Source organism: Dasypus novemcinctus, chromosome 19, assembly GCF_030445035.2.
Source record: "Dasypus novemcinctus isolate mDasNov1 chromosome 19, mDasNov1.1.hap2, whole genome shotgun sequence".
Taxonomy (NCBI): domain Eukaryota; kingdom Metazoa; phylum Chordata; class Mammalia; order Cingulata; family Dasypodidae; genus Dasypus; species Dasypus novemcinctus.
The window spans coordinates 5470828-5542916 of NC_080691.1; the positions used below are offsets into that span (position 1 = coordinate 5470828).

General features: G+C 39.0%; 1 protein-coding gene across 2 annotated transcripts; it reads right to left on the reverse strand.

Moving 5' to 3' along the window:
- Positions 1-26435: 26435 nt before the first annotated feature.
- LOC101423866 (zinc finger protein 705F-like) lies at positions 26436-45344 on the reverse strand. 2 transcript variants are annotated; one of them, XM_004475212.4, is made up of 6 exons: positions 45233-45344; positions 40049-40223; positions 31417-31543; positions 30183-30275; positions 29569-29660; positions 28862-29119 (listed from the first exon to the last, which is right to left on the reverse strand). In XM_004475212.4, the coding sequence occupies exons 2-6, from the start codon at positions 40073-40075 to the stop codon at positions 28955-28957; spliced, it is 504 nt and encodes a 167-aa protein (XP_004475269.1). In that variant the 5' UTR covers positions 40076-40223; positions 45233-45344; the 3' UTR covers positions 28862-28954. The 2 variants fall into 2 exon arrangements, with proteins under 2 accessions (XP_012373735.1, XP_004475269.1); XM_012518281.4 differs by lacking the exon at positions 40049-40223 and having other exon boundaries at positions 26436-29119; positions 45233-45338.
- Positions 45345-72089: the final 26745 nt, after the last annotated feature.

Genomic DNA, 72089 nt, shown 5'->3' on the forward strand with positions numbered 1-72089 from the left:
ATGGGCATGGAGTGAGGTCATGTTCAGAAGAATTGGGTAGTTCTCAGCCTTCAGCCTCAGCAAAAGTTGGAGAGGTGGCTGGAGATAATAGTGTGCCTACTCAATGAGCTGTGCTAGGGATGGGACTGCAGGAGTCTCCTGAGGGAAAATAAATCAAACAAATCTAGCCCCTTCACCCAGATCCCCTTCTCCTAGGAGGTTTTCTGGGACTTCTGAGAGGCACAGCCCCTAAGAGGAAGGGTAGGCCTTTAGAATGCTTCCAGGCCCCTGCTGTTGTTCAGTGGAGCTCATCCATTACTCCTCCACACACACACACACCTCCAACCCACACATACAACTCCAGACTTTACTCTTAACCTGGGGCTGCATCTCATCTCAGAGGTGTAGGCAGGACTCCTAGCCTGTGAGGGTGACCTCAGTTGAAACTGACACACCAGCTGTGTCAAGGAGTCCTTCAAGACTGCCAGGAAGATGGAGGCTGAGCCAGAAGAGCAATGAGTGCTGGATGGGAAAAATCACCAGCCGATGTGGGCCACTGGGTCCCTTGGGGTACCTAAGATCCTGCCTCATATCCATGCAGATCTGTGTCTGCCCACCTTCAGTGCCCATGAAATATCCATGTTGTCCTAGATCTGCTCTCCTTCTCAGCACTTTGCTTTCTACTTCCTCTCAAATTCAGGGAATATTTTACTTCTGCCCATTTTTCTTTCACTAAAAAGTCTCCCACTCCAAGCACTGGCAACTGTGAAGATTCTGAGCCAAGGATATGAATGTGGGAAATAAGCAGGGATTTTGATCCCTGAGGTCAAATTCTTCCATGGCTCACATTTATGTTTTATGTAGTTTGAAGCTTGGGCTGTGCTTGCTTTATGTTGCTTCTAGTAATAAGAACTGCTGTCACATGGGAATTATTAATGATAAAATAATAGAATAATGAAAAACATTACTCATTATTGGGCCCTTATTGTATTATTAGCTAAATGTAGACTGTTTAGGCCATTTTCCAAAACACATATAAAAACTTTTGGCATAAATGCAATGAGTTAAGCAATTAAAAAATTGCAGTGGGGGAATGAGCATCATCTTCCAATGCATAAATATGTCAGTAATATAGAGTCACTGGGGTTCAGAGGCTGAGGAGTTGAATGGGGAGACTGGAATAACACTCACAAGGCCATGAGAAAATCCTGTGCACATATTCCCTGAAGACCCAAGAACTAGAGTGGAATGGTCAGGTCATCCTGTTGTAGAATTTGAGAGGTTCGATTATTTGCGTATAGAAAGGCCAGGACTCAGGAATGATTTTGAGAAGGAAAAATGGTTTATTGATGGCCGGCCGGACTCGGGTGCTTTCTGTTTCAAACCCAAGCCCCAAACAAGATTTTCAAGTTCTTTTTATACAGCGTGGGGAGTCAAATGGTGCTTTTATCAAAGAAAACTACTTTCTTTGTTAGTTAAGTCTTTGCCTGAGTACCAGGTAGGTTCTGAATGAACATATCGCCCACACCTCGGGTGAGCTTGAATTAGCATCTTGCCCACATTCCATCTGGATGCAACTTTGAATACACATTCAGTCTTACATCCTTTCTGAACATTCAAAGCCCATATCACTTAACTGGATTTCTAGAGACTAGGCACACTTGGATATAGAATTAGATGATTTTGAATTTATGCACAGGCTATATTATATTTCTTATATTATATAAGAGGCCAAGTCTAAGTTCCCTTAAGTTTTGGCATTACCACCATCAGAGTTTCCCTGGACTGACTGGTATTTATAGAGTTTGCATTGCTAAATTGCCTCCTGGGACTGGAGTCGTTGCCATGGTCACCAAGAGCAGGACTGCAGCCTCTTACTATTCCACACCCACAAGTCAGGACAGACAGTTTAGGGTAAGGTTATCTCTGAAGAGACAAAGAGCCTCCCACCAACAGCCCACATCAATCCCATGTGAGCAGAAAGAGTTATGGGGCAAAGGGAGACCATGCCTATACTCAGGGCAGCTGGGTGCTCTGCTGAACACACCAGTTATGGAATCCCCTGTCCTAAAATCAGGACTCACTCCATTCATAGAGAATAGTACTAGGTGTCTATGAACAAATTTTGGTTTTTATTACTCGGTTGTGCTGTTGCATAACAGGGAGTCAGTTCAGGAACCGCTTAATTATAAAACTCCCTGCAATTCGGGCATGAGGTTGTTCTTAAGCTGGCAAAGTTTATACATCATGGTGGAATTACATGCTAGCTTCTGGTGTAGGAGTCTGTGGGTCCTTCATTCATGGACACCTGATCAATGTGCCCTGTGTCAAGGTGACCCTGATCCTTAGCTCTTGGTGCATTAAAGAGACCTGGGAGAATCAGATTTGGTTAAACCAATAGAGCATCTGCCTACCACATAGGAGGTCCAGGGTTTGAACCGAGGGCCTCCTGGCCCATGTGCTGTGCTGATGCATGCAGGGAGAGCTGTGCCCCCTGTGTAGGGGAGATCCATGCATGGGGGGTGCACCACACAAGGAGAGCTGTCCTGCACGAGAAGGGTGCAGGCTGCCCAGGAGTTGTGCCACACACATGGAGAGCTGACACAGTGTGATGACACAACAAAAAGAGACATAGATTCCTGGTGCCACTGACAAGAATGCAAGTGGAAACAGAAGAACACACAGAGAATGGGTACAGAGAGCAGACAGTGGGGGGGGGGCAGAAGGGGAGAAAAATAATATACGTAAATAAATAAATAAATCTTTTAAAAAAAGAGAGAGACCTGGAAGTCCAGAATTCAACATATGGCTATTGACAACCTACTTAATATAAGGTCTACACAAATCTTTGCCCTCTGAAATGTACCCATTTACTTTCTGGAGAATGAATTTTTGAACTGACACATGAGTGTTTCCATCTGTCCCAGATGTCTTCCTGCTCCTCTGCCTCCACTTCTCAGAGGGTCTTCTGCCTGGCTTTTTTTTTTTAATTTTTAAAATTTTCTTATTTTTTAAAGATACACTGATCACAGAAAATGTTACATTAAAAATATAAGAGGTTTCCATATACCCACTCCCCACCCTACCCCAATTTCTCCCACATCAAGAACCTCTTTCATCAGTGTGGCACATTCATTGCATTCGGTGAATACGTTTTGGAGTACTGCTACACTGCAAAGATTATAGTTTAAATTTTAGATTACACTCTCCCACATTCCACTCAATGGCTTATGGCAGGATATATAATGTTCTGCATCTGTTCCTGTGATATCATTCAGGACAACTCCAAGTCCCAAAAATGCCCCCCTATCACACCTGTTCTCCCCAACTCCTGTGTCTATGAACACACTTTGTGCATCGGAAGGATAAAGCATATGGCACACATCACACAGAGGAAGGTACAGCTTGCTCAGAGGCTGAGTCCACAGACTGCTGGGGGCCCCTCTGCTGACACCCTTCCCTGTACATGGCTGGCATCATTGTTTCCCTCCCACCTTGACATTGCCTGGTTATTTGAGACTGCCAACTCTTAGAGTCCAGTCTTGCCTTCCTGATTTTGACCCAGTTCTGCCCTTTTTCACTCCAAGGATAACCTGACCAAGAGCCAGAGGGAAGCTGTGGGTAGGAAGGGTGGAGTCACATTACAGGACCAGATGCTACCAAAACAGGGAAAAGAGATAGTGGGAGACATGGGAAAGGCATTGGTGCCCCAGCACCCCTGAAAAAGCAGAGATATCCTTGAAATTTCTTCCAGATTCTTGGGAAGAGAAACAGGGTTGGAGAGCCTGGTATGGAGTTAAGGTTCGGTGAGGAGGAAGGGCTGCTGTTCAAATAGAAGCCTTAGCAGCCACTTCCCCAGAGTGGATCCTAGACCCAACCCTCTCAACCCCTTGGAGCCTGCCTTGCAGCTATACTTCTCCTGTGTTTTCTAATTTTTTTTAAGATTTATTTTTTATTTATTTCTCTCCCCTCCCCCCCCGTGTCTGCTTTCTGTGTCCATTTGCTGTGTGTTCTTTGTCTGCTTGCATTCTTGTCAGCAGCACCAGGAATCTGTGTCTCTTTTTGTTGCATCATCATGCTGTGTCAGCTCTCTGTGTATATGGCACCACTTCTGGGCAGGCTGTGCTTTTTTCACATGGGTTGGCTCTCCTTGAGGGGTGCATTCCTTGTGCATGGGGCTCCCCTATGTGGGGGACACCCCTGCGTGGCATGGCACTCCTTGTGCACATCAGCACTACGTGAGGGCCAGCTCACCACACAGGTCAGGAGGCCCTAGGTTTGAACCCCAGGCCTCTTATGTGGTAGGTGGACAGTCTATCAGTTGAGTCAAATCCACTTCCCTTCTGATATTCTTATTTCTTGGCACTTGTCCTTCTTGTGAATGTCCTTGGGATCCTTGGAAAAACCATCAAAGTTCTTACTCTGGTGCTTAAGAACCCTGGGAGCCAAGAAAAGTATGGCCATGGTTCCAGGGAGTGGGTGGGGACTGGAATCTAAAGGTGTTAGCTAACCACACATGTGGTGGGTGCACTATGTGCCTCTGTGATATCTTTTGAAGGGTGCACTGCTGATTAATGACTCACCTTGCCCCTGAAGGCTTACACTTTGACATCAGAGCTTCCTTTTTGAATTTCCAACCCTGCTCCTGAGAGCAGGAAGCTGTGCTTACTGAAAATTTTTTTTTTTTTTTAGAATGCAGCATTTCCAAACTTTATTTGACCAAAGAACTCTATTTTCATAAACCATCTATTAACAATTCTCATGACACTACAACCCCATCCTACATTTCCACTTCTACTTCACATTAACTCCATAAGTCCTCTGCTTAGGCCAAACAACTCTGTCTACCTGAGAACTGCTCAGTCTTAAGTACAATCCAAGTCTTTATTCTGGCATGCCCTTTCCTTTCTCTTTTTTATTTTTTTAAAAAAATTTTTGTCTATTTTTTCAATACTACATTCAAATAATATGAGGTCCCCATATATCCCCCACCCCCTCACTCTCCACCTCCCTCAATAACAACAACCTACTCCATCATCATGACACATTCATTGCACTTGGTGAATACATCTCTGAGCACTGCTAAACCTCATGGTCAATGGTCCACATCATAGCTCGCACTCTCCCACAGTCCACCCAGTGGGCCATGGGAAGACATACAATGTCTTGTAACTGTCCCTGCAGCACCACCCAGGACAACTCCAAGTCCCAAAAATGCCCCCACATCTCATCTCTTCCTCCCACTCCCTACCCCCAGCAGCCACTATGGCCACTTTCTCCACACCGATGCGACATTTTCTTCAATTACTAATCAAAATAGTTCATGAATAGAATATCAGTAAGTCCACTCAAATCCATACTCTATTCCTCCACCCTGTGGAACTTGGGATGGTTGTGTCCACTCCACATCTATATCAAGAGGGGGCTTAGATCCCACATGGATGCTGAATGCAATTCTTCTGCTTTCAGTTGTAGGCACTCTTGGCTCCCTGGTGTGGTGGTTGACCTTCTTCACCTCCATGTTAGCTGAGTGGGGTAAGTCCAATAAACCAGAGTGTAGGAGCTGAAGTCTGTTGAGGCTCAGGGCCTGGCTATCACATGGTCAGTCCAGAGATTCAGGTCTCCTTGGTATACATTAAACCTCAGCATCAACTACAGTTCCGGTAAAAGTAACAGAAGATGCTTGTGAACAAAGATTACATCTGAGTCCAACTCCATCACATAGAAACACAAACTCCAAAATAGGGCCAACTGACAAGGCACTGAATTCCATCTGCCATGACCATAGAACCTGTGGGTCTCTGTAGCCCTCAGAAGAACCAGTACCTGGGGTTGTATCTACTTTACCTGTCTCTGGGACTCTGCTCAGGTGTGCATAAGGGTAACACCTCTGATAACCTCCTGGCTCTTTTTGGAGAGTCATAGCCATATAAACTCAATTATCCTTTCCATTTCCCCCTTTCATTTAGGTCAAAAACATTTTTAACTCCTGGTATTATATGTAGACTTAGATATTCTGCTGGTCCGAATTGACCTTTTTATTCAAGGTCATTTTCTAGTTACATCATCAGTTGGTACTTGGTAGTAATCCCTTGGTGCCAGGGAGGCTCATCCCCAGGAGTCATGTCCCATGCTGAGGGGAAGGGAACACATTTACATTTTGAGTTTGGCTTTGAGACTGGCCACATTTGAGAAACACAGAGGCTCTCAGGAGGTAACTCTTAGGCACCCTGCAGCTCAAGGCCTTTTTCTTATTTCAGGTGCACAGGCTCACAAGCATAGTCCTTAGTATCAAGGGCTGATTGTTGGGCCTTCCTTCTTTTTTGGTCTTTGCCATTGCAATTGGAGGATTGTTGTTGTTCTTTTTTTTTTTTTTTAAAGATTTATTTATTTAATTCCCCCCCTCCCCCGGTTGTCTGTTCTCTGTGTCTATTTGCTGCGTCTTGTTTCTTTGTCTGCTTCTGTTGTCGTCAGCAGCATGGGTAGTGTGGGCGGTGCCATTCCTGGGCAGGCTGCACTTTCTTTCATGCTGGGTAGCTCTCCTTACGGGGTGCACTCCTTGCACGTGGGGCTTCCCTACGCGGGGGACACCCCTGCATGGTGCAGCACTCCTTGCGCGCATCAGCACTGCACATGGGCCAGCTCCACACAGGTCAAGGAGGCCCGGGGTTTGAACTGTGGACCTCCCATGTGGTAGACGGACGCCCTAACCACTGGGCCAAGTCCATTTCCCTGTTGCTGTTCCTTTAGGGACTGTGATTGAGCTCCCCTGGCTAGGAACTCAGCACTACCTCAGTTGTTGTTTTTAATTGTATGCACTATGAAAATATCCAAACATTTTTATGTACCCTGAATATATGCCCTGTAGAACTCCCTGCCAACCAATCAGTAACATCCCATACCAGTATTCCTCCCCTACCATTGTTGAACCTCTTTGCAATCCAAAACTTCTTCAAAAGTGAAGCCCAATATATTGCCAGGTTCCATTAATAGTAAAATGGAATATACTGATGAGTTTAAAAGTTAGATATAGAATACATATTAATTTAGAAAAATTAAGGTAAAAATAAAATGGGGTATCAAAAAATTTAAAATGCTAAAGCTTTTTAATATTTTTCCTTACATCACTGCAATAAGTGTTGCCCTGTATGTAAATTGGCAAGGCAACAGCTTCCATTTTTTCCTCAATGTCTATGTCCTTTCTTGTTCTTTTTTTCTAACTATTAAGCTTATCTTCACAAAATATTTAGATCACAGTAATTCATATATACAATATACAGTACTCCCACATATCAAGCATAAAACCCTTTTCCCTTCCACAGCAATAATCTTTTTACATATTCATACTATATTTACTGAAACTGATGTACAGATATTGAGCAAGAGCTTTCATACAAGGTAACATTTGGGTTTACATTGTGGTTTATATTTTAGACTACATAATTTTCTAAATTTTTAGTTATCTTATGTTTTACATTATAATTTACAATTTAGCCTATCAGCCCTTATATATTTTTGATGTAATTTAACATATCTTATATCCATCCTTGCGTAATCTTGTTCAACACTTCTGTTGCCCACACAGTTACATTGGTTCCACCTATTCAATACATCTTTCCCCCTCCCCTTAGGGCCCACAGTGAGAGTCAATCTTCATTGCTTAAGGGCCGTGTTCAGAGATACTTGTAACAGCATTGAGGGTTTGATATGCTCAACTACCCTAATGCACTGAGAGCCAAAATTTCTCTTGAGAGATACAATTCCCTCTATTTGGGAGCATCGGTCCTCCCCAGTGTGTGGGTATACCTTCACTCTCACTATATGGGTTTATATCCAATGATATAACCCACTATGGCAAAATGAGCATTCACATATTCCCTAGGAACCTGTCCTGCATCAGATTATGCCCTTTAAGCATCTTAAACAGGCAACTTTCCTTATTATATTTTAGAAAAAGTTTTCTTAGTATTATACTCTCAAACAAATACCTGACAATCTCCTATGTTCACATGTTGCCCCACCCTCCACCCAATTTTTTTGACAATATTATCCCTCCTCCTATCCCTAGCCCCCCTCAAACCTGCAAAGCCCCATGCAAAGGTAACTCTATTCCCCCATTTTATCCCTTCCTTGTACAAATACTTACCTCCAGCTTATCATAGATTTCTCACACGTAGGTGTCAGCTTACATCCTTCATCTACTCCCAAATTTCCTTTAGGTTTATTATCCAGTCTCTAGTTCTCTGAGGCAGCTTGGCTTACTTATTTCATATCATTGAGGTCATGTAGTATTTGCCCGTCAATGCCTGGGTTGCTTCACTCAACATAAGGTTCTCAAGATTCATCCACGTTATCACATGTGCTTTTAGTGTATTCGTTCTTAAAGCTGAGTAGTATTCCATTGTATGTATATACCACATTTTATTTATCCATTCATCTGTTGAAGTGTATTTGGGTTGATTCCAACTTTTGGCAATAGTGAACAATGTTGCTATGAACATTGGTGTGCATATATCGGTTTGTGTCCTTGTTTTCAGTTCTCCTTGGTATATACCCAGCAGTAGAATTGCTGGGTCATATGGCAACTGTATGGCTAGGTTTTTGAGAAACTGCAAAACTGTTCTCCAGAATGGCTGGATCCTTCTGCATTCCCACCAGCAGTGGATGAGTGTTCCCATTCCTCTACATCCTCTCCAGCACATGTAGACTTCTGTTTTTTTTCATAGCTGCCAATCTTATGGGAATGAGATGGTATCTCATTGTAGTTTTGATTTGCATTTCCCTAATAGCTAGAGATTTGGAACATTTTTTCATGTGCTTTTTAGCCATTTGTATTTCTTCTTTGGAGATGTGTCTGTTTAAATCTTTTTCCCATTTTTAAAATGGGTTGTCTTTTTATTTTCAAGATATAGGAGTTCTTTATATATGCAGGTATCAGATATATGGTTACCAAATATTTTCTCCCATTGTGTAGGCTCTCTTTTCACTTTTTTGACATACTCTTTTGAGGTGCAGAAAGCTTTAATTTTGAGGAAGTTCCATTTATCTATTTGTTCTTTTGCTGCTTGTTCTTTTGGTGTGAAGTTCATGAAGCCATTTCTTATTACAAGGTCTTGTATATGCTTCCCTACACTGCTTTCCAAAGTCTTTATGATCTTGGCTCTTATATTTAGGACTTTGATCAATCTTGAGTTGATTTTTGTATGAGGTATGAGCTGGTAATCCTCTTTTATTCTTTTACATATGGATATCCAGTTCTCCAGTCACCATTTGTCGAATAGGCCATTCTCACCCAGTTGAGAAGGTTTGGTGGCTTTATCGAATATTATATGACTATATATATGAGGATCTATATGAGAACTCTCAATTCGGTTCCATTGGTCTGTGTGTCTCTCCTTCTGCCAATAGCATGGTGTTTTCATTGCTGTAGCTTTGTAGTATGTTTTGAAGTCAGGTAGTGTGATTCCTCCAATTTTTTCTTTCTGTTTCAATATGTCTTTTGCTATTTGGGGCCTCTTTCCTTTCCAAATAAATTTCATAGACAGATTTTCTAGTTCCTTAAAGAATGCTGTGCTGATTTTTATTGGGATTGCATTGAATATGTAGACCAGTTTTGGTAGGATAGACATCTTAATAATATTTAGTCTTCCTATCCATGAACAGGGAATATCCTTCCATTTATTTAGGTCTTCTTTGATTTCCTTGAGCAGTGTTGTGTAATTCTCTGTGTATAAGTTTTTTCCATCTTTAGTTAAATTTATTCCTAAATTTATTCCTATTTGATTTTTTTATTGACTGTTGTAAATGATATTTGTTTCTTGATTTCCTCCTGAGCTTGCTCATTATTGGTGTACAGAAATGCTACTGATTTTTGTGCATTGATCTTATAACCTGTGACTTTACTAAACTCATTGATGAGTTCTAGAAGCTTTGTTGTACACCTCTCAGGGTTTTCTATGTATAGGATCATGTCATCTGCAAGTAATGAAATTTTGTCTTCTTTCTTTCCAATTTGAATTCATTTTATATCTGGTTCTTGCCTCAGTGCTCAAGCACGTACTTCTAAGACAACGTTAAATAGAAGGGGTGATAGTGGGCATCCTCGTCTTATTCCTGATCTTAGAGGGAAGGATTTTAGGATTTCACCTTTCTAAATGATATTGGCTGTGGGTTTTTCATATATACTCTTTGTCATGTTCAGAAAACTTCCTTGTATTCCAATCATTTGCAGTGTTTTTATCAAGAAAGGGTGCTGTATTTTGTCAAATGCTTTTTCTGCATCTATAGATATAATCATGTGATTTTTTCCCCTCCAATCTGTTTATATGGTGTATTACATTTATTTATTTATTTATTTTAGTGTATTCATTCTTTTTTGGGGGTCTTTATTCATTTTTTAATATTACATTAAAAAAATGAGGTCCCATATATGTCCCACCCCCCTCACCCTATTACTCCCCCCATAGCAACATTCTCCTCCATCATCATGAGACATTCATTGCATTTGTTGAATACATCTCTGAGCATGGCTGTACCTCATAGTCAATGGTCCACATCATAGCACACACTCTCCCACATTCCATTCAGTGGGCCATGGGAGGACCTACAGTGTCCAGTAATTGTCCCTGCAGCACCACCCAGGACAAATTCCAAGTCCCCAAAAGGCCTCCACATCCCATCTTTTTTTTTTTTTTTTATTGATTTTCTTATGTTGAACTATCCTTGCATACCTGTAATGAACCCCCTTGGTCATGGTGTACAATTCATTTAAAGTGTTGTTGAATATGGTTAGCAAGTATTTTGTTGAGGATTTTTTCATCTAGGTTCATTAGAGAAATAGGTCTGTAATTTTCCTTTTTTATGGTATCTTTGTTTGGCGTTGGTACTACAGTAATGGTGGCATCATAGAATGAGTTAGGTAATGTTCCTTCTGTTTTGATTTTTTGGAAGAGTTTGAGCAAGATTGGTGTTAGTTCTTTCCAGAATGTTTTGTAAAATTCATCTGTGAAGCCGTCTGTCTCAGGGCTTTTCTTAGTTGGGAGGTTTTTAATGACTGATTCTATCTCTTGACTTGTGATTGGTTTGTTGAGATCATCAATTTCTTCTTTCATCAATATAGGCTGCTTATGTGTTTCTAGGAATTTGTCCATTTCCTCTGAATTGTCATTTTTGTTGGAATATAGTTTTTCAAAGGATGCTCTTATGATAGTCTTTATTTCTGTGGGGTCAGTGGTGCTATCTCCTTTCTCATTTCTTATTTTGTGTTTTTGCATCTTCTCTCTTTTTTTCTTTGTTAGTCTAGCTAAGGGTTTATCAATTTTATTGATCTTCTCAAAGAATTAGCTCTTGGTTTTGTTTATCTTTTCAAGTGCTTTCTTATTTTCTGTTTCATTTAGTTCTGCTCTTATCTTTGTTCTTTCTTTCTTTCTTCTCCCTGTAGGGTTACTTTGTTGTTTTTTGGGTTTTTTTTACTAATTCCTCCAAATGTGCAGTTAGTATTCAATTTTTGCTCTTTCTTTTTTGATGTATGAATTTATGGCTGTAAATTTCCCTCTCAGTACTTCTTTTGGTGCAGCACTTAAGTTTTGGTATGTTCTGTTATCATTTTCATTAGTTTCAAGGCAGTTATTAATTTCTTTTGAGATTTCCTCTTTGACCCACTCTTTTTCTAAGAGTGTGCTGTTTAATTTCCTTATCTCGGTGTGAAATCTGGGCCTCTGGCCTTTGCAGATTTTCAGTTTTACTCCACTGTTGTCAGAGATATTATTTTGTATGATTACGATCTTTCTCAATGCATTGAACCTTTCTTTGTGGACTAGCATATGGTCTATCTTGGAGAATGATCCATGTGCACTTGAGAAAAATGTATATTCTGTTGTATTCAGGTGTAATGATCTGTATATGTCTATTAGGTCCACCTCCTCTAATACAGTGTTCAAAGTTTTTCTTTATTGATTCTCTCTTGAGATGTTCTGTCCAAAGTTGATAGTGGAGAATTAAAGTCTCCCACTAAAATTGTAGAGGCATCTATTCTTTCACTTAGTTTTTCCAGTGTTTGCCTTACGTATTTGGAGGCGCCTTTGTCAGGAGCATAAATATTTATGTTTGTTCATTCTTCTTGAAAGATTATCCCTTTCACTAATATGTAGTATCCATCTTTGTCTCTCACAATTGTTTTGCATTTAAAGTCTATTTGTCTGATATTAATATAGCTACTCCTGCCTTTTTTTGGTTATTGTTTGCTTGTAAGATTGTTTTGCAGCCATTCACTTTCAACCTCCTTGAATGCCTGGGTCTAAGATGTGTTTCTTGTAGACAGCATATAGGTGGGTCATATTTCCTTATCCAATCTTCTAGTCTGAATCTTTTTACAGGTGAGTTTAATCCATTGACATTCAGTGTTATTCTTTTCAAGGAGTTATCGACGTTAGCCATATTTTGTTTGGACTTGTGTTTATCATATTTTGTTTGTTTGTTTCCTTCTCTTTTTGTCTTTTTTGTTGTTCTTACACTCTCCTCCAACTCTGCCTTTGATTTTTTTCTCTCTTCCTGTGAACTGCCTTTAGTATTTCTTGAATGGCAGGGTTCTTGTTGGCATATTCTTTTAATTTCTGTTTATCTGTGAATATTTTAAACTCATTATTTTTGAATGCTAGCTTAGCTGGGTAGAGTATTCTTGGTTGGAAATGTTTTTCCTTTAATACCTTGACTATATCATACCACTGCCTTCTTGCCTCCATGGTTTCAGATGAGAAATCAGCACTTAATCTTATGGAGCCTCCCTTGTATGTGATGGTTCTCTTTTCTCTTGCTGCTTTTAGAATTTTCTCCTTGTCTTGAGCATTGGATAATTTGACAAGTATATCTTGGGTTGGGCCTGTTGGGTTTTATGGTGTTTGGGCTGTGTTGTGCTTCCTGGACATGAACATCCAATTCCCTCAGTAGATTTGGGAAGTTTTCAGCCATTATACTGCCAACACCCCGTCTGTCCCTTTTTCCTTCTCTTCTCCTTCTGGGATGCCCATAATATGTATGTTTGTGTATTTTCAATTGTCGTCCAGGTCCCTAAGTCCCAGCTGGATTTTTTCTATCTTTTTATTGATCAATTCTACTATCTGTTTGATTTCAAATGTACTTTCACGTTGTTATTTCTTCTCTTCTCTGCTTCTTCTAATCTGCTGCTATTTGCTTAGAGTGTATTTTTGATTCCTTGAACTGTGATGTTCATCACCATCATATCTGTTATCTTTTTGCATATGTCTACAATTTCCTTTCCAAGTGTTTTCTTCATATTGTTTATCTCTACCTTTACTTCATTAAGTTAATCTCTAATACATCTTTTGAGATCTTTAATTACTTGTGTGATGTTCTGCTCCCTTTCCTGGTTTTTCATTTGTTCATTGGATTCTGTCATGTTTTCTTGATTATTGGTTTGGTTTGTAGTTTTTTGTTGCTGTCTGGTCATCATTTTATCTTGACAGGTTTAATCAGTTCCTTAGCTTCTTTGTCTAGTCTTAGGATTAATTACTTCTTGTTTGTGCTAAGTGTTATGTCTTCTCTTTGTCACTTTATTCTTATTCTATTTTCTTGTTGTTGGCTAAGTTCACTTTGAAGGAAAATATTAGGGCCAGGGAAAGCAAAATGAGTAAGAAAAGAAAATGTATAAAGTAGTATTGGTAATAAATGTTAACCAAGCAACAATGTGTGATCTATGAGAATGGATATTAGACTCATGTAAGTTGTGTAGAGTTATAGCAGTAAGTAGAGTGCCTATAATTAGACAGTCAACTGAATATGGGAAGGAATATAGTATGAATTAAAAGGCCAGTGTTTTCATGAGAGAGGGAAAGAGAAAAGAAAGACAATAATATCAAGAGTGGATAAAAGACAGAAAACAGAACAAAGGTATTAGAAATAAAAAGTCAGACAATTTGGAGGCCAAAGAAAGGGAGGTGGAATGTAAGAGAAACAGTAGATGATGGAAGATAGCAAGATGTGGGGGAAAGGGGGTAGTGTAGGTTGCCAAAATCAATACACACAGAAAAGAGGAAATGGAGGATGAGGAAACACAGTTAATGTGAAGTGCTCCCTGCAGCACCTATATTTATATAAAGAAAATAAATTAAGAAAGAAGAAAAAGAGAGAAAAGAGAAAAAACAGAAGAGAAAAGGGGGGGCAAAAGGGGGGGGAACAAGCAAGAAAAAGAGAGAAAGAGAAAAAAAACTAAATAAATGGAAAAGGACTTTGGGGTATAAAACGGGAGAAAAGACCAGGAGACAATGCAATATTACCAACCAAGTAAAAAAAAAAAAAAAAGTTTCAAGCTAGGAATCCTCTTTGCAGTTAAATAATAAACTTAGGGATCTGACCTTCCCCCTTTCTCCTTTCCTCACTTCTCTCTCTCACAGGGCAGCAGGAAAGCTGCCTGAGAGGTCCGGTAGTATATTCAAGAAGGTCCTTGTTGAACCAACTCAAAACAGAAGACTATGACTCTTTATTTCGAGCATGAGATCACCTATACCTCACCAGAAACCCCAAATATGCTACTGAAAGCTTGGATAGCACCTCCTACAGTCCCTCCCCCTGAGGTGTGCTAGGAGAGGTCTAATTGATTTTCTGACTCCACTTACTCCCAGACCAAGTTTCCTATCCCAGGATGTTTAGGTAAATTGGGCTTTCTCGGCAGATTCACCTCTCCTTTCTTCCTAGACTCTCCCCAAGTCAGTTGGTACAGTCCTCCAAGTTGAAGGAGAGAGACAAAGAAACAAAAAAACAACACAAACACTGAGGGATAGGGTAATCAAGGACCTCAGATGGACCTCAGGGTGTGGTAGATTCAGGGATGGGAAGTCTGTGATTTTGCGGACTCAAGGTGTGTGAGTCTCTGGAGCATGGGCCACCAGGGTTTATGGGATAGAGACCTGGGAACCATGCATCCAGCTAACACAGGGCCTGGGAGCATCGCAGAATGACAAAGCCTTCAGGGATCACTGCAGCAGGGCCACCTGGCCTAGGAGGAGGGGTCCCACCCACAACTTCTGACCTCCATGTCAGAAACCCAAAATTCCACCTCTCACAAGAATCTCTTCTGTCACTGTCTCACCAAATCAACATCCAGACACCTCCTGCCCTGCTAGCCCATAAAACAGTCCACTCAGGCCTTGGGAGCACCACAGCACACCAATGATTTCAGGGATCGCTGCAGCCCAGCCACCAGCCCTAGGGGGAGGGGCTTCACCCACAACCTCTGACCTCCATGTTAGAAACCCAAAATTCCACCTCTTGTAAGAATCTCCTATGTCACTGTCTCGCCAAATCAACTTCCAGACACCTCCCACCCTGCAAGTCCCTGAAGCAGCCCACTCAGGGCTTGGGAACTCCCCAGTACAGCAAAGCCTTCAGGAATCTCCACCGATGGGCACCAGCCACGGGGGAAGGGTCCTGCCCACAATCTCTGACCTCCATGCAAGAGACCCAAAATTTTACCTCTTGCAAGAATCTTCTCTTTCACCGTCCCACCAAATCAACATCCAGACACCTCCTGCCCTCCAAACACCTAAAACAGACCGGTCTAGCAGGACTCCAACCCTACTCAGCTGCTTTTTTGCAGGAGAGATTATGAGGTGCACTCACTCAGAAGCCATGTTGCCCTGCCTCCCTCCAGTATATATTTAAATGATAGTGGATTCATTTAAAAGAATGTGTTTTTTTTAAGCTTCTTTTTTTTTTAAGATTTTATTTATTTATTTAATTCCCCTTCCTCCCCCGGTTGTCTGTTCTCTGTCTATTTGCTGCATCTTGTTTCTTTGTCCACTTCTGTTGTCATCAGTGGCATGGGAAGTGTGGGCGGCACCATTCCTGGGCAGGCTGCACTTTCTTTCATGCTTGGCAGCTCTTCTTATGGGGCACACTCCTTGCACGTGGGGCTCCCCTACGCGGGGGACACCCCTGCGTGGCATGGCACTCCTTGCACGCATCAACACTGCTCATGGGCCAGCTCCACATGGGTCAAGGAGGCCTGGGGTTTGAACCGCGGACCTCCCATGTGGTAGATGGACACCCTAACCACTGGGCCAAGTCCATTTCCCAGAATGCTTTATTTTTTAAACTGCAGTAAATGCACTGTATTAGATATATCATTTAGAGCTATGTAAATTTATGAAAAAATATTAGGAGGTCAAGCTAAGAATGTACCAAGGTTATAAATTTTAAAAGGTCTTTTGTAAGTACAGAAGCAAAATTTTTGGAAATCATTTATACAGCTTATTAAGGATAATTGCCTCCAATTGTCTCCAAGATGAGATTTCTGAAACTATTCTAAACTTTTTATTCTTTGTTTCATTAAATTTCATCTCTTCTACTTGCCTGAGTCAATTGGGGATGTTGAGTGACAGATATGGTTCTAGACTCATCAACACTATATTGGTTTTCCAGGGATGCTTTAAGAGTACCATACACTGACTGGTTTAAGCAACAAGAATTTGCTGTCTTGGTTTTGGAGGCTAGAGTACTAAACCAAGGTAATAGCAGGCCATCCTTTTTCCAAAGTCTGCAGTGTTCTGGTGGTGGCTTGCTGATAATAAATCTTTGCCTCAGGTGCACGGTGACCTGCTTACTTATGTCTCCTCATACTGTTTTTTAATACTACTGTGTGGTAGTATTATGATCAAGAAGATGAAGATGATCACTCACAGTATCTGTTATAACTAATTATAGTAATATAGAACTCACTCTTTCCTGTAAAACATTTTCATTCTTGGATATCTCAGATTTATTTTTTCTTTGTTTTTTTTTTACACTTTTTAAAATTAAAGTTAATAGATCACAAAGAATGTTTCCTTAAAAAACATAAAAAAACATAAACATAAGAGGTTCCCATATACCCCACTCCCCATCCCCTACCCCATCACTTTTGCAAATTGCATTTTTTGTAGATATATGAATCACAAAAAAGTTACATTAAAAAATAAGAGTTTCCCATATACCCCCACCCCCCACCCCACTCTTCCCACATCAACAACCTCCCTCATTATTGTGGCACACTCATCACACTTGGTGAACACATTTTGGAGCACTGCTGCACCACATGGATAAAAGTTTACCCTGTAGTTCACACTCTCCCCCAGTACATTCAGTGGGTTATGGCTGGATATATAAAGTCCAGCATCTGACCCTGCAATATCATTTAGGACAACTCAAGGTCCTAAAAATGCCCCCACACCACATCTCTTCTTCCCTCTTCCTGCTTTCAGCAATTACTGGGCCATTTCTCCACCTCAATGCTATAATTTCTTCTATTACTAGTCACAATAGTTTTATAATAGAATATCAGTGCATCCATTCTAACCTTATTTTATTCTTCCATTCTGTGAACCCTGGGATGGTGATGTAATCTCCATCTCTAGATCAAGAGGGGGCTTATATTCCATATGGATGATGGGTGCAATTCCTCTGCTTGCAGTTATTGGCACTCTTGATTCCCTGGTGTAGTGATTGACCTTCTTCACCTTCCTGTTAGCTGACCTGCGTAAGTCCAATGAATGAGAGTAGGAGTCACAACTGTGCTGAGGCTCAGGGCCCAACTGGCACATGGGCAATCCAGAGATTCAAGTCCCCTGAGTATTCACCATCCCTAGCACCAACCACAGGTTCAGTAGAAGTGACAGAAGAGGCATGCATAGGATGGTCAATCTCCATCACACTCAGGAGCACAAATTCCAAAGTAGGGCCCTCTGACATGGTTCAGAACTCCAAATCCATTTGCTATGACCATATACCTTGTGGATCTCTGTAGCCTTCAGGGGAACTAGCCTCTAGGGTTTTATCTCCTTTGACTCTCTCTGGGGTCCTGCTGAAGTGTGCATAAGTGTGACCTTTCTGATGAACTCCTGACACTTTTTGGAAGACTCTTAGCCATATAAACTATTTGTCTTTGCCATTTCCCCCTTTTATTCAAGGTCAAAAAGCAGTTCTTAATACTTGATCCAAAATGTAGGCTGAGTTATTCTGCTGGTCTGAGTTGACCCTTTTATTCAACATCTCTTTCTAGTTGCATCACCAATTAGTGACTGGTAGTAATCTCAGGGAATTTTCAATAGTCTTCTTCCCACATAGACTGATGAACAAAGGATCGAATCCTTAGTGGACCAATGTGGTTAAAAACAATCTCTGTCCATTTAGTATCTGGCAGTTAATCTACACAGAAACAGGTGCAACCCACAGAAAGTCAGCAAGAATTATGTAATATATGCTATATAAAATATATGACATATTTTTGTGTTTATGCATATATATGCACACACATATGTCAAGAAGAGACGTATATTGCTGTATAGTACAGAGGAGAGAGAAGCCATAGATTTAGTCCAAACAAGACCAAAATAAAAATATGAATTAAAAAATTAGCAACAGCAGCAACAGTAAGCACCATAACAATTAAAAATAAGAATCCAAATATGGTAAAATATTTTAAGTCATCCAGAATGATCAGTTTTCAGAAAACAAAAGTGTTTCATGCACAGTGGGAAATGCAGTAAAGAGCATTGGTCCATAACTATCCCCAGAAGTCTTTTAAATGAAGATATCAAACAGCTATTATAAATATGTTCCAAGAACTAAAGAAGATCATATTTAGTGAATGAAAAGAAATATGGCTACAATGACACAAGAAAAGGATTTTCTAAGAGGGAGATAAAAATTATTTTAAAAAAGAAAATTTTACTGTTGGTGAAACAATAACTCATGAAAAATTCTCTAGAGGAATGCAACAGATAATTCAAGATGGCAAAAGAATGAATCTTCAACTAATAAACATAACCCATTCTTCAGAACCCAACTAAAAATTACTGAGGGAAAATTAAGAGAATGTCAGTCATCAAATATATCAGCTTCCATGTAATAGGACTCCTAGAAGGAGAGAAGAGAAAGGGGAAGAAAAGTATTTGAAGAAATAAAGACCAACAATGACGTAGATTTAATGATAAACAATATTCATATCTAGGAAGTTAAAAACAAACCCTGCTAGGATGTATACAAAGAGACCCACACATCACAGAGAAACTATGAAAAACAAATACAAGGACCCATACAAGTAACCAATGTCTTGAAGAGAGATGTGAACTCTAAATTTCACTGTCCTCAGCTCAGTCTATATCAAACCAACAATGGCTCATTTGAAAAGCAGGAAATAAAAATATTCTCTAAAGCATTTCACTTGTGGCTGCAGCCAGATAATCACAGCAAGGAAGAAATCATTTCTAAATTGCTCCTGGAAGAGTTTATGATGAATGGATACTGCAAAAACTGGTCTACTTTGAGAGGGAACTGAGATTCAAATGGAAGAATCCTGGAGAAACTCATGGAAGATCTGACCAATGATTACATGAGGTCACCTGATTTTGTTCATGTCCACATGCAGGGACAAGAAGCCCACTTCTCAGAGAATATGACCTTAAGGGAACTATTCATCTCATGGAAAAAAATGTCAGCAGGAACCCCAAGAGGAGGGAGCATGAGGACACACTTCCATGGCCCCCAAAATATTCCCCTATTATCTACTGGTGTTTGCCAAATTAACTCTGCTTATAAAGGATCCAGTAATAAGATTCTATTTACCGATAGGTTCATACCCAAATTAATTGAGATTAAGAATAAGAACTTGGCATTTCTGGAGACAAATCATTTTTACTACCATACATACCTTACAAAAAAAATGAAAGGAAGTATTCCAGACTGAAAAGAACTTACTCCATTTGGGAAGAAATGAAGAGTACAAGAAATGATAAATATGTGGATTAACATAAAAGCTTCTATAGGTATAAATTTCCTTATTTTTTAATTTATGAGATGGAAAATTGTATAAATCAGTAATTATTACATGGAGCATTTGTAACATATAAAAAATATATACCATAACAACCTAAAGAAAAGGGGAAAGAAACGGAGGTACATTGGAGAAAAGTGTATTTCTGGACTGATTTGAAGTAGATTATATAAATAAACTGTATTCCAATCTTTCAATTAGAATCTGAAAGGAATAACTAAAGGAAATGTTGAAAGTAAATGAATCAATTTAAATGGCACATGAAATAATACCTTACACAAAACAGAAGAACAAACAAGACAGAAGACATAGAAAAGAAATAACTACTAATATAGATTTATAATTCCAGAAATGCCAACAACCCATTGAATGTGAATTGCCTAAACAGTCTAATCAAAGTTAGAGATCATCAGACTGGATGAAATTATAAGATCTAACTATGTACTATCTACAAGAGACCCACCTTAAAGACACAAATAGAGTGAAAATAAAATGATGGGAAGACATATAATTCAAGCAGAAACCAATAAAGAACTAGAGTAATTATATTAGTATCAGACAAAATAGACTTTACAAGAACTATTACTAGAGACAATGATATTTCATAAAAAAGAATCAATAAATGAAGAAAATGTAACTTTAAATATATGTATACTTAATATCTATGCCTCAAAATACCTAAAATAAAACCCTGACACTTACCTCAGAGATAGTAGCCCTGTGAAGGATGGGGCAAGGTTACAGTCTCATGATCTTCCCCCATTCAGTTCCTCATACTTTATACTGCCAAGTTCATAACATTCAGCCTGATTTTTTTAAGCACATGTTTTCTAATTTGGCTTATGTAGATCATTTTCTCCCTCTGAATGTCCAACCTATACTAGTTGTATTATAGAGTTGATGTACAATGAATGTTTTTGCACTAAACAACAAAGGAGTAAATGAATGAATCCATGGTATCCCACACAGAGACGGTGAAGCAAGGGAGCATAGCATATTCTAGCAACTGTTATAAGTTGTTCCAAATGCCTTCAGTAGCATTTTCTAAACTAAGCTCCTAAAAATGTTAATGAGTTCTCAATGAAAAACAGTTCAATACTCAAAATTTACATTTTGTTCTTTTCATGGATATTCTTAATGCCCATTACTGTGTGTAAACCAATTTCCCCACTTTCACAAATTAAAATTATCTGTTTAAAATTTTATTAATAACTTGTGAATTTCTCCTTAGAACCCTTTTGAGAATATCCTGACCTCTAGGATAATGTAACCCTGATGAGATGGTAGGTGTGAGCCTGGAGAGATAAACTGTGTCCAGACCATGAGATTTTTGGTATGAAATGTTGAGGAATTTGGACTTTACTGTGGAGGCTACAAAAACAAGTGAAAGATTTTTGATAAGGTTGTTACATATATTTTTAAAATTTCTCTCCCCCTCCTTTCCCCCCAGTTGTCTGCTCTCTGTGTCCATTCACTGTGTGTTCTTCTGTGACCATTTCTATCTTTATCAGCAGCACTGGGAATCTGTGTTTCTTTTTGTTGCATCATCTTGTGTTAGCTCTCCATGTGTGCACTGCCATTCTTGGGCAGGCTGCACTTTCTTTTGTGCTCTGCAGCTTTCCATACAGGGTGCACTCCTTGTGGGGCTCTCCTATGTAGTGGAAACCCCTACTTGGGAGACATCCCTGCATGTCATGGCACTCCTTATGTGCATCAGCACTGTGCATGGGCCAGCTCCACACAGGTCTAGGAGGCCCAAGGTTTGAGCTGTGGACTTCCTATGTGGTAGGTGGACACCCTACCCATTGGGCCAAGTCTGCTTCCCATGTTATATTTTTAATAGCATCAATATAGAGGATGAATTGGAGAAAGTCCCATCAAGAGGCAGAGGAACTAGTAGAAATCTTGTGATAGAGAGTCAGTCTACAAGTAATGAAGTCTTGGGTGAAGTCTATGGCAGGAAAAACAGGGAAGAGGAGGGAAATTAGGAAAATGTGTTTAGGGAGTAGAGTTGACATATGTCACTAAGAGCATTAATGAATGACAGAGCAAGACATGTCAAGGAAATCTTCTGGTTTATGGCTTAGAGCATTGGTGGTGACTGCACCCTAACAGGGAAGAGGGGGAAGAACATTGTATGAAGAGCTTTAGTTTGAGGTGTCCATGAGAGTTCAATTGTGGGGCTGAGGAGACAGTTCTCATTAGATGTGAAGAGTTGGGTTCACTTGTATTTTGATTCAGTTGAATCCATAATTTGGAAGTGGTCACTTCAAATTGTATTAGAGTTAGGGGTATATGGGCAGGAGTTTGAAACTTTGGGCATCAACAGGAAAGGGGTAAATGGTGGAAGACTACACAGGGAAGGAAGAAACCAAGGGGTAGGAAGGAAGTTGAAAAGGATGACATGAGTAAGCCAAGGTGGGGTTAGGGAAAAATATAATCAAACCTATAAACAATGATGAGAAATCAGGAAGAAATGATCAAGAAGATAAAGGAATGTTTTCATTACAGTTGAGAACTTGAATGTAAATCATCCTTAGAAGAGTAGTTTCAGTGGAGTAGTTGGCTGAAGTGTGACAAGATCACAGCTAGTTGAATTGGAAATAAGTAGTGTCAAGTAATGACCTAAGACTCATCTAGGAACCTTAGCTCTGAGAGGAGATTGAGGGAGCAGTACTTACAGTGGTGAATGTCTTCAGTTAAGCTGATATCTCAGTTTTGGATGAGATGTAAAGAGAGGGGAAAGAATGCTTATGTGCCAAGGGAAAGCCAGAGATAGGGAGGGGAGTCATCTGAAGGGACTGAGCAAGTTTGTTGGGGCAAGATGAGAAGCAACAGTAAAGGCCAACTGACATAGGCCTATTAATATTTGCTTACTCAAGTATATTGTTCATCAGTTGGTATATTTTCCTAAAGCCCAATATTTAGGATAGATTCAGTACATTAGACAGAAACATCTTCTTACCCATTTGACTATTCCTTACCATAGTAGGTTAGAACAAATAAGGGTTAATTTGCCCATAAACATGGCATGTTCCTCCTATTGCTTCTACCCTGCTCCCACCACTCTCAAAACAGATTCCAAAGTCCCATGTGATCTGCTTTCTTCTCAGCTCTCCAATTGCATTCCCAACCAAATTTCCCCACTCTCTTTTCTGTTCTTTGAACTGGGGAACCTCTTTTTCCATTTAAAGCGTTTGCCCTTCCTGTTACTGCTGTCAGGAAATATCTTTCCTTAGCACTTAGAATGGCTGCCTCCTTCAAATTCTTCATAACTAAGCCTGATGCGCACTTTATCTCCTCACATGAAAGGATATCTCTGTAACTACCTACATTTTATTAGTGATCATTGTAGTCTTTTTAAATTTATTCTTTTTTTTCTTTAGTATGATTATGTTTTAACTTTATATTTAGAGATGTTTAGATTCATATTTACAGAAAAATTACAATAAAAATATATGGAATTCCCATACAACATACTGGCACCCACACATGGTTACCACTATTAATGACATTGCAGATTAGTGTGGTCCATTTGTTAAAACTGATGAGCCAATATGGAAGAATTGCTATTAATCAAAGTCTATAGATGATAAGTCTCTCTTTAATTCCTTCAAATCATTGCATGAAGCAATGGCTATCTTTTCTGGCATTTAATTAGGCCTGCTGTGAATAAAGCACCATCAAGGTGACAGTGATTTACCATAATACCAGTTTTTCAGTGTATATAAGTGGACAACATTCCAAATTGTGAAATGACTAAGACCAAACATGTCAAGATTTATTGTCCTCTTCCCTCTGAGTGTATAAATACTCAACATTGAAACAGTACAGATTCACTACTCTCCTAATGGAGCATGTAGAGTAGGCATCTACCAACTCTGGCCTGAGTAGTAAGTCTGCCTGGGAGACTGGCCATGACTGAATCTTTTCCCCTCCTCTTTTGGCCATTTGTGCTAATAAACTGTTCATTTACTAGAAGATTTTTGTGCCTGAGCCTAAGTTCCCAAGATGCACTACAGAGCAATTTGTTCCACTGATTTAGGGGACTGCAGAGGTACCTTGCAAATTATGGAGTGGAATTGGTTGACTTTTTGGCAATTATTTTAAACTTTCTTTCATACCTTTTGCATGGTGGTGTCTTGAGCAATTCAGGACTGAAGGGTATGTGTAGTAACCTGTCTATAGCTGATCACTGATCACAGCTTTGATTATTGAATTCCAATCACTGGGTAATGGCTCTGGGGGAAGTTATTATTTCAACCTGCTCTGTACAAAGTTGTGGCAATCAGTGTTTCTACCTTGTCTACAATCTTGTTTAGAGGAAAAGTCCCACATTTCAGGTACGTATGGCATGATGTCTACATCCTCTTGAGGAAGGGTATCAATAAATGGAACTTTAAGAATCCCCCATGAATACCAGGGAGCTGTCAAACTGTTTTAATCTGAGATCAATGAGGTTGGGGCTACCAGTGCCTGGCTCATGGTTTCTCATATCTCTTTTCATTCTGGAACCAAGATTACAATCAGGCTTCCAAGAATAATATTGTGGTGAGTGTGAGGCCATTTACTATTCAGGAGATTATGAGAACTGAAGATGGAGACCTGCAGGTGAAATAAAAATTGAGACAAAAGGAAGATAACAAGAGTAGGGAGTTCCAGTACTCAGTCCTTCCACAACTATAAAACAGGGAGGAAACATCTGAAACACTTATTTCAAATGTCCACGTCCAGGATAACACTGTACAACACCCATGGAGGAGCAGGAGGAAGAGGCCAATAAGCCATCATAAAAAACTGTAATTATAGTCTCTGAGTGGCAGCTACTGGTGCCCATCACACACGCTTATAAAAGGCCATCCCCATGGGTACAGACCCTGGCTAGCTATCACTGACAGAAAGGTATTTAAAATTCCTATCCCCCAAGAACAGGAGAGTAACAGCTGATCACTGATCACAGCTTTTGATTATTGAGTTCAGATCACTGGGTAATGACTCTGGAGGAAGTTATTGTTTCAACCTGCTCTGCACAAAGGTGGTGGCATCTACCAAACTTTCCTGGACAGAGGCAGAGGCAGTGGTGATTTAAGAAGCAATAATTCCCCAGGGTTGTGGGGGAGAGCAAGTTGAAGTGCTGCATTTGCTTTCCAGGCTAGAAAAGCTCAGCTTTAGGAGGGCATTCAAGTTTTGCTGTCCTTACTGTCCTCCTTCACAGGACACATTGGAGCAAGTCTGCAACCCTTCATTACTCCTTGGCTCTGTTATGGCTAGGAAACAATTTGGGAAATTCATCCCTGAGGTGATCTTTCTACCAGAATTTACACTCTACACAAAAGCAGCATGAGACAACGAAATGAGTGTAAAAAACTATAGAAGTGGACAATCTGAGACAAAGGCCTAAAGCTTCAAATACTCAGGAAAGGGCAGTCTATATACTAGGAAAAGAGCAGAAAACCATACTCCTGTAAACAGTGAAACTCCAAAACAACTAACAAACAAAGCCACAGGACAAGATGGGGGCCCAGAAAGACAAGGAAAACCCTGCACAGTACATTTGCCTTGGCAAACCTTCCTGATAAGAGGGCTGAATTCCAAGGAAATGTTTGTCTTCTCACCAGCTGTTTAGAAAATGAAAAAAATCCATCCCAGGCATAAATACAAGAATTGACATTTAAAATATTAACACATAGAATGTGCAAGAAAAAAACAAAATACAAATGGAGAAACACAAAATGATGGTCCATCCAAAGGAAGCAGATAAAAATACAGAAAATTCTAATGAAGAGGATGAGAATGTGGACATAATGAACAAAGTATTTTAAAGAGTGATCTTAAAAACTCTAAAGAGGGTGAATCAAAGCCCAGGTAAAGAACTAAAGTATATCAGAAAAACAATAAATGAGCAATATAAAAGTTTAAGTAAAGAGAAAAATGTAAACAATTTAAATAAAAGTAACAAAACAATAGTACCAGAATTGAATACCACAATAAATGGTAATGAGAAATTTTCAGGAGGGTTTCAAGAGTAGATTAGAGTTGGCAGTGATCTTGAATAAAAACATTTGATGTGGGTTAGGCTGAGGAGGACAAAGAGAAAAGAAATATTGAGTGAAAATAGCCTAAAACGCCTATTGCATAACAATACATCTGGCTCTGCCAAATGGAGAAGATAAAAAGGGCCAGAAGGATATTTAAAAAAATAACAGAAACATTTACAAACTTTTAAGAAGGTGTGAATATGAAAATCCAAGAAGCTTGGTGATCACCAAATGGGATAACCATGAGAAAATATACTCCATCATATATTGATTACAATACCAAACACAAAGGACAACGAGAGTTTTGAAAGCTGCAAGAGAAAAGCAACATTTTTACATACAAGGAGTCCCAATTAGATTGAGAAGTGATTGATTTCTCACCAGAACTCAGTGGAGGCAAGAGGGCAGAGGGTTGAAATACTAAAAGTTCTGAAGGAAAACAAATGCCTGACAAAAATTTGTACAGTGATTTGCTCTTTCAAAAATGAGGGAGAGGGAAGCAGATGTGGCTCAAGTGATTGGGCTTCCATCTAACAAATGGGAGGACCCAGGTTTGATCCTTGGGGCCTCCTGATAAAGGCATGCCCATGTGGTGAGCCAGGCCCATGTAGCAAAGCAGTGACTGTGCAGTGACCCACATGATGTGTCAGTGCCTGTGTGGCAACCAATACATTGAGCCAGTTCCTGCACAGTAAGCCAGTGCCTGCATAGTAAGTGGTGCCTATGTGCCCATGTGGTGAGCAAGTGCCCACACAGTGAGCCATGCAGCAAGATAATGATGCAACAAAAAAGGGAGATGAAAGGGAGTCAAGGTGAGACAACAGCAGAAACCAGGAACTGAGGTGGCACAAGTGACAGGGAACCTCTCTCCACATCAGAGGTCACCAGGATCAAATCCCAGTGCATCCTAGAGGAAAAATTGAGAAGCCAAAACCAAAAAAAGAGAAATAGATAGAGAAGATCACACAGCAAATGGACACAGAAAGGAAAAAGAGCAGGGTGGAGGGGAGAAGGGAGGGAAAAATATGAGGGAGAAATTAAGACATTCTCTGTAAAACAAAAGCTGAGGGAATTCATCACTACTAAACCTGCCTCACAAGCAATGCTAATGGGAGTCTTTCAGGCTGAAATGAAAATACACTAGATAATACTTCAAAACAGCCTAAAGAAACAATGATCTGCAGTACAGGTAACCATTTGGGTAATTGTAAATGCCAGTATTATTGTATTGTATTGTTTGGTGTGTAACTCCATATCTTGCTTCCTACAAGTGCATAAATGCAAATGTATAAAAGGTAGTGATAAATAAAGCCTTTATTATACTCAATACACAAATATATAAATGATAAGTAAAAAATGGTTGGCGTTCAGGGGCTTAAAGTTTACATGCAAGCTATTGAAGTTGTATGGATGACTACAGGAACTACCAAACAGATTAAAAACATTGTTTTCACTATGTGAGTTCTTTGGTATGTTTAAAGGTTAAATCTGTGGCTGAAGTCTCATTCATACCCAAAACTATTACACTGTGAGTTTTTACATTTAAAGAATATTGACTGCTGGCTTTCTCAAATTTTTGGCATTCATAGGATTCTCTCCAGTTTAAGTAATCTCCTGTTGTCCAAGGTTAGAATACTTAATGTTTCCTCAAACATATATTATGATTTCTGTCCAGCATGAATTCTCTAATGTTTCCTGAGGGCAGAACTAAAAGTGAAAATTTTCCCACATAGGCAACATTCATAGGATTTCTCTCCAGTGTGAATTCTCAAATGTTTTGAAGACTAGCATATTGATCAAAGGTTTTCCCAAAAAGATGACATCCATGAGGTTTCTCTCCAGTGTGATTTCTCTCATGTTGTTGAAGAGAGTAATGTTGACTGAAAGCTTTCCCACATAGATGACATTCATGGGGTTTCTCTCTCCAGTGTGAGTTCTCTCATGCTGTTGAAGAGAACTATGTTGACTGAAAGCTTTCCCACATAGATGACATTCATGGGGTTTCCCTCCAGTGTAAGTTCTTCCTTGTCATTTTAAGTCAGATATTTGAAAGTTTTCCCAAATAGATGACATTCATGGGGTTTCTCTCCAGTATGAGTTCTTTCATGTCATTTTAGGTTAGATAGTTGAATGAAGGCCTTCCCAAAAAGATGACATTCATGGGATTTCTCTTTAGTGTGAATTCTCAAATGTTTTTGAAGATTAGCATATTGACAGAAGGCTTTCCCACAAAGATGACATTCATGGGGCTTCTCTCCAGTGTGAGTTCTTTCATGTTGTTTTAGAGCAGATAGGTGAATGAAGGCTTTCCCACAAAGATGACATTCATGGGGTTTCTCTCCAGTGTGAGTTCTCTCATGATATTTAAAGGAACTATAATGATTATAGGTTTTCCTACACAGATGAGATTCATATGGTTTTCCCCCAGTGTGAGTTCTCTCATGTTGTCGAAGAGAGCTACAGTGACTGAAAGCTTTGCCACATAGAAGACATTTATGGGGTTTCTCTCCAGTGTGAGTTCTTTCATGTTGTTTTAGGGCAGATAGTTGAATGAAGGCTTTCCCCAAAGATGACATTCATGGGGTTTCTCTCCAGTGTGAGTTCTCTCATGTTGTTGAAGATGAGAATGTTGACTGAAAGCTTTCCCACATAGAAGACATTCATGGGGTTTCTCTCCAGTGTGAGTTCTTTCATGTTGTTTTAGGTTAGATACACGAATGAAGGCTTTCCCACAAAGATGACATTTATGGAGTTTCTCTCCAGTGTGAGTTCTTTCATGTTGTTTTAGGTTAGATACATGAATGAAGGCTTTCTCACAAAGATGACATCCATGGGGTTTCTCTCCAGTGTGAGTTCTCTCATGAGATTTAAAGGAATTATAATGACTATAGGTTTTCCCACACAGATGACATTCATATGGTTTTCCCCCAGTGTGACATCTCTCATGCTGTTTAAGGGAAGAGGATGTAGTGAAGGCTTTCCCACCTAGGTGACATTCATGGGTTTTCTCTCCAATGGGAGTTACATTGTACTGCATGAGTTCAGAGCATTGGATACAATTTTCATCATTTTGAAAGCATTCATATGATTTATTTGTATGGTGAAGATGCTCATGTCATTTAAAATATGAATAGTCACTGAGGACTGCTGGAGGTGGTTTCCTGAAATAGGATTTCTTTGTTAAGTGAATTAATGCATATTGGTTCACTATGGATGTGAGAGAGGAATCTTCTTGCAAAGAAATATATTTAAAGGAATTCTTCTGGGTGTGAGATCTGTGCTGTGGGGAATTAGATGAGAGGCTGTAAAACTTTTGTCCACTTAAATGAATTCCTGCATTTCCTTATATATGAAACCTAGGCTAATCCACTAGTGGTAGTCTACAATCAAAATATCTGCCATGTTGGTTTCATATAAAAAGTATCTAATCTATACACATAGATTTTCTCTATTATAAAAATCTAATTGCAGAGTTATCTGATCAATTTTGTGCTTCATGATGTTTCAAAGATTACATTCATGAAACCTGCTTATGCAATTTGATTTTTATGTGGACTCAAGTTAGAGTTTGTGTTTAGGTTTTTACCAAAAATTCAAACTATCACAAATTTTTGCTGGACTAGCACTTAATTCTAACATTAATTATAATTTCATGATTTACTGAATTCCTAATTTATTCCATCCTTTGGTATCTATTTAGAACACTAGGATTTACAAAATTGAACTTACCAATGACATGGCTTTAGAAGTGTCTTTCCTACAGGTAGGTTTACTGAATATCATTTCTATCATTTCCCATGTTTTAAAGGCACATTTCCTCCCTGTAGTGATTGCAAAAAGCAGAATAAATTGTTAGAATAGTATCAGGGGAAGAAAAATTTTGAAAGTTCCAAATATCCCTTTCAGTATGTTTCCCACATTCACTATTAACTGGGAAAGAATATCAAAGTCATAAATAAGATAATTCTAGGACATCACAGACAGAAAGGATTTTGAGAAATGGAATGTGAGAAAAAAGCTGGGATGTCAGTGAGGTAAAAAAGAGGAAAAACTCTTCCAAGATTAGGAACAGGAAAAGGATTATTTTGTGACAGTTTAATCACAATAACAAATGAATATCCTTTTCCCAATGCCAATGACACTCAATAAAGCTTGAGAAATGTATGGAACAAACACATGTCACTAAAATTTCCCCATATTTTGAGGTACATTTTAGAAATCATAACTCATACAAAGAAAACTGAAGAAATCATTACACATTTAAGGAATCCTGAAGTTAAAATATGAAAGCACATACTTTATCATGAGACCCCTCTTCTAATGCGGAGGTCTTTACAGCTCACCTGGACTCTGGTATTGAGGAAAAACTACTCCTTCTCTTGACACTTCTTCCTGTTCCAACTGGGAAAGCACATCTCTTTTGCAGACTTGATATCCTGTTTGTATAGAAAAAAGTTACCTGGATTTTCAGTGACAGTAACAGGGCATGATCATGATGTACATCACAAGTTACCAAAGAATAGGATAAGCACTGAAGGTCAGCAATGCAACAATAACTTGAACTTAGATCATTGACAATATTTCAAAAGAAATTGTAACTCTTGACCTTTTGCCCATTTCAATGAGGACCACTGTTTGTAGTTACCCATGTACTAGTAAAAAGAGAGACTAGACTGCAGAATTGTCTATATTCTAAATGGTGAGAAGACTATGTTTTCAAAGTGATGGAATATTATTTTCAAAAATAATCTAATTAACATAAATTCCCAAAAAATGATCTAACTTCTATATGGAAAAGGATATATGCAATGTTGCTACTACTGTGTTCTGAAACCTCAGCATACCACTTGGAGGAGAATATTTATATCAGCACAGCCATGACTCCTAGAAATTGAAATTCAAGAAAGACATTAAATTGTTGTCAAGAAGATTAAATTCTATTGGGGTGAACTAGATTTAAATAAAAAATGAAGAAACAAATTCATTTAGGGATTGTTAGCACAATATAAATGTATTAAAATTATAAAATATAAAAATTTAATGTAAGAAAGATTATACAATTTGGAGAAGCTGATGTAGATATCTGAATTTAAAAATGAAAAATGATTTATGATGAATATATAGGCAGATTAAATAGATGTTAGATTTAAAAAAAGACAGATATAGGTGGTAGATAAATTTTTGGGGAAACGGACTTTGGTCCAGTGGTTAGGGCGTCCGTCTACCACATGGAAGGTCCGCGGTTCAAGCCCCGGGCCTCCTTGACCCGTGTGGAGCTGGCCCAAGCGCAGTGCTGATGCGCGCAAGGAGTGCTGTGCCACGCAGGGGTGTCCCCCGCGTGGGGGAGCCCCACGCACAAGGAGTGCACCCATAAGGAGAGCCACCCAGCGCGAAGGAGGGAGCAGCCTGCCGAAGAATGGCACCGCCCACACTTCCCGTGCCACTGACGACAACAGAAGCAGACAGAGAAACAAGACGCAGCAAAAAAAGACACAGAAAACAGACAACCGGGGGAGGGGAGGGGAGGGGAATTAAATAAATAAATAAATAAAAATAAAAAAATTTTGAGAGTCTCACCTACAGAGACCAGGTTACTGATATTCTCCAGCATCACTTCTCTGAACAGCTTTCTTTGGGTTGTGTCTAACAGGTCCCACTCTTCCTTGGTGATGTCTACAGCCACATCCTTGAAGGCCACTAACTCCTAAAAAAATCACAGAAATTAGTGTTCACACAGGGCTATCCTTACCAATGTCTTGAGTAAGATGTACAAAATAACAGCACTAAAGCAGCAGAAACTGTGTATATAAAACTCAAAAGGCGTTGGGGTTCCAGAAACATCATTATCAATGGTAAACTTCCATTTGCCTTTCAGATATACTCACAGGCACAGACACACTCTGAACCCAAAATACCCCATTATAAAAGAACATCACATGACGTAGGGTGTGATATACACCTGGAAATATCCCAATAAATTTGTAATTATGCCTCTTTCTGCTAATTATTCAGTTTTCCTTTGAGTATTATTAACTAAATCAATATTTGTCAGCAATTTTAAATAAATTTATAGCTATTATAAGGCAAGCAATATGGATTATATGTATTATTTTAAAAAATGGATATGGTTAGGTCATTCCCCTATATAGATGAATTCACTTTCCTCTCATTTATAAAATCATTTAAGAATATGTTATGCATTTTGGCAAATGCAAGTTAATGTATCAAATGCTTTCTATCTAAATTCAATTCACAGGGCTATTATTCATTAAAATGGCAGGGACACTTGAAAACACAACCAGAATTCTGCAAAACAAAATAGGTTTCAAATCAGTAAGTACTGATTTCCTCAGTGCTACATAGCTCAGGTATTCATTGTAATGTATAGATACAGATGGTTCTGTGTCACAAGCCAGGGACACCTGAGAGAGTTGTACTGATACACGACCTTAGACTGACCATTCCTGTGGTAGAAGACTTCCCAATCTCAATTTTTTCTGGGGTGTACAAAGACCAGTTTCATTGTCTCACTTTTATCTTCATGTCATCTAAGATTGAAACAATCCTGTTCATTGCCTCTGGCCTTTACTAATCTTTAAAAATTTTCACTGAGACATAAATTGTATTCTATTATACAGCTTCTGAAACCACAGCCACAATGAAGAAAAAAATAATTCTATACATGGCAGCCATTTATAAAATTTGAATAAATTTAATTTAGAAAATTGAAGTTGGGACATTTGAGCAAGAGTGGTAAGGAGAATTGTAGTTTTTAAAAAATTATTTCAAGGAAAGTGTATGTTTCTCAAATAGTTGGGTTCCTGCCTACAACATGGGAGGCCCTGTGTTTGGTCCTGGTGTCCCCCTAAAGAAGATGAGCAAGACAGCAAGCTGTCATTATGGGCTGGCAGAGTTTTTGCTGACACAACAAGATGATGCAATGAAGAGACAATGATATGATGGCCTGGCATGGCAATCTGATGAAACAAGATGATGCAATGAAGAGACACAAATAGGAAACACAGTGAGAGACACAACTAGGAGGACAGGTGGCTCAATTCATAGGTTGCCCCCTCCCACATGGGAGGTCCTAGGTACAGTTCCTGGTTCCTTTTAAATAGAAGATGAGCATGCAGTGAAAAGACAGAGCACACAGTGAGTGCAAACAATGAGGGGGATTCAATAAATCTTTTTTGAAGATATTTCAAAATGTACAAATATATTCCATCAAAAGTTTAAGGAAATTAAAATTGGAGGAAACAAATACATTATTTCTAATTTCATTTAATTTACAAAACTTCTCATGTGCTTCTGACAAATATATCTACCCTTACACCCCAGTATCTGTAATATCGGATTGACTGAATGCACAGCTGAAAATTCAGCATCCCTTCTGACTGTAAACATCTCTTCTTACTCACCTCTGTCACCACTATTCATCATATGGCCAGGCCAATCTCAAACACTAACATGATACATGACTTCATTATTTATTCAATGAAGCCATGGATGAGTGAGAAAATGAGAACTTCTGTAATCATCTCAGAGAATACATAGCCTTAATGGTAGCTTTAACCAACTCTTGTAATTACCTTGGAAGATTACTCATAGATCCATACCTTCCTTACCATAATTAATAAAGAATCATATGTAAACTTAAGATAAGATCCTTGAATAACTCCTAATACACTTGGAATATCCACACCAATAGGAGAAATCTTCCCATCTGCTGGCAACAGAGGTGCAAAAAGAATGACCTGCTCACATGTGATTGCATTGCCAAAACCTTAGCTGGCATCTGTCTTCCTCTGGATTTTCACTCTCAAGCAGAAAAGCAGAAGGAAAACAAAGCTGAGAATGGAGAAAGAAGTCTTAAGATTCAAGTCTTGATCACAATTTTCTAGGCCCCCCATCATGAATGCCAAAACTTTCACCTAGGAGTATCCCCTGCCCAAACAAAATGTAACATAAGGTATGCTCAAGAGATATAAGGAGGGACTCTCCTTTCCGAGGGTCAAGATGTTGGAGATCTTGTCTTCTCTGGCTAATAAAGATATGATTGTCTTCACATTATAGATAAAAAGATGAAAATACATGAATTGCATGTATTAATTAGCCCATGATGTTCAGAGACTTTTTTTTTGAAAATACAATGCCAGTTTTACTCTTTTTGTTTGTAACAGCTTTTTCTAAAGATACTTAGATCACATAAACTATTACAGTAAAAATATCCCCACTATCCCCATTCCACCAACATCAACAACCTTTTTCATCAGTGTGACACATTCATTGCATTTGATGAATATACTTTGGAACACTACTACACAGCATGGGTTAGAGTTTAATTGTAGTTTACACTCTCTCCCAGTCCATTCAGTGGGTTATGGTAGGATATATAACGTCCAGCACCTGTCCTTGCAATATCATTCAGGACAACTCCAAGTTCTGAAAATGCCCCCTTATCACACCTTCTTCCCTCTCCCTGCCCTTACCAACTCCCATAGCTACTGTTACCACATCAATAATAGTTTCTTTCATTGCTAGAGTCACAATTATATAGTAAATTACCAGTAAGTACACTCTAATCCATATTTTATTCCTCCATCCTGAGGACCCTGAGATGGAGATGTCTACTCCATTTCTAAATCAAGAGGTTGCTTAGATCCCACATGGTTGTTGGAAGGGATTCTCCTGCTTGTAGTTGTAGACACACTCATTTCCCTGGTGTGCTGGTTGACCACTCTCATCTCTGTTAGCTGACCTGGGTAAGTCCAATGAACGTCAGAGCAGGTGTTACAACTTTGCTGAGGCCAAACTCAGCATGTAAATGAATTACCCTCCCCCTGCATGGGACATGACTCCCAGGGATGGGCCTCCCTGATGCCAAGTGATTACTACCAAACACCAGCTGGTGATGCAACTAGAAAAAGACTTGATTGAAACAGGGAAATGGTGAAGACAAATGAGTTTATATGGTTAAGGGACTTTGAAATGAGTCAGAAGATCATCAGATGGGTCACACTTATGCACATCTCAGCAGGATCTCAGAGAAAGCCAAAGTAGATAGAACCCCAAATAGTGGTGCTCCTGAGAGCCACAGAGACACCCAGATTCTAGTCATGACAGACCATGTCAGTGCCTTGTCAATGGGCCCTACTTTGGAACTTGTGCTCTTGAATGTGATGGAGTTGGGCTCAGATGTGGCCTCTCTACACATGCCTCTTCTGTCATGTACTGAGCCTGTGGTAGGTGCTGGGGTTGGTGTATGCTCAGGAGACTTGAGTCTCTGGACTGTACAAGTGCCAGCTGGGCCCTGAACCTCAACAGAATTGCAACACTTGCCTCTGGTTCATTGGAGACTTTTAATTCACTGCTGATTCCAAAACATAGGTATCCCTTACCAAAATCACATCTGGAATTGGGTCCTCACCATAAGATGAAGCAGACTGGAATCTCTCATTATAAATATTACTGGTTTTTTTTTTTGTGATAGTATTGGTTCTCTCACATGCATTTCTGATTTTTGTATTGTCCCTCCCTGCTCTACCATGAACCTGACCTTCTGGATACATTTTTCCTAAAATATCTTTATTCTTCCATATGTATAATGCAGCCCACTCAACACTGAGTTCTACATCCCACACAAATATATTTGGAAATCAACTAAGAAACTTAAGAATATATATTATTAAAATAAAAGAAAAAAGAAAAAAAAGAATATATATATATAATTATTATGAGGTTGATCAGAACCAAGATTAACTTAATCATTCATACCTCAATTCCAGGAAGAAAATGATTATATTCAACATGTTTGGATAATTACATATTTTATTAAAAATTTAATCTTCTCAGTAACCCAACTGATAAAGGCTAACTTATTGCTTTAACAAATGTCCTACATTAAGGTTTGGAGAGGTGAAGTAAAATGACAAATTTATATGGCCACTGAAAAACACAGCTAGAGTTTGAATTTTTTCTTCCTGATATCCCAATTTTTAGTATCTTAAGGGTTACATAACACACCTAGGTACTACATGGAATGTCACCTCTCATTTCAGTATTCAGATCCTCACACTGTTGTCAAACTTCCTCTTCATAGAGTTTGTTAGTTACACCCAGGAACAGCAAACCTGTTCAAGGAGATCTCCTTTCCATTGAACCTGTTGTCAGATTTTCTCTATGTCCTTGGCTAAGCAAAAAGAAATTAATTTCAAGAGCAAACTGGGTTAGTTAGGCCAGTAATTTATTAGGGAATGGTCAGAAGAGAAATGGGAGAAAATAACAGATCATGGGGCCCAAGTAAAGAGGAAGGGGCTAAAGAGTGATAAAGAGGGTTGACAGACTACAATTCCCCATTACAGATTATAAATCCCCAGGTTTACTTGTGTATTGATCCAGGTGAGGGGTGAAGAAGACTAGAACAGTGGGCAGAAGTCAGGAACAGGGGTCAAAAGGCAAGAGAGGGTCAGTTGGCCTTTGCACTTGCATTTAGAAACATTATCACACCCTTTTGCTAATGACAGGGGGTAGTCCAAGATGTTTGCTGTTTTGATTGACTCCCCCACCAATCAATCCCCCAGGAGGGACCAATGATAAGGCCCCTGGAGAATATCCAGGGATTCTCTTGACTTCAGAGGAAATCTCATTCAGAATGGGATTCTTGCAAGTTTCTCCAGCAGCCATCTTGGTAGTACCAATTTCCACATGTTCAATGGTGGTGGTTTTTCTGCCAGGTTCCAGGTTTGTCTATTGATTCCTTAACTTGCCTGCTTCAAACCTACTTCCCAAACATTACCTCCCAACTTATGTAATATTTACTGCCAGATGTATTCCAAGCATGCATATTTCAGCATGTTTCAGGAGAATATATTTTTTAATTTTTTAATTTTTAATTTTTTAAGAGATACTTAGATCATATAAATGCTACATAAAAAATGTAAGAGAGGGAAGCATATTTGGCTCAACTGATTGAGCATTTCCCTACCACATGGTTGGTCCAGGGTTCAAACCCAGGGCCTCCTGACCCATGTGGTGAGCTGGCCCGCACACAGTGCTGATGTGTGCAAGAAGTGCCGTGCCATGCAGGGGTGTCCATGTGAAGGGGAGCCCCATGCACAAGGAGTGCACCCTGTAAGGAGAGCCATGCCATGTGAAAAAAAGTGCAGCCTGCCCAGGAGTGGCACTGCACACACAGAGCTGACACAGCAAGATGATGCAACAAAAAAGAGACATAGATTCCTGGTGCCACTGACAAGAATACAAGCAGACACAGAAGAACACACAGCAAATGGACACAGAGAGCAGACAACTGGGGTAGGGGAAGGGGAGAGAAATAAAATTAAAAATAAATCTTAAAAAAAATATAGGAGATTCCAATATGCTCCACTCCCTCCCCTCCCACAATTTCCCACATTAACAGCATCCTTCATTAGTGTGGTACATTTGTTGCAAATGATGAACACATATTGGAGTATTGTCACTAAGTGTGGATTATAGTTTACATTATAGTTTAAACTTTTTCCCATGCATTTTTTAAGTTATCACAGATATATAATGACCTGTAACAATCACTGCAACATCATTTAGGACAATTTCAATGTCCCCAAAATGCCACTATATTGCACTTATTTTTCTTAAGATATTTTGATTACATAAACATTACATAAAAAAATATAGGCAATTCCCATATGCCCTAATCCCCACACATCCCACATCTTCCCACATTAACAAGTCCTTCATTAATGTGGTACATCCATTGCAATTGAGGAACACAATTTGTAGCACTGCCAATAAGCATGAATTAAAGTTTACATTCCAGTTTATTTACACTCTCACACAATTCTTTAGGTTATGGCAAGATATATACTAGCTTGCTCTGTCACTACTAATGTCATTCAGGACAATTCCCAAGTTCCAAAAATGCCCCTTTATTACACCTGTTTTCCCTCTCCCATTCCTCAGAACCTCCACTGCCTCCACATCAATGATATAATTTCTTCCACTGCTAGGATCACAATAGGTCTAAGTAGAAAACCAATAAGTCCCCTTTAGTCCATAGTTCATTCCCAATCCTGAGGATTCTGGGATGGTGATGTCCATTCCACTTTAAATTAAGAGAGGGCTGTGATCCATTAGGGCTGATGAATGGAAATCTCTTGCTTGCAGCTGTAAGCTTTCTTGGTTCTTTAGTATGGAAATTGTCCATTCTCACCTCTTGTTAGTTGTCCTAGGAGGGACCAATGAACTGGAGAGTAAGTGTTGCAACTCCATTGAGATTCAGGGCCCAGCTGGGACAAGGACAGCCCAAAGATTTAAGTCTCTTGGATGTACACCTACCAACTCTAATACTAATTATAGGTTCAAATTCAAGAACAGAAGAGCCATGTGTAGGGAAATCACAACTGAGTCCAACTCTATCACCTTGGGTAGCATAAATTCCAAAGTAGGCCACATTGGCAAGGCACCAAACTCCTGAACTATCTGACCTGACTATAGTGTCTGGATGTCTTCAGAGACCTCAGGAGCCCTGCTTTTTGGAAAAGTATCTACTTTGGCAGTAAATGAGATCCTGCTGAGACATGCATAATTATAACCTCTGAAATGACCTCCCAACCCACTTTGAAGTCTCTTGGCCACATAAACTCATTTGTCTTTTATATTTTCCCCCTTTTAGTCAAGGACTTTTTCCAAGAACATTTCTGATGTCATTGTATTTATGCAGTGTGTCAATAGATAACTTACTATTTTCCATATCTGCCCACATAGGAAGTGACTTTAATTTTCTCTCATGTTTATTACTGCATGTGACACAGCACATTACTAAGCTCTCACTTTATGACTAATACATAGTGCTTTCAAATATATCCGGGAAAAAGACTATATCTTGATAACTGAGTCATTCTTCCATCTCCCATAATCACTTCAAGTCCCATAGCTTGAATCCATATATTCTCACATTTCATATTACTTTTACCAGAGGAGATTAACCCCATAATAACTAGGTGAATGATGTCATTTTAAAAAATCACCTCAACTTAGCACCACAATGTCTAGTTATTCCTGCATTCATACCCATTAGTTACTCCTTCTCTCTCACTGAAGAGCCATGTCACCTGTTTTAAGTTGAATATCTCTAACTGAATTACAGGCTCCCCTGTTCCTTTTTGAAGTCATTACTAGCAACTGCTCTCTTATCACACTCAATCACTTCATCATTTAACCTTATTGTTTCTCTTCTTTTATGAACCAAAATGCCCCTTGTGTCTATTTTATCTCTTGTGCCTGATCTCCTTTTCCTTCTTTCATAGTCAATCTACATAAACACTTTTTTTGCTTTACTCACACACCTTAAAGAATGAGTTAGTAGCATGACAGGCTTCTACTTAAGTAGCCCCCTTTCTCTCCCATTTCTGTACACTATCATGACAATCACACATCTATTCAATTGCTTCAATTTACTCCACGTTGGCTCAAAACTGAGTGTACATCTCTATTTTCATAGGTAAAGGCAAAAAATCCAACATAACTCAAGACAATACTACCATTATGAACCCACAAATCTAAAATAAATTCTCTTTTCCTAGAGCTAACTCTCTGATTAATCTTGATGTCACCCAACATGAATATAATTAAGAATATGCCACTTTAACAAAATATTTCCTTCAAATTAAGTTAGGACTTATCCAGGCATCCAAGGATTGGATAAGAACTCATTTCTCAGAAACACTCAAACACATTCATATTAGCTATTGTTTCAGCACTAAACACTATAACCACCCTTCATTTCCATGGAAATCCCCTCAAAAAAATTCCCACATCATCATGTTCTTTTAGTCTTTGTTTTGTCATTTCCTGAGAGCTCTCTTCACTGAACACCAACCAAAAGTATCCTTTGCCCTTCCTAAAGCCTATATTGAAATTCTATTCCTTCAGATCACTCATACAGTTTTCCATTGTAGTATTATTTATTTGTTCATATTTTGGTCTCTCCCCTGGTCTAAATGCATAAAATCCTCCCATAAGTGGTAATATATTAAAAGAGTCTCCCTTTGGAAGTGAGCAAATAATTATAAATCCAGAAATATTATATATCCACAATAACTCTACCTGACCTCAGATGCCTTTATCCAAGTGTCTGTAGTCAAATTAAATAACACATTCTGATTAAAAAGTAAATCATTTACAAAATTAATGAGTACTCTCCCACCTGGTTAAAATTCTCTCCCTTATTCATGAGAATCCAAATGGACTGAGAATACAGGGAGCCCAAGTCTTAATGAGGCTGCTTTTATCACAAGTGTAGTTCAGAGCCTCTTTCTCTGTAGAAAAACCAGCACTTTGATGGTAAATTCTCTTTTAATGTAGTTGTAACAGCATCAGCCCTATAATTCAAACACAGATGTTAGTTACACAGATTAACACAGATGTTAGTTAAGATAAATCTACTCAAGGCAGTTAAGATAAATCTACTCAAGTCATACCTTGTGTCATTCACTTCCTTTTAAAACTCTCAAAACCAACCTTTCTGCTTTTTCAAAGATATGTCACACTTTTATGGATTTTGGTGGTCCTGGGCAAGTAGTCTAAGACACCTACAGCAAAAAGTTTCTTATTAATCTGTATATCTAAGAGGAATGGAAATTTACCAATATTTTCTGAGTCACCCATGTGACTATATTTGTGCTGAAGAAACAAGGAAAATTTTTATTGTTCTAGAGTGTGTATACTTTACTAAGAAGCACACACTGATTGCATAAGGCAGCCATCCACAATTTTCTTCCACCAAAAAGGATGAACTCTGTACCCTTACCCAACCCTGCTTTCCATCAGAAGGAAATTCAGTGAACAGTTATAACAGGGGTTCTTAACCATTTTTTTTCCAAGGACCCCTTTGCCAGTCAGGTGAACACCATGGACCCCTACTCAGAATGTAGCAGCACATAATTTTATGACACTCAACATCAGCATGTCTTTAAATTAAAATTTTCAATTCAAATTCACAGACCCCCTGAAAACCTGCCCCTGAAATCTCCACAGACCCTGGTTTAGAGCCCTGATTTCATCATGCTCTGGAAGCAAAGAGGGTTCCTCACATCTGGTATGCCAGTTGAAAATTGTGGACAAGTAAGTTATCTCCTTTCTGCCATTTTATTCCCATATACAGTTACTATTATTAAGATAAAGGTTAACACAAAAAGGACTGAGGATGAATATTTTAAAAATGCACTTGCATATTTTCATGCAAAAACAGCCACTAGTAAAACAGATATAATTATAAACTTAAATTAATACTGTCTAAATTAACTGAAGAACCTAGCCTTTACAGGCCCCAAATTTTACCTTAGGCCCTCTGTTTATTCATAGCATTTATTTTAGGAAATTCAAATTCTCCCCATAAGAAATTTTTCCTGGCAGACCTATCTCTGGGAATAAATTGAGAACACTGTCACACAATGACATGACCCAATTTGCAAATCCTTTTTTTTTTTTAAAGATTTATTTATTTATTTATTTAATTCCCCCTCTCCCCCAGTTGTCTGTTCTCTTTGTCTATTTGCTGTGTCTTGTTTCTTTGTCCGCTTCTGTTGTCATCTTCTGTTGTCATCAGCGGCACGGGAAGTGTGGGTGGCACCATTCCTGGGCAGGCTGCACTTTCTTTCATGCTGGGCAGCTCTCCTTATGGGGGCACTTCTTGCGTGTGGGGCTCTCCTATGCGGGGGACACCCCTGCATGGCATGGCACTCCTTGCACACATCAGTACTGTGCATGGGCCAGCTCCACACGGGTCAAGGAGGCCCGGGGTTTGAACCACGGACCTCCCATGTGGTAGACGGACACCCTAACCACTGGGCCAAGTCCGTTTCCCTGCAAATCCTTAATGCATTATTGCAAAGATTACCTTCAACAAGTAAAGGACACTTTTCCTGTCTCACATGACAGATACTCCATTAATCATAATCTGACAACAGGATAATGGATCTACTGGAAATGACACATACAAATACAGATCCTGACTAAAAGGAACCCTGCCAAGTAGTCCTAACTTCTGGTAATGCAAATTAATTACAGGGTATTGAGCCATGGGTCCACATTACTCAACAAAAAAATGTTCTATCAGACTCCTGAACTAATTATGCAGAGTTAAAAATCCAACTAGCCAGGAAGAGAAGTAGGCAATGTCACAAAGTAGACTACTATTCCCAAGGTAACACATCAAATCCTAGCATAGATGCTACCTTACTAATATTCATAATGCATAAAATCTTTATATTTCATTATGCTTTGCCCTTGCACTGGCTTAGAAAGACCATGTCATTGTCTGTTTGTACAAGGACTATTCAAAGGATGTAACCTTATAGACTGAATTATCACCACAAACCCTGATATATGCACATTGCAAGGGACCCCTTAGTTCTACCCATAACAAATTTCTTTTTTATCCCAAATGGTTCAGTCTCTTCAGATCAAACCGCACCATTTGTTTCATATCAGATATGAATACTAGACCCAAGTCTTCTTTATTCTGCTTTAAAATTTCTTGGACCTGGAACCTTGTAATCAAGAATTAAGAATTAGCTTAAGTTTATGATTACTGAATTATTATACAGATGTTTTTTCCCCTTATTTTTTCACTATATTATAGAATAGTCCAAAACTAATACCTGAAATTACTGAAACTGACTAGGTCAACCTCGCCTTTCTTTATGGTTATTTCAAATTAGGCACACCCTTGTGTACACATACTATTGTGATGGTTATTACAGTCTGATCTTACTTTTGTTTATGGTTATTTGAAAACTAGGCTTGTGTATATTTTCTATTGTGATTATAACCACTCCACCCTCCCCTGTTTGAAACCATAAAAACCCCAACCTCCTCAAAATCAAGCAGGCAGATTTTTGGGTCCTTGCTAGACTAATGATCTCTTTGCTTGCCTAGCAAATAAATTTTCTCACTTGGAAACCCAGTGTCTCAGGAATTGGTCTTTAAAGTGCATTGGAAGGAAAGTCCCTGTTTTTGCTCAGTATGTAAACCACACAATAGACACAAATGATTGAGAGAATTATAAAGCTATCACAGAAGAATTTGGAAAACTTGCCATAATAGTCCACATACCTCCACAAACTAGAAGTTACATTAACAATGCATGTCTACTTTCAGGTTTAGGTTACTGGAACTGCAAAATATTCACAATACAAATAATTTTTGGTAAGCTTTTCATTTATAGTCTCAATAAGACAGACCCTTGGATACTAAGGACAAATGATAGCATTCCTACTAATAAATCTGTAAACAACATCACATTGACTGTATTTACATTGTTCTGCCAGGCAATAATTTTTTAAAAATATTTCTAAGATTTATTTTATCTATTTATTTCTCCCCCACCCCATTGCCTTGCACTTACTGCCTGCTCTCTGTGTGTTCTTCTATGTCTGCTTGTCTTCTCTTTAGGTGGCACTGGGAATTGATCCTGGGACCTTCCAGAGCAGGAGAGATGTGCTCAAACTCTTGCGCAACCTCAGCTCCCTGGTCTGCTGCATCTCTTACTGTCTCTCCTCTGTGCCTCTTTCTGTTGCATCATCTTACTGGGCCAGCTATCTGCATGGGCCAGTTCTCAGCACTCCAGTCAGGTCAGCTCACCATTATGGCCAGCTTGCCTTTCAACAGGCAGCCCTGGGAATCAAACCCTGGACCTCCTATATGGTAGGTGGGAGCACAATCACTTGAGCCATATCCATTTCCCCAGGCAATATTTTTGTTTTGGAAATGTTATCAGATACTTGACTGGGTTGTAAATTACCTTTACAGTTGATAAAATGCCTGGGCAATGTGCATTTGGTCACCTCACAGTCCTTTAGGAATTTATAATAAATCTAAAACTTCTCACTGGACTACTCCCTTAAGCTACAGTCTCAGGGGAAAGAGAATTTACCCAGGGAGGTAACGGTTCTGGGTTTGGGTCTTTGGGCAGATTGCTGCTACCTTGGCTTGGGGCTAACACAAATGACAACAGGATTAGACTCACAATAGGAGAAATTACTGAATCTACTGCTAAAACTATAGCTGCACAACAACTCATTAGATTTATTAGCTTAACTTGTTACTTATTAGCTGAACAAGGAGGCATTTTTGTCATTGCCAACACCACCTGTTGTATTTGGGTACACACTTCTGTGGAAGTTAAGGTAAAATTAAATGAAATAATTAAATGCACTACATGACTTAAACAGGTAAGGTCTTTCTTTTGATCACTTTGATTTCATTTGGGTCAAAACATGGGAACTGGACTTAGGCATATACTATGAGGTGGGCATTTGGACCTTTTATCACTCATAATATTCATTATAATCTCCCTGGTGGACTGTCTGTCCCAAAGATTTGAATGTGTGTCACCAACCACTTGTGACCCAGCAAATTATTTCTTTATGTCTGGGATGACCTAAAAATTATGATCATGTTAAAACTGACATCATGATCATCTATGAGCCCAACAGGAAAACAACTAGCAAATATTACCCCAAGGCCTTAGGCAGTAAATGAAACGGGTTCAACACCTTAAATTTTTATCACAACTCTCAATGGCTGACAGCCAGATCAAACTGGGGTACGTTAAATAAATTAAGTAGACCCTAGATGCTTTATGCTAGTAAAATAAGTAATAAATAAATTAAGTAGACCTTTATGCTAGGCCCTACATCAGCAAACTGAAGCTTAACTTAATTCCTATCTCTTACAAGCCCTCCTTTCCCCAATACAAGAAACATAACAGCCTGCCATGACTTGCCAGTTTTTCCTCTCTTCCTTCTTCCGGAATCTTGATCTGTTCTCTTTGTTTCTTTATAGAATTTTGTCCCCTGCTCCTAAGATTTGTCGAATCTTCCTCACTCAGTGCCCCATTTTCCTTACACTTTTCATTTCTGTAACTCTCCAGTCCAGCAGGAGTTCAGTTTAATCCTCCCTCTCCATTTTCCTCTGTGCGGCTTTTCTGCCTAAAGTTTCTTCCCTGCTAGGTTAACCTGCCTCAGAGAGTCATTGCAGAAAGGTGGGACCCTCGGAAAGGTCCAGTCTGCATTTCGGGAATTCAACCAGCAGAAACTGGATGTAATGAGTGCACCGCTCAGCCACAGCCAGTCTGCTGGGATTTTATTCCCTACCCCCCCAGAATGGGGGCCTTTTGCTTCCAGCACCCCGCAGCAAATGGTTTTCAGCACTGGGTCTCTGTGCCTGGATACGCACGGGGTCCCAACTCACTGCTGTTAGTTCCTCGAAAACCTCTTTCCCGGGTGAGAGGGGTCCAGGCTGCTTGCTGCAGAGCCCAGAAGCTTTGCAGGGCCCCGCTGAGAGGGAAGCGAAGAGGACCAGTTGGTGCCGGGTAGAAGTTTCCTACCTGATTCTTTTCTCTTTCTTCAATTCGGCGTTTGCGGAGCCCCTTTCCAGTCTCTACCATCCTCTGGAGTATCTGCGGAAGTGCTTTCAGGGTATGGCTTCTGGCGCTGGTTGATGACGTCACCCCGCCACCACTGTTTTTTTTTTTTGTTTTTTTTTTCAAGAGGTACCAGAGATTGAACTCAGGACCTCTTACATGGGAAGCAAGAACGTCCCATGATGATGGAGGAGGTTGTTGGGGAGAGGAGCTGGGGGGTATATGGGAACTTCATATTTTTTTAATGTAACATTAAAAAAATAAAAATAAAAGAAAACCTCACCCATTGAGCTACCTCCACTCTCCAATGAGAGTTGGTTTATTTCACTTTTTTATTTTGTTTTTAGAAGGACCAGGGATTGAATCTAGGGCATCATACATGGGAAGCAGGAAATTAACTGCTCGAGCTACATCTACTCCCTCACTGTGTAAGGGTAAGGCTGTTGTAGAATTTGAGAGAAGTTCAATTATATGAGTATAGAGAGGCCAGGACTCAGGAATGGTTTTGAGAAGGAAAAATGGTTTATTGACGGACGGACGGACTCGGGAGCTTTCTGTTTGAATCCCGAGCCCTGAACAAGATTTTCAAATGTCTTTTATACAGAGAGGAAAGGCCAAATGGTCCCTTTGTTTCAGTTCTCAATAGGCTTCAATTAGCATATATATCTTCCACATCTTAGGTAAGCTTTTAGCATGGACTCCAGATATTCTAGATAAGCTTTTAGCATATTTGGTTTTTGCATTTCCCCTAAATACTTAAAGTTTATAGCCCTTGCATTGTTAAACTGTTTCCTGGGACTGGAGCCTGTTGCCATTGTCCCTAAGGGCAGGACTGCAGCCTCTTACCGTTCCACACCCACAGCCTTCAGCTTAGGTTATCTCTGAAGAGACAAAGAGCCTTCCACCCATAGCCCACATCATTCCCCCCTTTTGCCAAAGTTTAACTTGCTAAGCTTTGGCATAATTATTGTTGGAGCTATGAGGTGGATGGCTGTTTGTTGTTTTGATTGATTATTTATCAGTCTTTAGTACAGCATCCAGGACTGTTTTTAGAAGTTTAGAACTTTTCATTCTGGACAGCAGAATCTTGGGCAGGGGCCTCCTGTAGTTATTCTGCTGCCACTGGCACTCACGTGGATTTCCAGTCAGGTTCCAGATCCATCTATTACTTTTATTTTACTCTTAAAGAGTTTACACCTTTAATTTAAAAGGGGTGCTGAAGGGAGACGATCTCTTTTCTGTAACTGCTTCCTGCTGGCCATGGGCTGTAGTCATTGCCTAATAAGGTATAAAACTCTTATTAATTTATTTTAACTGGAGGAAGATGGATCTGGCATTCTATACGAAGTTGGATGAAGTTTTCATATGGTTAATAAGATGTTCACTCTTTAAGAAACAAACTTAATTAAAAATTTGGAATACCTGTTTTTAAAAGAGGACATTGGATTGCAGAGGTAGACAAGGTTAGGTGCCTATAAAGATGGCACTCCTTCTTAAAAGCTGGTGGGAACAGTATATATATTCTTTTTTTTTTTTTAAGTTATTTATCTTTAGAGAAAAATTGCAACAGACACTTAGCTTTGTCTGAAGACACATTCCAAGCTGTTCAATGATTGGCACTCATTCACTCTGTCAGATGCTCCTGGTCAACTGGCACTCCTTGGGCAACTGGCTTCACTCAGGATTAGAACACTAAGTTGGAAATTCTCTTGGTTTTCACCTGTGGAGTGATTAGAACTACAGAATAAAGGTTTTTTTTTTTTACACCTTGGTTTTAATTGTACAATTTCTAGCAATTTTGACTTGTTCAATAGGTGACTCAACATCAGCAAGCAAGCCTCACCTTTGCTACACAGCAGAGTACAGTAGAATATAGAAGTTGACTGAGACTGGCTGAGACTGCCACCTTATTCTATAGACATGTTATTAACTGTTTAGAAAATGATTTTACCAGGAATTTAACATGTCTAATATACTTCTGCACTTGATCCAAAATAGAAAAGATAACATTACAATTATTAGGCATATATTTAGTACAGGATAAAAGTACAGCACTTAATATTAACTAATGTATTACTTAATGCATAAGGATTCAGAGTTGCAATTATTAGTTTTGAGTTTCAGGTTTGTAATACCTTACATGTTATCTCTCCATGAGAGCAGGCCGTAATGCCAATTGTGTTTAAGTTTCACTTACAGTATCCTAGTATCATGGCTCCACTTAGCATGTTCTTCAACGCAGTGAGCAAGTTGCAGCATCCTTCATCTTAGAGAGATTTTCCAGTATTCTACTAGCCTGGTGCATAGTGCTCTCTGGCACTATGGAACAGTGCCAGTCTGGAGGCGATATCCATTGTACACTTGGCTGTACTGAGTCATTATTGGCTGCTGCAGGAGCTTGAAACTGCAATATAGTTTCCATCAACTTCAGGAGCAGAACCAGAGACTGATATAGCACATATTTTAATTGAGGGGTCAGTGACCAGCCTAGCCAATAACTCACATGGAGAGGCCACCTGTAATGTATTCAAGGCCTGGTTTGAATGCACAAGAGTTTGACAATGTTAAAGTTTATTCCTTGTTTTTATATATATTTTAAACAACTTAATGCAACACATATATCAAATGACTGTTTACTTACACAATTTTACTATGAAGATAATAGTAGGTACTTTACTTTAGTAATAGAGGAAAAATATTATTTTTCATTGTTAGAATGAAAACAGAACATTTCCAATAGAATCAAGACAACTTTTTATTACCATTCACTTAAATGTGTACTTTGCAGTGGCCTTCAGACAGGTTTATTATCATGAAGTTATTTCTGCTACCAATATCAATCTAAGTTTTTTTAGTTAACAATGACTTCTACAACTAGAACTATTTAAACATTTTCAGTTTGGAAGATGTTTTACAAACTCCTTATAATTGACTATAACCACATTGACTAGCCACCTAATGTTTAAATAAACTTACTAAATTACAATTACCAATGAATGAAATTTACTCTTTATTTAAGAGAGCATATCTACAATCTTTTTCCTTTAGCCTAATATCACCAATGTGAACTTAACAATTTTCATTACTGTAAAGATTTTGTACATATAATGTTAATTTAGTTTATAAATTAACTATGGGAGATTACACTCAAGTTAAATAAAATTGAAACCATAATAGTTTATGCAAGGAATGTTCTCTTTTTCCCTTACAGGAAGCTAAAAACTTCTTTTCTTTGTTTAAGTTATGAAAATTAATAGTTTAAAAGCATACTGACTACCAGGTTTTAAAACACATTACACAATTATTTAATTTTTTTTTAATCATAACCCAGGAAAGATCTCTCCATAGTTTTTATGAACTTTCCTTTACTTACTGAAATTTGTTAATAGAGCCACTAATTACCTTTATTTTATGTACTGTTTAGCTTAATTAATTAGGGGTCCAGAAATACATATTACTTATATAACTGCATATTTAACCTCAACAATTTGAGCAAATAGGCAGATATAAATAGTTTGAGACAAAAACATAACTTTAATTACTTTAAACTTCTAATCTTTACAAAACAAGTGTGACTGCAAACATTTCAAAGACTCCTGAAACTTTCCTTAATTTGCACTATGACCATGCAGTTTACCACAAGAATTTTCTTTCTTACTTAATGGATTGTAATAACCAAAATGTTCTCAATGCCTTAGCACCATTTTGTTTTAGAACTTTATATTTTACTTTGAAATTAGCAGAATTTTGGATAAGCAACAAGATTAATTTTATATATATTTACGGAGGCTATTTGAAGCCTCAGGGAGACAGACTGCTTTCTCTCATGAATTGCCACTCTTAGGAACACTGACCGTCAAGGCAGGAGACTTCTCCCCCTTCACCCCCCTTTTTGATTTTGGAGATAATAAAACTCCAGTGGTCATTTAACCTTATTCCATCAGGCAGCAATTTATTTAGTTTACACTTGAATTCATGAGAGAAAGGGTTACTAATACCAGGACAGGAGACAGTGATGTCCCATCTCTTCTCTGGCCTATAGGGGCAGAAGCTATTATGAAATAACCATAGGCAAAGGCAAGGGGTGAGGTTAGCCTTGAAGTAACCATAAACTAAGGAAAGGTAAAGTTTAGAGTTTACACTTAATAATTTCAAGCTAAATTCACCCAGCTATAATTTCAGTTATTACCTTTCCACTGCTTTATAATATAAATGCATTTATAAATGATTTTAATGACAAAGTCATCTTCTGTTTCCTTAACAATAAAAAAACATTCCATATATCCCACATACTAAGTTACCAGGCAAACTTCTTACAACATATAATTGCCATTAATACTAAACAAGCTTGTTAAAATAATGAACTTTTCTTCACTTTAAATACTTAGTAGCATGTAATACCAGCAACAGTTTCTTTGGAAGCAAGTTGGCAGGGGAGGCTGGCTGCCAAATAAATTTGTTATAAAATTACCTTTTATTATTATTATTATCAATTCAGTTTTTGTTTAATAATGACTTTCTGCAATTTGCCATTTAAATACCTTAATTTAAACAATGGTTTGTAAAACCTTTATAATTATTTATACCTTTAAGACAAATTTTACCTTCACAGAACACATTCTCTTACTTAAAGTTACTACAATACCTTCTAAGAACCTGGGCAGAATGCAAATGTATTTTGGCTTTGACACCCTAAGGAGGGAACTTTACTGCATTATTCTGATTCTGCTTTTCACCCCCTTCACTTCCCCCTCTTCCAGGCAGTCGGGTGCACAACAAACAGGAATGCGGCTTATGAATAGAAGGGTGGACTCACTGGAAAGGGGCAAGCCACTCCCCCTTTCCAGCTTTCAGCCAAAATGGGCAGACAGAACCTACTCAAATTTGGCAACTCTCCCGGGGACCCAGCCACCCTGACTGGAACATCCCCAACAAACTTGGGTGTGTGGCGTGGACACAGATGGCCTCCAAGCCCTGGCAAAGGGCCAGACCAGAGACAAGACAGCAGAGCATGCACAAACATCTAGACTTCGCAAACATCCAGACTCCTCAGCTTTTGCCCCAGAATCATTTCACCCCCTTGCCAATGGCAAGGGTGGGCTCCAGCTCAGCTGTAATTCTACTTTACATAAGGACACTACTCCAACACTAGCATTGAGCTGACACAGACAGAAGCACAAAGGTCACTAATCTGACCCACAAGTTTATATATTTATTTTCACCATGGCTGCCCCCACAGCCATCACAAACCTCAGAACACTTAACATTTGGTATAAAGTGAATTCATTCACAAATTAGCACCATAACAAAAGATTTCAGCTAGACTTTTTCCACTGTTTAAACTTTACACCCAGACCAAGCTCCACCAGAAAAGCCCATCCATTTTCCTGTAACCAAGTTTTGTTTTCCTTAATCTAGACCAATTTCCAGGACATTAGGACTTGAACCTATAAATAGCCCTTCCTATTAAAATCGAGACTCCACTCCTTTAGTGGATATAAGACCAGTACCAGATTCTAACATGCAGTTAGACAAACCTAAAACACCAGGGTTTTTCCCCAGTTTTTCTCCTTTTCCCAAGCCTAGAGAGAATGGCTTCCCCCCAACCTTCTGGGGCTACTAGGGTTCCCTCAGGAGGTGATCAGCCTCCCCTTCCTAGCAATTAAAGATAGGGCCTTCCAGACTGTGCTCACCTGGGGAATCTTACCTTCTTCCATGTTTGGAGTTCTTTTTCATTCTCAGAATCTTTCTCTTCAGACCTTCCATTGCCCTCAATTTTTGTCAGGAAGATTCTGGTGGAGCCCACATCTTTTCTGGATTAAATTTAATCCAGGGGCGCCCAGATTTGGGGTTCACCCGAGTCCTCCTGGCTTCCTCGGGGATTTCAAAGGGGCAGCAAAATGCTACCATCTCTGGCCTTCATTTGTTGTCCCATCTGGGTCGCCAAAAATGTTGTAGAATTTGAGAGAAGTTCAATTATATGAGTATAGAGAGGCCAGGACTCAGGAATGGTTTTGAGAAGGAAAAATGGTTTATTGACGGACGGACGGACTCGGGAGCTTTCTGTTTGAATCCCGAGCCCTGAACAAGATTTTCAAATGTCTTTTATACAGAGAGGAAAGGCCAAATGGTCCCTTTGTTTCAGTTCTCAATAGGCTTCAATTAGCATATATATCTTCCACATCTTAGGTAAGCTTTTAGCATGGACTCCAGATATTCTAGATAAGCTTTTAGCATATTTGGTTTTTGCATTTCCCCTAAATACTTAAAGTTTATAGCCCTTGCATTGTTAAACTGTTTCCTGGGACTGGAGCCTGTTGCCATTGTCCCTAAGGGCAGGACTGCAGCCTCTTACCATTCCACACCCACAGCCTTCAGCTTAGGTTATCTCTGAAGAGACAAAGAGCCTTCCACTCATAGCCCACATCAAGGCCATATTGGGAAAATAAGAATAGAACTACATTGGGAGGTGGGAATTGCAAATGCCTTCAGATAGATAAATGACTTAAAACAGCCTCCAAGGAGAGTGCCAGTAAATTACTTAAAACAGCCTCCAAGGAGAGTGCCAATAAATCAGAACTGCCCACAAGAAAAGTGCCAATAAATAACATGGGGCTTTTTAAAAAATAGATATGCTATCTTCAGCTAACCACAGTGTTCTGCTTCTGTGCCTGCTTGCTTGCTCACTTATTGGTAGATGCCCCCTTCCTAAGAAACTATAAACCAGCCCTTCCCTGAGACTCAGGGCTGCTCCCTCCTCTGCATAGGATGGGACAGTCACCACGTGGCTAATAAAGCTCTCAATTGGAACTCTATTCAAAGTCTGTGTCTGGTCAATATCACTGGTCTATAAATTTGGAGGCCCCAGTGAGACTGATCAATGAGATCCCCCACTCCAGCAGGGTTGATCTCCTCAGACTCAGGGAGACAAGTACATTGCAGGGATGGACCGGCAGTCTAGGGGAAGGCCTCCGAGGGATGTTCCTCTGCCCAAACACTGCCTGGCCCTGGAGCTTGTCTCCACCTAAATTCTAAATTCTATCTGGAGAGCATCAGGAGTTCCTGGGCCCAGGATCAGCAAATGGGATATCTCTCAGTGAATCTGTTTTCTGAAAAACCTCTGCAGAGTCTGTGAAATGTGGGTAAGGGGATCTGCTGGATGCAGCAAATAGATCCCACCCACTGGTCAGAGCGAGTCATCACTCTTGACTTCAGTTCAGGTTATCTGGTTTGTCTTTTCATCTGTTTTAATTTTTTGTCTTTTTGTATTTCTGTTCTGTGTAATTTGTGAAAAATTATGAGTCAATTGTAAACTGTATGTTTCTGCTAATGTGTTGTAATTGTTTTGTGTTTGCCTGTTCAATGTCAGTGTATATTTTGATACCTCCGGATGGTGATATAAATTAATGAATAAAATTTTTTAAAAAAGAACTCTATTCAAATAGCCAAATATAAAATAAGCACTTATATTAATACATAAGTTTAAATGTTAATGGGATTTCTACAATAACAAAAATTGTAAGTCTTAAGAAAATTCCTATGTCTTTTCATTAAAAAATAATTCTTGTCTAAATTAAAATGAATATTTTTCTTCACAGGATAAAATGAAGGATGTAAAACTTAAATAAATATTAAACAAGTTAAAAGTTTATGGAAATGCTGACAGAAATTTAATGAGTTTTTCTGGAAAGATGTGTTTTGTCCTAAAATAAGATGGCTGATTTTCATGAACTCTTAGAACTCTGATGCATGTGGCAAGTTGTAAAAGGTATTGTAGTAACTTTATGTAAGGGAATGTGTTCTGTGAAGATAAAATTTGTCTTAAAATTATAAATAATTATTAAAAATTTAATAAAGCATTGTTTAAATTAAGGTATTTAAATGCTAATTCCAAAAAGTCTTTATTAAACACAACCTGAGTTAATAATACTATTAATAAAAGATAATTTTATAACAGGAAAACTTGGTGGCCAGCCTCCCCTGCCAACTTGCTTCTAAAAGACTGTTTCTGGTATTGCATGCTACTAAGTATTTAAAGTGAAAGAAGGTTCATTGTTTTAACAAGCTTATTTAGTGTTGATGGCAATTATATATTGTAAAAAGTTTGCCTGGTAACTTGGTATGTGGGATATATGGAATGTGTTTTTATTGTTAAAGAAACAGGAGATGATTTTGTCCTAAGATAAAAATGATTGATTGTTAAGAAAGAGTAGAGTGTGGGACAAAACCTGAATGAATACTGAAAGTGTAGAAGGTTTGAGAAAGAGAAATTTTTATGATTAAAATTGAGTAACATTTGATGGGTCTGTCTATAAAGTTTTAAAAGGTTTAGTATCAAGTAGTATACTGATGCAAAGTTAAAAATTTTGTTCTTTCTCAAGGTCTCTCAAGTCATTAGTTTGTTTTGGTAAAAATTTCCTGAATAATCAGTATACAAAGAAAGTCTGTTTTATCAAATTAGCTTCTTGTGCTTTAATCTCATAATTTCCTCAGTGTTTAAAGAAGAAAGAGTCTTATCTCTTTTAAAAGAACATAATGTTCTAAAAGTCAAATCCTAAAAAGTAGCTTTTTGTTTCAAACTAACTGGAAGAAATTTGTTCCTTTACTCTAAAGGAAAATTTTAAGTAATAGTTAAGTTCATTTAATATATTATAAGTTGAATGAAAGGTATTTAAAAGTGTTATGAAATTAACAGAATTAAAAAATTAATAAAAATATAACTAAGAGTTAAATGACCACTAGAATTTTATTATCTCCAAAGCCTGGGGGAGAATAAAAAAAGTCTCCTGCTTTAACTGTCAGTATTCCTAAGAGTGGCAATTCATGAGAAAAACCAAACTGTCTCCCTGAAGTTTCAAATAGCCTTGGTAAATATACATAAAATTAGTCTTGTTGCTTACCCAAAATTCTGCTAAGTTCAAAGTAAAATATAAAGTTGTGAAACAAAAAATGGTGCTAAAGCATTGAAAACATTTTGGTTACAATCCATTAATTAAAAAGAAAAATTCTTGTGTAAAACTGCATGGTCATAGTGTAAAACTGCACAGTCATAGTGCAAATTAGAAAAAGTTTCAAGAGTCTTTAAATGTTTTGCAGTCACACTTTTTTTGTAAAAAATAAAAGTTTTAAAGTAACTAAAGTTATGTTTTTGTAACAAACTATTCATGTCTGCCTATCTGCTCAGGTTATTGGGGCTAAATAGGCAATTATATAAGTAATAAATATTTCTAAAACCCAAATTAAGCCTAACAGTATATAAAATAATGCAAATTGTAAGTTATATCAATGAATTGTGTTTCTGTATTTAACTCTATTTGTGTCTGCCCATTTGCTTGGTGTATGTCTTCATACATCAAGATAATAGTATCAAATTAACAAGTAAGAATTCTTAAAAGCTCTATTCAAATTATTAATAATTAAATATACAGTTATATATATAAATAAATATTCTTGGAGCCCAAATTAAACTGAGCAAGATGAAAAGAGTCTTGTAAAAATCTAATTATAAAAAAACTATTTAAAAAAGCCTCCTCTCTGCAAGAGTTTTAAGGGCAGGACTAAGTGTGGCATATTAAACCTATCTATTAAACTAAAAAATTAAAAATCAGTTTGCCCTGTAATTTCCCAGTTTAAACCTTTTAACAGCCATAAAATAAAAGTAATTAATAGTTCTGTTAACAAATTTCAGTAAGTAAATGTTAGAGATTTGGACCTGAAGGATATCAGGAATGTAAAAAAGAAAAGGGGCAAGAAAAGGGGAAGAAACAAAAAAACTAACGAGCTGGGATCAAGGCATCTGCAAGTAATAACTCCTCAAACAACTTTATTTTCTACATGTGGCATTATATATACTCAAACTATAGAGATAACAAGCAGTGTAACTACACATTAACATGACTCATAAATTGAAGAACTTATCTCAAAGTACAAACATTCAGTATTCCTTTCAAACTACACAGTGTGTTTACTCATATTTCTCCCTGCCCAGGACAGCTCTAGCCTGTTAACTTGAAAAGTTTAATTGTTGCATCCCTATGTTAAAAGGGTAGCCATAAAAACAGCACACCTCCCTTTGTGAAACCACCATGCCTCAGTTTCCAAGTAAAAAAGTGCATAAAAACTATGAAAAAATCTTTCTGAGATTATAATTAAACAAATTAAGCCATTATATAATGTGTTTTAAGACCTGGTAATCTGTATGCTTTTGAAAATTATTCATTTTCATAACTTAAAAAAGTTTTAGCTTCCTAAAAAAAAAAAAATCCATTGCATAAACTATAGTGGTTTCAATTTTGTTTAGCTTGAGTGTAATCTCCCTTGGTCTATGAAGTGCCCATTAAATAAATTAACATTGTAGGTACAGGGTCTTGAGTAATAAAAATTATAAGTTTATGTTAATAAAATTAAGTTAAAGAAAAAACCTGTAAATGTGCTCTCTTAAATAAATAAGATAAATTTCTTTAGTTAATAATTATAATTTAATAAGTTTATTGAAATATAAGGTAACTGGTCAGTGTAGTTATAATCAATTATAAAAAGTTTGTAGAACATCTTCCAAGCTGAAAATGTTTAAATAACTATAGTTCTAAAAGTCATTGTTAACTAAAACTTGGATTAATATTAGTTGCAAAGAATAACTTTGTAATAATAAAACCTGTCTGAAAGCCACACAAGGTGCATATTTAAATAAATATTAATAAAAAATTATCTTGATTCTATTGAGAATCTTGTTTTCATTTTAACAATGAAAAATATTTTTCCCTCTATTACTAAAGTAAAATACCTACTATTATCTTCATAGTAAAATTATATAGGTAAACAGTCATTTAATATATAATGTGTTGCATTGAAGTGTTAAAAAATATATAAAAACAAAGAATAAACTTTAACATTGTCAACTCTTTTGTGCATTCAAAGCAGGCCTTGAATACATTATGGTTGTCTCTCCATGTGAGTTATTGGCTAGGCTGGTCACTGACCCTTCAATTAGAAAAATTTACTTTATCAGCCTCTGGTTTTGCTCCTGAACTTGAAGAAAACTACATTGCAGTTTCAAGCTTCTGCAGCAGCCAATGATGACTTAGTACAGCCAATTGTACAATAAATATTGCCTCCAGACTGGCACTGTTCCATAGTGCCAGAGAGCACTATGCACCAGGCTAGTAAAATACTGGAAACTCTCTCTAGGATCAACGATGCTGCAACTTGCTCACTGTGTGAAAAACATACAAAGTGGAGCCATAATACCAGAAAACTGTAAGTAAAACTTAAACACAGTTGACATTATGGCCTGCTCCCATGGAGAAATAACGTAAAGTATTACAAACCTGAAACTTAAAACTATTAATTGCAACTCTGAATCCTTTGCATTAAGTAATACATTAATTAATATTAAAGTGCTATACTTTCATCCTGTACTAAATATATGCCTAATAATTATAACGTTATCTTTTCTATTTTGGATCAAGTGCAAAGGTATATTAGACATGTTAAATTCCTAGTAAACTCATTTTCTAAACAGTTAATAAACATGTCTATAAAATAAAGTAGCAGTCTCAGCCAGGCTCAACTTACTATATTCTACTGTACTCTACTGTGTAGCAAAAATGAAGCTTGCTTGCTAATAATAAGTCACCTATTGAACAAGTCAAAATTACTAGAAATTGTACAATTAAAACTAAAATGTAAAAACCTTTATTCTGTAGTTCTAGTCACTCCTACAGCTAAAAACTAAGAAAATTTCCAACTTGGTGTACTAATCCTGAATAAAACCAATTGCCCAAAGGGTGCTAGTTGACCAGAAACATCTGACAGAGCACAAGAGTGCCAATCATTAAACAGCTTGAAATTTGTCTTCAAATAAAGCTAAGTATCTACTGCAATTTCTCTCTGAAAATAAGTAATTTTAAAATATATATATATATAGTTTCCACCAGCTTAAAAAAAGGGCACCATCTATAAGCACCTAACCTTGTCTACCTCTGTAATCCAATGTCCTCTTTTAAAAACGAGTATTCTAAATTTTTAATTAAGTTTGTTTCTTTCAGAGTAAACAGCTTATTAACCATATGAAAACTTCATCCAACTTTGTACAGAATGCCAGATCCATCTTCCTCCAGTTAAAATAAAATAAGAGTTTTACACCTTGTTAAGCAATAACTACAGCCCATGGCCAGCAGGAAGCAGTTACAGAAAAGAAATCATTGCCCTTCAGCATCCCTTTAAAATAAAAAGTGTAAGCTCTTTAAAGGTAAATCAAAATTAATGGATGGATCTAGAGCCTGACTGGAAATCCATGTGAGCACCAGTGGCCCCAAGATAACTGCAAGAGGCCCTATCCCAAAATTCTGCTGTCCAGAATAAAAACTTCTAAACTTCTGCTGATTCCTGTAAACACTGTGCAACTACAAACCAGACAAATTCAAACAAATCCTGGGTATTGGTTGCCCCTCCTCCAAGATCTTGATTTGCCTGAGTCTCGAGTCTAACCCCTTGTAGTCTTCCCAACTCCAACAATCTCTGTGTCCTAATGAATATAATCTCCCAAGTTTATAACTATCCAGGGTTTAAAAGCAGGGAGCTCTTCAACTTGTTAAAAGTACCAGAACCAGGTCACCCAATATAAAAAGCCCCTGTTTATCCTCCTTGTACTGCTTACCTGTAGCCCATATATAATCAGTAAAAAAAATTGCAAACTGTTAAACTTATAATTTTAAATGCCCCCTACCAGTTAGTGCCTACCCATGAAAAACTTCAAAGATTTGAATTACCATAAAGGAAAGGGAGAAATGTAAGGGTAAGGCCACATTGGGAAAATAAGAATAGAACTACATTGGGAAGTGGGAATTGCAAATGCCTTCAGATAGATAAATGACTTAAAACAGCCTCCAAGGAGAGTGCCAGTAAATTACTTAAAACAACCTCCAAGGAGAGTGCCAATAAATCAGAACTGCCCACAAGAAAAGTGCCAATAAATAACATGGGGCTTTTTAAAAAATAGATACGCTATCTTCAGCTAACCGCAGTGTTCTGCTTCTGTGCCTGCTTGCTTGCTCGCTTATTAGTAGATGCCCCCCTTCCTAAAAAGCTGTAAAACCACCCCTTCCCTGAGACTCGGGGCTGCTCTCTCCTCTGCAGAGGAATGAGACAGTTGCCAAGCGGCTAATAAAGCTCTCAATTGGAACTCTATTCAAAGTCTGAGTCTGGTCAATATCGCTGGTCTATAACAATTGATTTTTTTGTAACTTTATCTCAACTTCAAAAAATAAAATAATATACAAAAGGTGGCTTAACAAATTATGAAAGCATTGATCTAAAAATTTCTGTCCAGTCACATTTATCATATTTAATCCTAAAAGCAAACTCAATTATTTCTCCAGTGTTCAGAAAGATACATAAATGAGCAGAGATTGGTTAAATGACATGACCTATATCTCCTTCTTAATGAAGGAAATGAAGAAAAAAATGTTTATTCATATTCATGTCTCATAAAACTAAGCTCATTTATTTACCTTTAGCATTGATATAGTACCTCCTTTGCCTTTCCTACAAAAATATTACAATATTGTTGGTAAAAATAGTCTACATTCATTGTATTTTTCTTATTTATCAACAAATTCTTAATATCTTGTAGTTGAAGAACATTCTTGCATTTATTTTATTAAACAGAATCCTCATCTACCACCAAAATCACTATGTAGATTATCCTATAGCTGTCTTTCAATTAACATTAACCTCCCTTGACTACATCTTTCAACTACAATCACAAGTTATAAATAAGCAGTGTATGTAATAACCATTATAATGTGCTACTTTTAACTCTCTCCATTGCAACATATTTACAACTGACTTTATTAAACATTTTACATACATTCCATATACCTCCCCCTTCTTAGCCAGCATTTTATCTCCTCCTAACCTGTACTCTATAGTGTAATTACATAAGCTTACTAATAGTATTTAGTCCATATCAGTGAGAACATACAATATTCATCCTTTTGTTTCTGCCTTCTTTCACTCAACATAGTATTCTCAAAGTTAATCCTTGTTGTCACATGCATCCTGATTTCATTTCTTCTTATATGTGAAGAGTATTATCTTGCAAGTTTATGACCACATTTTGTTTATCCATTCATTGTTTGATGGTCATTTAAGCTGTTTCCATCTTTTAGCAATTGTGAGTAATGCCACTATGAACATGGATGTGATAATATTTGTTAGCATTCTTTCTTTCAGTCCTTCTGTATATATTCCTAGTTGTAGGATTGCTGGATCATAGAGTAGTTCTATATTTAGTTTCCTGAGGGACCACCAAATCATCCTCGACAGAGGCAACACCATTTACATTCCCATTAACAGTGAAGGATTTTTCATATTTCTCCACATCCTCTCGAACACTTCTAATTCTCTATCTTTTTAATAATGGCCATTCTCTATGGCATGAAACATTATCACATTGCAGTTTTGATCATTTCCCTAATAGCTGGTGATGCTGAATATCTTTTCATGTGCTCTTTTGGCCATTTTTATTTTCTCTTTGGAAAAAAATGTCTATTCAATTCTTTTGCCCATTTTTAAATTTGGTTGATTTTTGGTCATTGACTTCTGTGATCTATTTATAAAACCTGGAAATAAAACCCTTGTTGGTTTTTTTCCCATTGAATATGCTGCCTTTTAATCTTCTTGAAAAATTGTTTGAAAAACAAAAATGTTTAATTTTGAGGAAGTCATAAGTCCTTTTAATCTATTTTTTATTTCATTGCTTGTGTTTTGGGTGTAAGGGCCAAGAAACCACCACTTAACACAAGATCTATAAGTTGTTTCCCTACATTTTCTTCTAGGAGTTTTATGGTTCTAGTTTTACATTTAGGTCCTTGACCTATTTTGAGTTAGTTTTTGTATTAGGTGTGAGATAGGGATCCTTTCCTTTCTTTGAGATGAGTATCCAGTTTTCCCAGCTCCATTTGTTGAATAGGCTGTTCTGATTCAGCTGGGTTTGTTTCACAGCCTTGTCAAAAATCACTTGACCATAGATATGAGGGTCTATTTTGGAACTCTTGATTTGATCCCATCAATCTATCTTTATACCAGTACAGGCTGTTTTTTACCACTTTAGGTAAATAATATGCTTTAGAGTCAGAAAGTGAGAGTCCTTCAACTTCATTCTTCTAGTTTAAGATAGTTTTGGCTATTCAGGGTCCCATATCCTTCCAGATAAATTTGATAACTGGCCTTTCCAATTTTACAAAAAAGGCTTTTGAACTTGTATCAGCATTACATTAAATCTATAGTTCAGTTGGTGTAAAATTGAACACTTAGTGATATTTAGTCTTCCAACACATGAACATAGAATGTTCTTCAATTTATTAAAGACTTCCTTGGTTTCTTTTGAAAATGTTTTGTAGTTCTTTGAATACAGGCCCTTTATGTTTTTGGTTGGTTGTTCCATGAACATTTGATTCTTTTAGTCACTCTTGTAAATGGAATTTTTTCCTACCTTCCTCCTCAGTTTGCTCTTTAGTAGTGTATAGAAACTGTATTGACTTTTTCCATATTAATATTTATTCTGCAATTTGCTGAAAATGTCTATTAGTTCTATTAATTTTGTGATTGACTTTTCAGGATATTCTAATATAGGGCCATATGATTGGGGAATAGTGAACATTTTACTTCTTCCTTTCCTGTTTGCGTGCCTTTTGAATGTTTTCTTGCATAATTGCTCTAGTTAGAACACAATACTTATTAACAGGAGAAATAGTGGACATCCTTGTTTTTTTCCTAATGAGATTGGGAAAAAATTAACTTTCACCATTCAATACCATGTTTGTCTTGGGTTTTTTAACATATGGCCTTTATCCTATTGATAAAGATTCCTTTTATTGCTGTGTTTCAGAAAGTTTTTATCAAGAAGTGATGTGTTTTGTGAAAAGTCTTTTCAACTCAATTTTGATAGCCAAGTGCTTTTTATCTTCAATTTATTAATGAGGTGTAATACACTGATTTTCTTACATTGAACCATCCTTACATACCTGCTATAAAACGCATATGATCAGGGAGTAGATGTTGGTCAAATGGTTGAGCCTCCGTTTCCCACATGTTTAGTTCCAAGTACCTCCTAAAATTAATACAAACAAGCAAACAAATGAAAAAAACTAACTCGGGGGAGCCAATGTGACTCAGTAGTTAAGTAAGTGCTGGTTTCCCACATACAGGGTCCTACATTCAATCACTGGCACCAGTACCTCTCACACCAAAAAAACAACAGATGATCATGATGCATAATTTTAATGTGCTTTTTAACTTGGTCAGGAAGTATTTTTTTTGAAGATTTTTGCATCTATATTCATTACAGATATTTGTCTATAATTTTTTTTTCATAATATCTCTATCTGGCTTTAGTATTGAGGTGATGGCTTCAGTGACAGAGTTTGGTAGTGTTCCTTCCTGTTCAACTTTTGGAAGAGGTTGAGAAAGATAAGTATTAGATCATCTCTGAATGATTAGCAGAATTCACTGTGAAGCCAACTGGTCTTGGACCTTTCCTTTTGGGGGGGTTTCTGATGACTGTTACATTTGTTTTACTTGTGATTGACTTGTTGAGGTCTTTGATTTCTTCTAGGGTCAGTGTGGGTTGTTCATGGATTTCTAGGAATTCATTCGTTTCATGAATGTTTGTCAGGTTTGTTTGCATAGAGTTAATATTATCTTTTTTTGATATTTTAACTTCTGCTCAGGTAACATTAATGCTCCCATCTCATTTCTAATTTTATTTGTTTACATCGTCTCTCTTTTTTTTGTTTAAACTAGCTAATCTTCTCCAAGAACCATCTTTTGGTTTTGTTGATTCTCTCTTTTGTCTATTTTTATTAGCCATTTTATTTAGTCATGCTCTAATCTTATTGTTTCTTTTCTTCTACTTGTTTTTGGGTTGGTTTGCAGCTCTTTTTCTAGTTCCTCCAAATGTACAGTTATGTCTTTAATTTTAGCTCTTTCTTCTTTTTTATTTTTATTTATTTATTTTTAAAGATTTATTTATTTATTTAATTTCCCCCCCTCCCCTGGTTGTCTGTTCTTGGTGTCTATTTGCTGCATCTTGTTTCTTTGTCCGCTTCTGTTGTTGTCAGCGGCACGGGAAGTGTGGGCAGCACCATTCCTGGGCACGCTGCTCTTTCTTTTCACGCTGGGCGGCTCTCCTCACGGGCGCACTCCTTGCGCGTGGGGCTCCCCTACGCGGGGGACATCCTTGAGTGGCACGGCACTCCTTGCGCGCATCAGCGCTGCGCATGGCCAGCTCCACATGGGTCAAGGAGGCCCGGGGTTTGAACCGCGGACCTCCCATATGGTAGACGGGCGCCCTAACCACTGGGCCAAAGTCCGTTTCCCATCTTTCTTCTTTTTTAAAGTAAACATTGAAGGATACAAATTTCATTGTGAGGACTGCCATAATTGTGTTAGGAGGTACAGGGGATTGAACTCAGGGCCTCATAATACATGGGAAGCAGATACTCATGCAATTGGGCTGCATCTGCTCCCCTATTAGAAGGTTTTTTAAGATTTAGTTTATTTATGTATTTCTCCCCCACCCCTTGTTGTTTATCACTTACTGTGCCTGTTCATCTTCCTTGATTCTATAGGAGGCAGTGGGAACCAAACCCCAGACCTCTGCTGTGGGGGGCAGGTGCTTAATTGCTAGAGCCACCTCTGCTCCCTGCTTTGTTGTGTCTCTTATTCTGCTTTTCCTCCCCACATTTCATGTTGCATCAGCTCACCATGCCTTCCCATCACATCAGCTCACTGTCTTCTTTAGGAGGCACCAGGAACCTCTGCTCATGCTTTTTTGTGTCTCTCAACATGTTTTTTCTTCTTGTGTCTCTTGTTATGTCAGCTGGCCATGCCCATCTATCATGTCAGGTCGCTGTCTTCTTCAGAAGGCATGGGGATCTGAAACAATGACCTCCCATGTGGTAGGCAGGAGCCCAGTTGTATGAGCCACATCTGCTTCCCTGTCATAAATTTTTATATGCTATATCTCTGTTTTAACTCATCTTGAGATATTTACTGACTTTGCTTGCAATTTCTTCTTTGAATCACCAATTGTTTAACAGCATACTGTTTAATCTAAATGTATTAATGAATTTTCCTTTTTTTCAACTTGTTAGTAATTTCCAACTTAATTCCATTATGATCAAAGACAGTCCTTTCTTTAATTTCAATCTTTTTAAATTTATTCAGATCTGATTCATGTCCGAACAAAAAGTCTGTCCTGGAGAAAGATTAATGAGAACTTGAGAAGAATGTATATCATGTTGCTTTGGACTGTGTGTAATGTTCTACAAATGTATGTTAGATCTATTTTGCGGTCACCCCTCGGGCTGAAGTGTGGTTTGCTGGCCTGGCGGGGGAGCAGCCACGGCAGGCCAAGCCGCTGCCCCCATAATAGGGTGGCTGGTCAGACTCACCGCCACCCCTGAAGGAAGCTCAGCATGGGCACAGAGTGCCCTCGGGTCTCCCCTTCTCGGCAACCATGCTTCCGCGGCCGCCCCTCCTCCCGGATGGCGCCACCCGATGCCTGAGGGGCGGCACCCTTCTTCTTCTTTCTCCCTGCGCAGGCGCAGGGTGGAAAATTCCAGTCTGCCCTTTTCCCCTCCCCCGACAGCAGCAACAGCCAGGCGTGGGTGGAAAATTCCAGTCTGCCCTTTTCCCTCCCCCCGACAGCAGCAACAGCCAGGCGTGGGTGGGAAACTCAAGTCTGCCCTCCACCCCAGCAACAGCAGCCACCAATCCCTAAACCCTGCCCCTTCCCCCAGCAACAGCAACAGCCAATCCCTAACCACCACCCCTCCCCCATCCAGCACCTCCCACTGACCTTTCTCCAGCAACCAATCAGAGCAGGGCATGGCTTCGACCAATCAGCCTTCCCCAGCCCCTATAAAACTGTTGCCTCTCCCTCAATAAAGTTGGACTTGCGTGTTTACCTTGTCTCCGCGGTAGTTCTTCTGCCGTGCGCCCTCCAGTCCTGAGAGCCCCCGACAAGGGCCTGGCCTCCCTTGTCCCCAGTTCGTCGCCTGCTTCTCCGGGTGACCCCATCAGCCGAACCGCGCAACCCCTGTGAGACCGACCCCTCGTCTGCTGCCAGACCGACCCCTCGTCCCAAGTGGGACCGACCCCTCATCCCAAGCAGGACCGACCCCTCGTCCACAGCCAGACCCCACCTCTACCGACCGAGCAAGCCGCCACAGTTGGCACCCAACGTGGGGCAAGGCAACTCCACCACAGCCTCACTCCATAACCTGGCGACCACCCCCTCCTCTCTTCTCACCGTGGGACTTCTCTCGTGCAACATTGCTGCTACCTGAGCCTTGGCTACCTCATATGATCCACGGCGGTCTGGGAGAATCGCTGGATGGCTTTCTCCTTCCATGTCGGGGGCTTATACCGACCCGCTATGATTAAGAGGAGCCTTGGATTTCTCGGGAGCGCGCGCTTGCACGTCTGAAGTAACCCTCCCACAGCCCTATGCCCTCCTCTCTTCTCACCCCTATCTTTTCGCTCTGCATTGCTGCTCCTGAACCTTGGTGACCTCATACGATCCACGGCAGTCTGGGAGAATCGCTGGATGGCTTTCTCCTTCCATGTCGGGGGCTTATACCGACCCGCTATGATTAAGATGCGCCAATAAAACTCTCAGGAGCGCGTGCCTGAGCACCTCCACCCCTGCCTTCACCTCTGCCTCCTCCCCTCTGTGCTTGCTCCCATTTGCCTTCCTCCACTGCTTGTCGTTCCGCCCTCCCCTCGTCGGGGACTTCTCTTGGCCCGCGACCACCGTCGGAGCCCCACCGGCTCCGACCCTCGTCTCACCACGCACCTCGGCTCCCATCGCCGCGCTCTCAAGGTAAGGGCCCCTTTTCTTATCGGCTCCAAAAGGCCATTAGCAATGGGTAACATCCTATCTGCTAAGCAAGCCCCGCAAGTTCAGGCCCTCGCCAGTCTCCTAGACACTCACCGGTGTAAGATCTCTCTGAAAAAGTCCCAAGTCTTCGGTAACCGCGGCCCCCCATGCCGCCATCACTCTCAAGCAGCTCCAGCCCCACGAAACGGCCCACAACCCGCTTTCCCCGGCCCGCGGCCTGCTTTCTAGCATCTAATAATGTTTCTACTTTTGCCTCCCCATACTTCTGTGGAGCTTCCTCCTGTCTCGACCTCACTCCTCTTCTCAGCCATCCAAAGTGTCCTTTCTCGTCCCCCGCCCCCCTCCTTGTTTTGCTTGAACCCCCATTGCGTTGCAGATTGGGCCGCCCCATGTCGGCCCGCCCCGTTAACATCGGCCTCTCTCGTGCTTGTGGAGACTTTGGCCTTCTTATTGCCCTCGCCTACGTCTCCACCACTCCCGACGCTGCCGCCACCACCGTCGCTGGTGCCCTGACGCGACTTGTCCTCACCACTGCAATCCTCCAGACCATCACACAGTCTGCCTCTACCGCTCTTCGCCGCCAAGAAGAGATCAACAAGAATTGGATATTGGCCACCCTTGCTTGCAACAGCAAGATACCGCCCTAAATTGTACATTTATATCCCTGTCATACTCACCTCCCTCTTCAGCCCCACTTCCCTCATTGCTTACTGCCTCTTGGGCCTCGGCTACTTGTTGCTGCTGCCATCCTGGCCCTTATTTGAAAAGAAGGGGGAAATGCGGTCACCCCTCGGGCTGAAGTGTGGTTTGCTGGCCTGGCGGGGGAGCAGCCGTGGCAGGCCAAGCCGCTGCCCCCATAATAGGGTGGCTGGTCGGACTCACCGCCACCCCTGAAGGAAGCTCAGCATGGGCGCAGAGTGCCCTCAGGTCTCCCCTTCTCGGCAGCCATGCTTCCGCGGCCGCCCCTCCTCCCAGATGGCGCCACATGATGCCTGTGGGGCGGCACCCTTCTTCTTCTTTCTCCCTGCACAGGCGCAGGGTGGAAAATTCCAGTCTGCCCTTTTCCCCTCCCCCGACAGCAGCAACAGCCAGGCGTGGGTGGAAAATTCCAGTCTGCCCTTTTCCCTCCCCCTGACAGCAGCAACAGCCAGGCGTGGGTGGGAAACTCAAGTCTGCCCTCCACCCCAGCAACAGCAGCCACCAATCCCTAAACCTTGCCCCTTCCCCCAGCAACAGCGACAGCCAATCCCTAACCACCACCCCTCCCCCATCCAGTACCGCCCACTGACCTTTCTCCAGCAACCAATCAGAGCAGGGCGTGGCTTCGACCAATCAGCCTTCCCCAGCCCCTATAAAACTGTTGCCTCTCCCTCAATAAAGTTGGACTTGCGTGTTTACCTTGTCTCCGCGGTAGTTCTTCTGCCGTGCGCCCTCCAGTCCTGAGAGCCCCCGACAAGGGCCTGGCCTCCCTTGTCCCCAGTTCGTCGCCTGCTTCTCCGGGTGACCCCTTCGTCGCCGGCTTCGCCGGGCAACCCCGTCAGCCGAACCGCGCAACCCCTGTGAGACCGACCCCTCGTCTGCTGCCGGACCGACCCCTCGTCCCAAGTGGGACTGACCCCTCGTCCCAAGCGGGACCGACCCCTCATCCGCAGCCAGACCCCACCTTTACCGACTGAGCAAGCTGCCGCACTATTTCACTTGTCATATTGTTCAAGCTCTCTTTTTCCTTATTTATCCTCTGTCCATGTGTTCTATTCAATTCTGAAACTAGATACACCAATTTCTCCTGCCAAGTTGGCCAGTGTTTGCCTCATGTACTTTGGGGAACTAAGTTGGTGCATAAATATTTATTATTGTTATTTCTTCTTGTTTACTTTTCCCATTTATTAATATATAGTTACTTTCTTCATCCATTATAACAGTTTTGCATTTAAAATCTATTTTTTCTGATATTAATGTCATTACTCCAGATCTTTTTTTATTACCACTTGCATGGAATAGCTCTTTCCAACCTTTCACTTCCAGGCTGATTGTGTCCTTGCATCTAAAGTGAGTCTTTGAGGGAGTAGGTGTAGCTCAGTGAGTGAGTGCCTGTTTCACATTTATGAGGTTCTGGGTTCAATTCCCAGTACCTCATTAAAAAACTAAAAGTAATAAAGTGAGCCTCTTGTAGTCAATGAACAGATGGGTCATATTTTTAATCCATTCTGTCATTCTACGCTTTTTGATTGAGGAGTTCAGTACATTAACATTCAATATGACTTTAAGGCTTTTCTTATCTTGTCCATTTTATCCCTTGGATTTCTGTTGTCATATCTTACTATTTTCTGTCATTTAACCCTTCTAGTAATGCTTATTTATTATCTTCATTACTAAACTCTTCTCCAAGTCTCTCACCATTGTTGTTTCCTTTCAGACTGTAACATACACTCTAGTGTGTTTTGTAGAACTAGCCACTTGGTGACATACTCTCAGATTTTCTTTGTGAAGGCTTTAAATATTTCTTAAGGATGGTTTTGTTGGAGACAGAATTCTTGGCTGGAAGTTTTTTTCTATCAGTACCTTAAAAATATTGTGCCACTGTTTCCTTACCTCCATTGTTTCTGAGGGGACATCAGCACTTAGACTTAATGAAACTTCCATGTAAGTGATAAATTGCTTTTCTCTTGCTGCTCTAAGAAACGTCTTTATTTCTTGCATTTTAAATTCTAAAAAGAATATGTCTCAGATTAAATATATTCAGATTTATTCTGTTTAAGATACATTGTAATTCTGGATTATTGATATTCACGTCTTACATAAGGTTTGGAAAATTTTCAGCCATTATTTCCTTAAAAATTCTTTTTACCCCTTTTCTGTTCTCTTCTTCTTGGAATCCTATAATGCATTTGTTTGTGTGTTTCATGCTATCATACAATTTCTGGAAACCCTGTTATATCTTTTCCATTCTTTTCACTTTATGTTCTTCTGTCTTTTTAAGTTCAGATGCTCTGTCATCTACTTCACTAATTCTGTCCTCAAACAAATCTAATCAACTATTATATGATATTAATGTATTTTTAACCTATTCTATTGTGTCTTTCATTTCTATAAGTTACGTACTTTTCTTGACAGGCTTTCAAATTGTTCTTTATGCTAACACAGTGTCACCTTTTTTTTTTTGGTTCAAAATTCCTTTCTTTTTTCTCTTTTATTGTCTTTTTTTAAAGATACATATATCAAACAAAATGTTACATTAAAAATATGTTTTCCATATACCTGACTCCTCACCCCCACCCCTCCCACCTCTACAACCTCTTTCATCAGTGAGGTACATTCTTTGCATTTAATGAATACATTTTGGAGTACTGCTACACTACATGGATTATAGCTTACATTGTAATTTACACTCTCCCCAGTCCATTCAGTGGGTTCTGGCAGGATATATAATGTCCTGCATCTGACCCTGGGATAACATTCAGGACAGCTCCGAGTCCCAAAAATGCCCTCATATCACACCTCTTCTTCCCTCTCCCTGCCCCCAGCAACTCCCATGGCCACTGTCTCCACATCAAAGATGCAATTTCTTCCATTGCTAGAGTCACAATAGTTCTATAGTAGAATACCAGGAAGTCCACTCTAATCTATAATTTCTTCCTCCATCCTGGGGACCCTGGGATGGTGATGTCCACTCCATCTCTAAATCCAGAGGGGGCTTAGGTCCCATGTGACTGATGGATGTAATTCTCCTGCTTGTAGTTTTAGACTCTCTTGGTTCCCTGGTATGGTATCCTCACCTCCCTGTCAGCAGACCTGGGTAAGTCCATTGAGAAAGAGAGGTGTTGCAACTCTGTTGAGCCTCAGTGCCCAGCTGGCACATGCACAGTCCAGAGATTCAAGTCTCCTGAACATACACCAACTCCAGGGGCAACCACAAGTTCAGTAAATGTGACAGAAGAGGCATGTGTAGAGAAGTCTCATCTGAGTCCAAATCCTTCACACTCAGGAACACAAATTCCAAAGTAGGGCCCACTGGCAAGGCACTGAACTCCAGAGCCATCTGCCAGGACTGTAGAACCTGTGTGTCTCTGTAGCCCTCAGGAGCAGCACTACCTCGGATTGCATCTACTTTGGCTGTCTCTGGGATCCTGCTGAGACATAAATGTGGCCCCTCTGCTGACCTCCTGACTCATTTTGAAGTCTCTTAACCAAATAAACTCATTTGTCTTTACCATTCACCCCTCTTACTCAAGGTCTTTTTCTCATTGCATTACCAGCTGGGATTGGTAGTAATCTCTCAGTGCTAGGGAGGCTTATCCCTGGGAGTCATATCACATGCAGGTGGGAAGGTAATGTATTTATATGCTGAGTTTGGCTTAGAAAGTGGCCACATTTGAGCTACGTATAGGCTCTCAGGAGGTAACTCATAGGCACACAGCAGCTGTAGGTCATGTAGAAATTTTAAGTACACAGACTTATAAGGAGAGGCTCATCAGTATCAAGGGACCATCATTGGGCCATCCTTCTTCACTTCACTTTGCCCTTGTACTTGAGGGATTGTTGCTCTTCTATTGGGGAATGCAACAGAGCTCCCCCACATGGGAACTCAACACTCCCTCAGTTTTCTGTGTGTACTGATTTTGGATACCAACTCTATCTCCTTTCCTTTACATCTTTCTATCTTCCATCTTCTGTTGTTGCTCTTACATTCCACCTCTCTTTGTTTAGCAACCAAATTTTCTGGCTTTTTATTTCTAACTCCTCTACTCTGTTTTCTATCTTTTATTCACTCTTTACATTATTGTCCTTTCTTTTCTCTTTCCCTCTCTCCTGATCACACTGGTCTTTTAATTCACACTGTATTCTTCTCCATATTCAGTTTCCATTCTCATTGTAGGAACTCCACTTTTTATTCCTGTAACTCTACAGAGCTTACATGAGTTTAATATTCATTCACCTAGGTCTTATATGGTTCTTCTGCTAGCATTTATTATCAATACTACAATTATATTTTTTCTTACCTATTTTGCTTTCCCTGGCCCTAATCTTTTTCCTTCAGTCTAAGGAACTTAGACAACAATAAGGAAATATAAAATAAAGAACAAAGTATCAAAAGGAAGACTTAACACATACACAGAAACAGAACCTAAATAAAACCTGAGACTAGACAAAGATAATCAACTGAACAAACCATCAACATAAAATGATAACCAGACAGAAACAAAAAATTACAAACCAAACCAATAATCAGGGAGACATGGCCCAATCCAATGAACAAGCTAAAAACCAGGAAGAGGAGCAAAACATCGAACAACTGATCAAAGCTCTCCAAACAAATATCATTGTCCAACTTAATGAAGTGAAGGAACAGATTAGGATATTAAAAAAAAAAAAAACCACTTGGAGAGAATACTAAAGAAATTGTAAATATACACAAAAAGATAATGGATATAATTGTGATGAATGGCACAATCAAAGAAATAAAAAATACACTCCCAGCAAACAACATTAGATTTGAAGAGGCAGAGGAAAAAATTAGTGATGTGGAAAACAATACATCTGAAATCAAACAGATAGTAGAATTGATAGATAAAAAGATAGAAAAAATACACAGGGGCTTAGAGATTGGAATGACAACACAAAATGCACAGACATACACATTGTAGGCATCCCAGAAGGAGAAGAGAAGGGAAAGGGAACAGAAGGGGTGTTGGAGGAAATAATGGCTGAAAACTTCCCAAACCTATTGAGGGAGGTGGATGTACATGTTTAGGAAGCACAACACACCCCAAACAGCATAAATCCCAACAGCACTATCCCAAGACATATGCTTGTCAAATTATCCAATGCTCAAGGCAAAGAAAAAATACTGAAGGCAGCAAAAGAAAAGAGAACCATCATGTACAAGGGAAGCTCAATAAGATTAAGTGCTGATTTCTCATCTGAAGCAAGAGTGCAGTCGTATGACATAGTCAAGGTACTAAAAGAAAAAATTTCCAGCCAAGAATACTCTATCAAGCAAAGCTGTCATTCAAAAATGCTGGAGAGTTAAAAATATTCGCAGATAAACAGAAACTAATAGAGTAAGCCAATTAGAAACCTGTGGTTTGTTTTAAGAACCCTTCAAGAATTACTAAAGGGAGTTCTCCAGGAGGAAGGAATAAAACAGGAGAGACAGAGTTGGAGGCGAGTGTAAAAAAACAACTAAAAAGACAAAAAGAAAAATGAAAACAAAAATGACATACACAAATCCAAAGAAAATATGGCTAATGTAAGTAATTCCTTGAAAGTAATAACACTGAATGTCAATGTATTAAACTCACCTGTCAAGAGATACAGATTGGCACAATGGATAAGGAAATATGACCCATCTATATGCTGCCTACAAGAAACTCACCTTAGACCCAGGGATTCAAGGAGATTGAAGGTGAATGGCTGGAAAACAATCTTACAAACAATAACAAAAAGTTAATATCAGACAAAATACACTTTAAATGCAAAAGTATTGTGAGAGACAAAGATGTACACTACATATTAGTAAAAGGGATAATCTTTCAAGAAGAAAAAACAATCTTAAACATTTATGCACCTAACAGTGTCATATTAATATCTTCATCTCATTAATCATATCTTCCATCAAATTCTGAAATTGATTAAGGAGATTTGTGTTAACATCATTGATTAGTTATCTTTACTACTGTGCCTTCTTTGGATTCTTCATTTTTTTCCTTGCTTGGCCATATATTCCTCCTTGTATGTTTTGTTATTTTGTTGATTTTGTTGATATCTAGGCATCTAATCATGTTGGTGATCTTACTCTATTCACCAATATGTTTCTCTTGCCTAGTGTTTTTTTTTTTCTACAGCTCTTTTTTGATTTCTGGTTCAATTTTTTCTAAAACTTTAAATTTTCCCAGTTTAAGTTATCAGAAC

What these genes read in the sequence shown, in the direction of transcription:
- LOC101423866 (XM_012518281.4), bottom strand. Translation starts at nt 45,292, where the DNA reads ATGGTAGAGACTGGAAAGGGGCTCCGCAAACGCCGAATTGAAGAAAGA. An exon ending in CAGTAACCTGGTCTCTGTAG is followed by an intron (nt 30,276 to 31,416) that starts GTGAGACTCTCA and finishes CTATACAAACAG; the next exon opens with GATATCAAGTCTGCAAAAGA. An exon ending in CTTCTAAAGCCATGTCATTG is followed by an intron (nt 29,120 to 29,568) that starts GTAAGTTCAATT and finishes AATTCCCCACAG; the next exon opens with CACAGATCTCACACCCAGAA.